This window comes from Hylobates moloch, unplaced genomic scaffold, assembly GCF_009828535.3.
Source record: "Hylobates moloch isolate HMO894 unplaced genomic scaffold, HMol_V3 SCAFFOLD_4, whole genome shotgun sequence".
Classification (NCBI taxonomy): Eukaryota; Metazoa; Chordata; class Mammalia; order Primates; family Hylobatidae; genus Hylobates; species Hylobates moloch.
Window position 1 is genome coordinate 9,606,021 of NW_026652279.1, and position 72,089 is coordinate 9,678,109.

Here is a 72,089-nt window from a genome sequence, read left to right on the forward strand (position 1 = left end):
TAATGGCATGAACCCCAATATAGCTATCACTCAAATTCAACAATGGATTTTGTTGGGTTCTCAGATCAAGTCATGTCCAATCTTGTTTCAATTTTATCCCATCCATTTCCTTTCATCCTCCCAGATTATTTTGAAGCAAATCCCAGGTATCATATCTTGTCTATATGTATCTCAGCAGTCATCTTAGAAAGATAATAACTTTTTTAAAAAACAGAGATTTCCAGTTGCTTATCTGGCAGGTAAGAAACATAGAAGTTGCCACTGTGTCCTAACAAGTACAAATAAATGAGGTCATCAGACCCATCAAAGAAATGAGGTCACAGGGAAGACTACTGTACCAAAAATTGGAGAGATTGGGAACTACAATCCAAGATGAGATTTGAGTGGGGATACAACCAAACCATGTCACCATGCTAACATCAGTCAGAAGAAGTGGATGCAGCTATACTTATTTCAGACACAGCAGACCTCAGAGCCAGGAAAATTATCAGAAATAAAGAGGGGGTGTTACATAATGATAAAAGTGTCAATGCTCCAAGAAGACATAACAGTCTTTAAGATGTGTATTCCTAATGACAGTGTCAAAATACTTGAAACAGAAACTGATAGAATTGCAAGGAGAAGCAGGAGAATTCACCCTTATAGTTGGAGACTCCAACACTCCTCTATTAGAAGAGGACAGATCCTAAAGGTGGGGGACATGGTTGAACTCAAGAGCACTGTCAGTCAACTCGTATTGCACATATTAGAAAAGAAAAATCTCAAATCCATAATTTAAGCCCTCACCTTAGGAAGCTAGAAAAAGAAGAGCAAATTAAATCCAAAGGAAGCAGAAGAAAAGAAATAATAAAAGCTAGAATGCACATCAATACAATTGAAATACACAAAGTCAATAAAGAAAATAAATGAAATGAAAAACTGGTTCTTTGAAAAGATCAGTAAAACCTCTAGCTGGGCTAAGAAAGACAGATGACATAAATTACTAGTATCATACATTAAAGAGGGGACATTACTACAGAACCCACTGATGTTAAAATGATAATAAAAGGTTACTATGAACAGTTCTATGCTTGCTCACAACTTGATAATCTAGATGAAATCGACCCAATTTCTTGAGGAATACAACTTGTCAAACCTTACACAAGAAGAACTAGGCAATCATAAGCCAATATCTATTAAAGACATTGAATCAATAACTAATAACCTTTAAAAATAAAAAGCACCAGACCCAGAGGGGTTCACTGCTAAATTATACCAAACATTTAAGGAAAAAAAATCATACCAATTCTCTAAAATCTCTTCCAGAAGATTAAAATAGTGGGAATAGTTTCTAACTCAGTCTAAGAGGCCAACACTGCTTCAGCACAAAAATTAGACAAAGATATTACGTGGAAAAACCATAAAGAGTAATACCTCACACATACATAGGTACAAAAATCCTTAACACAATATTAGTAAATTCAATCCAACAATGTATAAAAATAATTATGCACCATGATCAGGCGTGGCTATCAACAAACTGATTTTAAAGTTTCTGTGGAGAGGCAAAATACCCAGAATAGCCAACACAATATCAAAAGAGAAGAACAAAACTGGAGGCAGTAAAATGTGTTGTGGCTGACAGGGCTTAGATGAGAGGGACAGATGAATAGACAGAGAGCATAGAGGATGTTTAGGGCAGTTAAATTATTCTGCATGATACTTTAATGTGAATACATGTCACTATACATTTGTCCAAACCCACAGAATGTCCAACACTAAGTGATCCCTAATGTAAACTATGGACTTTGGGTGAAAATGATGTGTCAGTGTAGGTTTATTGGTTGCATTAAATCTACACTCTAATGTGTGATGTAGACAGTAGGGTATGTTGTGTGTGTGGGGTGGACAGGAAGCATGAGGTAGATAGGAACTCACTGCACTTTCTGCTCAATTTTGCTGTGAACCTAAAACTGCTCAAAAAATAAAATGTATTAACAATAAAAAAGCCAAAGTAGCAGCAGTTACAACATCAAATATATGAGTAGTTCCCAAATGCCATAAATATTCACTCAATGTTCAAATTTCCCTGAGTGCCTCATGAATTATTTTAGATTTTTACAGTTTGCTTGTATTAAGTTCCAAAAAAGGTCCATACTTTGCTATTAGTTGATTTGTATTGAGTTGTATTCTACCAATGTGTCCTTGGTGCTTATTTTTATTTTCTATTTTAGTGAAGATAAAATGCAATTTTTAATCTATCAGAACCATTTACATTGCAACCTACATTTCTTAATTTGTTAAGCATCAAGCACTCGAATGTCCTCAAGATTCTGCCAGGTAACATACAGACTGGAAAAGTGGGCTAGATGAAGACTGTGACCAACAGGAGGGCTCAGGTTCTTTCTGTAGGTGGCAGCGCTTTCTCAGCTCTGGCCACTACTACCCTGTAGATATTTGTGTAGTAGGGGAGGGAGTATGACTAGATTTTTGAGAGAAGCTGGCAATCTCAATTTTCATATCATGTCTCCTGACTTTTAAAGGTTGTCAAATAATGCAAAATTTTGAAATACCAATATGCAGGTCAAACAAAACACATCTGCAAATGTATCCAGCTTATGACCTACTAGCACATTATTTTTGCTACAGATAATTAAATGGACTGCTGTCATTTCTACTGCCTTCTATGTTTTCATTCTGGAAGTTGAGGGGGAACATACTCTCCTCCTTATGCCCTTGTCTCCCTTTCAATTCCAGACTGTGACTCATATTTTAGTAAGAGCTGATCTGGCCCAAATGCTTCACTTTACTGATGGGTTACTGGGGCTCAGAGAAGACAAGTATGTTAAAAAAAATCAACTGGCTTTGTGGATTATCTAAATTTTTAATCTAGTTCTGATACCAGTTCAGGGTACTGTGCACCATAGCCGCTTATTAGTAAAGCAATAGTGTGGTGCCATCATGCCACTAAACACGTTTCTGTTCTAGGAGCATAAACTTTACCAGGCCTTGGCATCCCATGGCTTGTTCGGTTACTTGGAAGCGGAGAAGGAAGAAGGGAGCTAACATTGACCAAGAAACTGGAAAGCTCTGGACCCTGTCCTAGATGCATTTTGTGATCTTAATAATTAACCATCACACAAAATCACCAAGATGTGGATACTGTTATCTTTTTGAATACATGAAAAAAAGTGAGGCTCAAAGATTTAAGTCACTTTTTCTAGGCCACACAGATATTAAGTAACAGACCCTGGTTTGTGTGACTCTCAATCCTGGGTTCTTTCCATAACTCCATTAACTTCATACTGCCTGTCATTTCCAAGCTCCCAATGACACCCAATGTCATTTTCTTAATTTCTGCAACACTGTAACCTAAGACAGATGGCTTAGGGAGTAGTGCTGCTTTCCTAGAGGACAGCCAAGGACCATAGCAGCATGTTGTCTTGGAAGTTTCTCTCCCATCATCGCTACTATTCTCTTTCCTCCACTTCCAGTCACCTTTCTGGAACTCATTTACCAATCAGGACCAATTCACTTGGTAGGTTAGTGTCCCAGCAGGAAACAGATAAAATATTCAAATGAGATAATTGAGTTAAGTTTAATGAAGGGGACATTACATAGGTATGGGCAGTGTTAAGAGAAACTCACAAACAGTGGTGTAGGACTCCATGGCTAGTGACAGCAGGGAACATTTCCTGCCACCAAACAGCAGCTGTGGTCTTGGAAAAAGGCAGCCACTGCAGCCTGACAGCCTGGCCGGGAAGTAGCTAGGGATTAAAACTGTGATGTCCCTCCCATATATGAAAGGAAGAAAGAAGGATAGAAAGAAGGAAGGACAGACAGACATGGAGGGAGGGAGGGAGGGAAGGAGGGAGGGAAGAAGGAAGGAAGGATGGAAGGAAGGAAGGAAGAAAGGAAGGAAGGAAGGAAGGAAGGAAGGAAGGAAGAGACAAAGTAGAAAATGGAAATGGAGGTACAAACAAAGAATACTCTGATTATTTCCTTCACTTTTCTGGAAGCTGCTGCCACCTAAGCAGACATGAGCCTTGTTCTGAAGGGCACCTCTGTTAGAAAAGATGAGATACTTCCCTATCATTCTGAGCTTCACTGCTGTGTCCCTGGCTGGAATCCCAGCCAGCTTGCATCCAGACACACCTTTGGCTCTGCACTTGCATACGTGAGACTCTCTACCATCTGGGTCAGGCAACCAACATTTTTCAAGCTCATGCTATAGGATCCTGAGTGGAAAAGCCCCCTTCTTTCCCAGGCACATCTGGACGGTTAACATCTGCACATTTCTGCTCTTTCTGGAGACTTGACCTGTGTTATTACTTCACTTTCTTGCTTTCTCTGGCCTTGATCTTTTACTTGAATTCCTAACAATATTTTGCTCCCCCTCTACCCCTCTGCCTCCAAGACCAGAGTGCCAGCAAATCAAGTTATTTTCATTTTATGAATATGCATATGCAAAACACAAGATATTTTCTGAGAGAAACTTCAAATTTGATCTGCAGGAAATATGCTGTTATTTCTGCCAATGAATAGAAGTATTGCTGAATTAAACCAAAAGCCAGCCGGTTCTGTGCTCTTGGAAAGCGTTTTGCCATTTTTCAGGGAAGAACTTTTTCAGTGTGCTGTTGTTGCTTGGACAAACTATTTTTTATTTTATCAAACATACAGGGAAAGTTGGTGTTTTGCCCTCCTTCAAAATTCTTAGAGAAGACAATGCACAATCGATTTCACATGATGTAAACCTTAAGTCCCTTGCTTCAGAAATCTGTTTCCTTCCCAACTACATCAGAATCAGCACTTTCCTTCCCATGTTATGTCCTCTTTGTGCAATCAGCAAAAATGTAACAATTTAATTTTTTTTTAGCTCCTCATAGCACTTTTCCCAATTATACTTGCTTGACACTTTACAACAGCACAACAAAGAGTTGGTTTCCCCCTATCTGTAACACAAAACATGGTAGAGACATGAGTGATTAAAAAAGACAGAGCAAGAGCAAAGGGCTCATATCTTAGCAATGGTGTCATTACAGAATTTTAATGCTTATGCCAGTTGAACTTTCTGGCAAGTTAGACTAATGTTAGAGTAACATTAAGTTAGTCATTAAATACTGTGCATGCTACTTACAAATGTTGATTGGATCCTATTGGTTGATGATGTTGAGTTATTCTTTACACTTGCTAATTTTTTGTCTAATCGTTCTATCAGTTGTTGAGAGGGATGTTGAGATTGCCAACTATAGCTGTATATACTTCTGTTTTTCTTTTCAACTATCTTGTATTTGGTGGGTTTGTTGTTTGATGCATACACATTTAGGATTGCTATATCTTCTTGTTTGATTGACCTTTTAATCATTATATATTGATTTTTTAATCATATATATTTATCATTATATACTAGATATAACTTTTTATCAGTAAATATATATATCATTATCATTGCATATTATATATCATTATTTGTCATCGTGTATTATTATTATATATTTTATCACTGTCTTTCTATGTTTCTGGTAATTTTCTCTGCAGTCTACTCTGTTATTAAGATAGCCACTTTAACTTTGATTTTGTTAATGTTTTGAGGATATATCTTTTTATACTGTGTCATCATTTTATCAGTTGAAATGATGTATAAAAGCCCAGGATCCTTTTATACCCCTTTAAACTCTTACATTTATAATATATAGTCATGAGCCATATGACAATGTTTTGATCAATGATAAACCTCATATATGATGGTCCCATAAGATTATAATGGAGCTTAAAATTTTCTATCACCTAGTGAGTTTGTAACTGTCATAATGTTGTAGTGCAACGCATTTGTTACTCGTGTGTTTGTCGTGATGCTGGTATAAACAAACCTATTGTGTTGCCAGTCATATAAAGGTATAGCACATAAAATTATGTAGCGCATAATAATGATAGTGGTAATAAATGTGTACAGTGTTTTTTAAGGTCTACAGTAGCATACAGTAATGTCCTAGGACTTCACATTCACTCACAACTCACTCATTAACTCATCCAGAGCAACCTCCACTCCTTCAAGCTGCGTTCATGGTAAATGCCCTATCCAGTGTACCGTTTTTTATCCTTCACACCATATTTTTACTATATCTTTTCTATGTTTAGATTTTTTTTTTTTTTTTTTGAGACAGAGCTTTTCTCGTTGCCCAGGCTGGAGTGCAAAATGGCAGAGTGTTGGCTCACTACAGCCTTGCCTCCCTAGTTCAAGTGATTCTCCTGCCTTAGCCTCTCCGGTAGCTGGGATTACATGCATGCGCCACCATGTCTAGCTAATTTTGTATTTTTAGTAGAGGTGGGGTTTCACCATGTTGGTCACAAATACTTCCCATAGTGTTACAATTGTCTAAAGTATTCAGTCAAGTAACATACTCTGTAGGTTTGTAGCCAAGGAGCAATAGGCTATATGCTATATAGCCTACATGTGGAAGAGGCTATACCATTTAGGTTTATGTAAGTACACTCTCATGTTTGTGCAATAATGAAATTGCCTAATGATGTATTTTTAAGAATGCATCCATGTCAAGTGACACATGACCATAATTTTCTAAAGTTTTCCTCTGTATACTTTAGAACTGTATCAGAAAGTATTATACTGTTTGCTTCAATCATCAAACATAATTTAGAAAACACAACAGGAGATGAAAAGCCTATTGTAGTTACCCATATTTTTGCTTGCCATGTTCATTCTTCCTTCTTGATATTCCAAGTTTCCGTCATTTGTTGTTTTCTTTTGGTTTAGAGCTTATTTTAGCCTTTCTTTTAGAGTAGGTCTGCTGTTTCCAAATAATCTTAGTTTTCCTTCATCTGAGAATGTCTTGATTTTTCCTGCATTCCTAAGAGTTTCACTATATATTTTTCTTTCAGCACTTGCAAGTGTTGCGCCAATTCATCCTGACTTCCTGTTCTGATGAGAACTCTGTCATTCTAACAGTTTTCTTTTGTAGATAATGTATCATTTTTCTCAAATTGCTTCCAAGATTTATTATTTAAAAAAAAAATTTTAAGATGATTGATTATAATGTGTTCTGGCATAGATTTTAAAATTTATTTTTAGTTTATCCTGCTTAGGGTTTGCTCAGTTTCTTGAGTCTTTGGAGCTTTGTCTCTTGCTAACTTTGGCAAGTTTTCAGCTGTTATTTCTCTGAGTGCTTATTTATTCTTGCTCTTTCTTCACCTCTCCTTCCAATGAAATCAACATCAGATTTTTTGTGATAGTCCCAGAAGGCCCTGAGAATTTGTTCATTTTGGGTTTAGTCCTTTTTCACTGTTTTGTTCAGATTGGATAATTTTTGTTGTTTTATCTTTACTGATTTTTCTTCTGTGCCTTCAATTCTGATGTTGAGCCCATTCATTGAGCTTTTTATTTTCTGTATTGTATTTTGGAGCTCTAAAATTTGCTTTTAGTTTTAAAATATCTTTGATTTGATTTTTTGTTTATTGCCTAAGAGCTCTATATGTTTTCATTTTTGTCAAGCATATTTGTAATTGTTTGATGAAGCATTTTTATGATGGGCTGTCTTAAAAATCTTTGTTAGGTAATTGTAATATCTTTGTCATCTTGGTGTTGACATCTATGGATTTTCTTTTTCTTAATTCAGTTTAAGCCCTCCTTGGGTTTTGGATGGTGAGTCAATAAATTTTTGAAATTCTGGGCAGTTTTCTTTATTTTATGAGACTGTGAATCTTGTTTAAACCTTCTATTTTAGCTTGCTTTATCTGAAACTACTCTGACAGGGGAAAGAGAAGGCATAGCCTTGCTACTTCCAGGTGGAGATAGGCATCAAGATTCCACAGTCAGTCTCTGTTGATACCTGTGGTAGAGACTTCTCACTGTTGGTGAGTGGGAGTGTAAGTCTGGCTCCCACATGGTGTCCACTGACATTGCAGTGGGGAATGGCCTCATTACTGCTAAGCAATAATGAACATCTTGACTCTTCCTGAGGCCTCCTCTGACACCACCCCAGTGGGGAGGTGGAAAGACACCTCATTATTGCTGGGTGGAGATGAATGTCCAGGCCCTCCACTTGGCATTATATGATACCACCCTGCCAGAGATGTTGGAGTACCTCCTTATAGTCTTGGAAGAGTAAAAGTTTAAGCTCTGTATTTGACCTTTGATAGTATGGGTGCAGTTGGAGCCACATTTTGTTTTTTTTCTGTGGTATTTGGCTATGGGGTGAAGATGGTGTTTAAAATTTTCTGGTTTGTTAGGCTGTGCTTTTCCTGGTCCTTTGGCTAGAGAGAGCACAGTTTTAGAGGGCTTAATTGTTGAGTTCTTCACCACCAAGTCTGGTACATACAAAGCAAAAAGAACAGCCAAGGAACTTACTACTGTCTTATTTTTCAGGTCTCTAGGTTCCAAACAGTCAGTTTGTCTTCATGGAGTAAGTGTTGGTTGGGTAAGGTTCTTTGGCTTTGATTCTGGATGGGCACAGTAGTGTAGTCTTCATATGATGTCTTTGGCTGTAATCAATGTCAGTGGTGTCTGTGAATTCCTTATTGGCTTATGCTGCAGTTGTTTGTGGAGGCTGTGACACAACTATGATGGATATAGGGACTTTCATGGGTCAGTCCTCAGGCCTCAAGTGGAGGGAGAGTATGCAAACACTCATGGTGGCAGTGGTAGACCTCAGACAGCCCTATGAAAAATCTCTTGATAGATATGTACAAGAATTCTTCTATATCTGTTCTGTCCAGTGCAGTAACCACTAGCACATGGGAATGTTAAGATTAAAATCAAAGTGAATTAAAATAAAGTGTGTCCTTTTTCACAGTAGCCACATTTCAAGTGTTCAGTAGCCACACATAGCAAATGGTTACCACATTAGAAAATGAGGTTATAAAATTCTTTCTTCATCATCAAATGTCTATTGGGTAGCCCTGGCTTAGAGTACATATTTAGGAGCAGAGTTACTGGTTTGAAGAATATGAGCTTCATTACCTTTATTAGAAAATGATAAGATGTTTTCCAAAGTAGTTGTATTGATTTATACTTCCATTAGCAGTTGATAAGAATTCTTATTGTTTCACATTTGTGTTAAGAAATTTTGTCATATTGATGGGTAGGAAAACGAAAAGGTACCATTTTCTCATTAACTAAAGAAAGTGGATATCTTTTTATGTGTTTATTGACCATTATAAAAGAGGCTGGTTAAATCTTTCACCCATTTTTCCATTGAGATGTTTATTCTTTTCTTATTAATTCATAGGGGTTTTAAAAGTATATTATACGCTAATCTTTTGTCTCTTAAATGTACTAGAAATGCCTTCTTCACTTTGTAGCTGTCATTTTTCTATAGTGTTTCTTAGTCGGAATAGAACAGACTAAACTGGGATAACAAATGAGTCTCAATTCTTAGTGAAATAATGAAGTCTGATGTTAGTAGCTGTGCCTTATCAAACACATGGCCTTCACAGTTGCTCCGGCAAGGGAAGGAGACCTAGAGAATTGCATAGGTTATTTTTAAGTGCTATGTTTGGAAGTGGCTTATGTCACTACTGTCCAAATCACATCTAGCCCCAATCTAATGCAAAGGAGGTTGGAAAGTGTAGGGAAGTACATGAGTATTTCGGAGGATTCACAGTATCTGCCACATGGTGCCATTTAAGGAATGGACACTCTAATTTTAATGTAATTGAACTTAATTCTCTTTCATTATTTTTTTCTTCTATCTTTTTAAAAAAGTCCTTCCCTACTTCTAAGTCAATTTCAGAATAAAATGGAGGATTCCTTGAATGGAATTGTGAAACTATTTTTCCTACATTGCCTCTAAACCTGCTACCCTTTTGCTGTTCAAACTTAGGTCTTTAATTCATATGAAATTGTCTTGTTTTAGTTAGGGGTTCAATTGTATTGTTTTAGCACCATTTATAGAAAAACTCATGTTTCCCACTAATCTGTGAATCAAACATCCATACATTTCTAAATATGTTTCTGGATTCCAGATACTGTTCCACCACTCTATTCATCTATTCCTGGGCTCATACCACCATATCTTAAATATTAAATTTTTATGAAAACTCTTGATGTCTGGTAAGGCAAGTATCTTACCATGTACTTCCTATTATGAGCTGTCTTGGCTATTATTAGTCTTTGCCCTGCTATTTGAATCACATAATCTTTTTGTCAAACTTCAAAGTAAAGCCAATTGGTATTGAATATATAGATCAGTTTGGGAAGAATTGTTATCTTTACAATATTGAGTCTTCCTATCAATGAACGAAGATAAATCTGTATATTTATTTAGCACTTATTTAATATATTTTAATAAAGTTTCAAAGGTTTGTGTTGTTAAAGTCTTGTGTATCTTTTTTTTATTATTATTATACTTTTGGTTTTAGGGTACATGTGCACAATGTGCAGGTTTGTTACATATGTATCCATGTGCCATGTTGATTTCCTGCACCCATTAACTCGTCTTTAGTTAAATTGATTTGTTGGTACTATTTAAAATGTTATTTTAAAAAACTTACATATTTATACTGCTTATCATATGGAAATTCAGTTGGTTTTTCAGTATATTGTATGGTCTTTTCTTTATAATTTTTAGATTTTTTTTCCTGACTTCCACTCAATAACAAGGTATAGACACCTAATTTTATGTTTTACTCCTAGTAGGTGCAGTTTTATTTCTAGTTTGTCTGCTGAGGGTGTAAATTTTTTAGCCCCAGGTGTATGTGTAGAATCTCCTGTTAGGTTTACTACCCTGAAATATTTTTGTCTTTTCTTCGTTCCTCATGAGGCCATGAAAAATGAAGCCCAAACTCATTTGGGCTCAAAAGATGCCCTCAGGGTAAAAGTGAGCTTTGATCCTTGTTTACCATGTTGGGCTCTTGTTCTTCCTTAATTCCTCTGGACAATCCTTGTCTTCTTGCCAGTTTATCAGTGCATTAAAATAGATGTTTATTTTTATTTGTATTTGGTTTTAGTATATATATACACACACATATGTACATATATATACACACACACAGATACAATTTCAGCTTCTGGCAGCATAGTAGGTTATATAAACTAATTGACTGATATACATATATATGTTTGTGTGTATAGGTATGTGTGTATATATATGTGTGTGTACATATATATGCACACACATATATACACATATATGCATATACACACATACATACATACATATATATACACACACACAGTTTTAAACCTCTTCAAAACCCAATATTCCTAATAATTCCAAAAAATATCTCTATAATTATTTTTAAAGGCTGAATTTAAATGACCTGTTTCCATTAAATTACAAATCTCAGCAGCGATATTATTGTAATTCAACCTTCCTTACTGATTAATTTTTTTCCAGCTCCATGTTTCTTTCTTATTTGGCTATTAAGTCAATAAAGTACTTTAAGACTTACCGTCAACAAAGTTGGCTTATCCTTCTTGTTAGACGGATTGACATTTTAAAACAATCTACCCAGTCTCCTAACACTGTGGCCTTTATATTGCACATTCTGTGACAGTGAGAGTTAATGCTAACCTTGCTAGATCTTGCAAAATCAAGTTGTCTCTGATAAAAACTTTCCTCCCATTTCTGCCAATTAATCAACAAGTGGCTTTTGCGTTTCTACCAAAAATCTGTTACTGTGATAATGGCAAACTTGTTCTGCTAGCCAAGGCGTGTTAAGCCAGATTTTCCCAACGGTAAGAATCTGACTAAACTGATTTTGTATGATTACCCTAATCCTGCCCTTTCTTTCACAGATTCCCTATAGGAATTTCTCAGGGAGACCAAAAGGTATAGTTAATTGCTTTTGGAATCTTTTCTTCTGTGGATGGTAAAGCAACACACAGAACATTGAGATAAAAATTTAAGCCCATAAGCAAGTTGTGACAATTGAGTTCAGGAAAATTCAAAATTAGCAGTTCACTTGGTGTTTTATCATTATAATAAATATGAAAATACTTAAAGCAATGTACCAATTTATAAACTCCTTCTATATTGATACAAAGAACATTGGCCCACAAAATATCATCTGTGCTATATAATTTCACCATTAAAGAGCTGTCCTAAATATTTTTCTATAATTACAAAAAATACCACAAATATCTTTCATAAAATTAATATTTACCCAAATTGCTACAACACTTCTCTTTTGAGTGGTTGATAAAGTTAATTGATATGTTTTTCTCTCATCACTGAAAAATATTTATGTTTCTACACAATCCTTGTTTGCTGTTGAAAAAAATTGAAATAGAGATGAGGAGATAGAAAAAACTCATTTAAATACTCAGAAATAATTACTGAACACTTTCAAAAATATTTTATTATAAAATAATTTCATAGTTATAGGAAGGCTAGAAGAATAATACAGAGAACTCCCATATTCCCCTCAGTGATTCCATATGTGTATATTCAATATTCTACCTGTATATCTATTTATTATTTTTACTTATGTATGTCATCATTTTTATGTATTTATTTTATTATTTTATATATATACGTACATACATGTATACATACATATCATATATATTTATGTACACATAAATGATTCAGAAAAATACTTGTAAACATACACACACACACATACATATTTTTTTCTAAATCATTTGAGTGACAGTTGCATCTATCATAATCCTTCACTCTGAAGTGCTTCAGGGTGTATCTCCTAACAACAAAGTCATTCCATTACATAACCACAATCCAATTATCAAATTTGAGAAATTAAGCATTGATATAATACTCTCATTTAAAATACAGCCGATATTGAAATTTTATCAATTGTTTCAATAATGTTCTTTATAATAATTTTCCATGATCCTGAGTTCAATCACCAATCATGTATAAAAGGTAGCCATCATGTCTTGTAGGGTTTTTTTAATCCTCAGCCTTTCTTTATCTTTCATGACATTGACATTTTTGTGGAGAACAGACCAGTTGATTTCTAGAAAGCCTTTCAATTGGTTTGATATTTCTTAATTTTAAAAAGGCTTTAAAAAGGTTATATGAACTCACTTTCAGCCCTGCCTTCCTATTCTCTTGAGATCCTAATTTATTCTGACTTTTGGTCAATATCATTCTTCCAGGATTGCTCTTATTTAGGTCACTAGTGACCTTCATGTTACAAAGTTCAGTGGTCAATTCTCAGTCTTTCATTCAACCACTTAGCAGAATTTGATAGAGTTTATCTCTTCTGCTTACTCGAGAGTACCATACTGTATATGCATTCCTCGTTCTACCACACCAATTAGTTACAAAATCATGGAGATTCTATCTACTGTGAACCTCTATCCATTCTCTCTCATCTGTTGCTACTATTACTTCCTGATATGGTTTGTGTGTGTCCCCACCCAAATCTCATCTTGAATTGTAACTCCTACAATTCCCACCAGTGGGAGGTATTTGGCTGGCTCCTCTAGTGACAGGTGATTGAATTATGGGGGCAGGTCTTTCCTGAGCTGTTTTCATGACAGTGAATGGACCTCACAAGGACTGATGGTTTTAGAAACGGGAATTTCCCTACACAAGCTCTCTTTTGCCTGCTGCCATCCATGTGAGATGTGACTTGCTCCTCCTTACCTTGCACCATGATTGTGAGGCCTCCCCAGCCATGTGGAACTGTAAGTCCGTTAAACTTCTTTCTTTTGTAAATTGCCCAGTCTTGGGTATGTCTTTATCAGCAGTGTAAACAATGGACTAATACAGTAAATTGGTATGAGTAGAGTGAGGCATTGCTGAAAAGATGCCCGAAAATGTAAAAGTGACTTTGGAACTTCATAACAGGAAGAGGTTGGAACAGTTTGGAGGGCTCAGAAGAAGACAAGAAAATGTGGGAAAGTTCGGAACTTCCTAGAGACTTGTTGAATGGGTTTGATAAAAATGCTGATAGTAATATGAACAATAAGGTCCAGGCTAAGGTGTTCTCAGATGGACATGAGAAATTTGTTGGGAACTGGAGCAAAGGTGACTCTTGCTATGTTTTAGCAAAGGAACTGGTGGCATTTTGCCCCTGCCCTAGAGATTTGTGGAAATTGAAACTTGAGAGAGATGATTTAGGGTATCTGGCAGAAGAAATTTCTAAGCAGCATAGCATTCAAAATGTGACTTGGGTGCTGTTAAAGGCATTCAGTTTTATAAGGGAAGCAGAGCATAGGAGTTTGGAAAATTTGCAGCCTGACAATGTGATAGAAAAGAAAATCCCATTTTCTGAGGAGAAATTCAAGGGCTGCAGAAATGTGCATGAGTAACAAGGAGCTAAATGCTAATCCCCAAGACAATGGGGAAAATGGCTCCAGGGCACATCACAGGTCTTCCTGGCAGCCCCTCCCATCACAGGCCCAGAAGCCTAAGAAAAGGACATGGTTTTGTGGGCCAGGCCCAGGGCTCCTCTGTTCTGTGCAGTCTAGAGACTTGGTGTCCTGTGTCCCAGCAACTTCAGCCATGGCTGAAAGGGGACAAGGTACAGTTTGATCTGTGGCTTCAGAAGGTGCAAGCCCAAAGCCTTGGCATCTTCCAAGTGATGTTGAGCCTACAGGTACACAGAAGTCAAGAATCAAGGTTTGGGAGCGTCTGCCTAGATTTCAGAGGATGTATGGAAATGCCTGGGTGCCCAGGCAGAAGTTTGCTGCAGGGGTGAAGCTGTCATGGAGAACCTCTGTGGAAGGGAAATGTGGGGTTGGAGACCCCACACAGAGTCCATACTGGGGCACCGTGTAGTGGAACTGTGAGAAGAGGGCAGTGTCCTCCAGAACCCAGAATGTTAGATCCACCGACAGCTTGCTCCATGTGTCTGAAAAATCCACAGGCACTCAACACCAGCCTGTGAAAGCAGCCAGGAGGGAAGCTGTACCCTGCAAAGCCACAGAGGCAGAGCTGACCAAGACCATGGGAACCCACCTCTTACATCAGTGTGACCCAGATGCAAGACATGGATTCAAAGGAGATCATTTTGGAGCTTTAAGGTTTGACTACCCTGCTGGATTTCGGACTTGCATGAGTCCCATAGCCCCTTAATTTTGGCCAATTTTTCCTGTTTGGAACAGCTGTATTTGCCCAATGCCTGTACCCCCGTTGTATCTAGGATGTAACTCACTTGCTTTTGATTTTACAGGCTCATAGGCAAAAGGGACTTGCCTTGTCTCAGATGAGATGTTGGACTGTGGATTTTTGAGTTAATGCTGAAATGAGTCAAGACTTTGGGGGACTGTTGGGAAAACATGATTGGTTTTGAAATGTGAAGACATGAGATTTCAGAGGGGTCAGGAGACAAATGATGTGGTTTAGCTTTGTCCTCACCCATATCTCATCTTGAATTGTAACTCCCACAATTCCCACATGTCTTGGGAGGAACCCAGTGGGAGGTGATTTAATTATGGGGGTGGGTCTTTCCTTAGCTGTTCCTGTGATAGTGAGTCTCACAAAATCTGTTGGTTTTAAAAACTGGAGTTTCCCTGCACAAACTCTCTCTTTGCCTGCTGCCACCCATTTGAGACGTGACTTGCTCCTCCTTGCCTTCTGCCATGATTGTGAGACCTCCCCAGCCATGTGGAACTGTAAGTCCATTAAACCTTTCTTTTGTAAATTGCCCAGTCTCAGGTATGTCTTTATTAGCAGCCTGAAAATGGACTAATACACCTCCCTAGTTTTAGATGTCAGTGAATCCCTTTTATATTTTTACTGTCTAGCCTTCATGTCTCTAGGAGTCAGTTTTTCCTTTGTAATTCAGCTTACCGTCCTCTGTTGAAGTTACCTTTCTGAAACTTGATTGCAAGCAATATAATGAAGTTGTTAGGAGAGTGGGTTCTGGCATAGAAAGACTTGAGTTGGAATCTTGGCTCTCTAGACCAAAAGACCCTGAGTGGGAATGATGATCTACATCTAGGGTTGGCAAATCTGGCTTGGTGCCTGTTTGTGTAATAAACGCTGTTAGAATGTAACCACACCCATTTATTTGCGTCTTATACATGACTGCTTCCTCCTACAACTGCAGAATTAAGTACTGTCGTCTATCACTTAATGGGGAATACCTTCCAAGAAATGCATTGTTAGGCAATTTCATTATTGTTTGAACATCATAGAGTGTACTTATATAAACTTAGATGGGATAGCCTACTACACACCTAGGCTGGTTGGTATCACTTATTGCTCCTAGGCTACAAACCTGTACAACATGTTACTATCCTGAATACTTTAGGCAATTGTAACACAATGGGAAGTATTTGTGTATCTCAACATAGGAAAGGTACAGTAGAATTATGGTATAAAGATAACAAATGGTATATTTATATAGAGCACTTACCATGAATGGAGCTTGCAGGACTGGAAGTTGTCACTAAGGAATAGAAATTTTCCAGGTGATAAGAATTTTTCAGCTCCATTATAATATCTGAGACCACCATTGTGGTCTGTCATTGACCTAAATGTCATTATGTGGTGCATGGCTATAGTTGTAACAGGGATGATAGGACCCACAAAGCCTAAAGTATTTGCTATCTGGTTCTTACAAAAGAAGTTTGCAAATCCCTGACCTTTATCACAGAAGTGCCAGAAGGATTAAATATAATAATACATGAAAAGAAAATACCAATGTACCTGACATTGTAAATGCTTAGTAATTGTGAGTGATTATCATTATCATTATGATTTTAGACTCTCGACTCACTGACCTCTGTGTTGTCAATTCACCCAATTAATCAGTGCTCTTCATTCCTGTTATTCATCATAAAGACTCATGCTCATGGCGTAGTGCAAATATGGAGTTAGCATTTCATTTTTACCTATTTTGTCTTCTACCGTAACCCCACTTGTCTTCTAGATAGTTCTTCCTTAATGTCCGTTCCTCAAATATCATAGGCCCTGTGATGGTTAATACTGAGTGTCAACTCGATTGGATTGAAGGATACAAAATATTAATCCTGGGTGTGTCTGTGTGGGTGTCACCAAAAGAGATTAACATTTGAGTCAGTGGGCTGGGGAAGGCAGATCCACCTTTAATCTGGTGGGCACAATTTAATCAGCTTCCAGTGAATTTAAAGCAGGCAGAAAAACATGAAGATGAGAGACTGGCCTAGCCTCCCAGTCTATATCTTTCTCCCATGCTGGATGCTTCCTGCCCTAAACATCAGACTCCAAGTTCTACAGTTTTGGAACTCAGACTGGCCCTCCTTGCTCCTCAGCTTGCAGACAGCCTGTTGTGGGACCTTGTGATTGTGTAAGTTAATACTTAATAAACTCCCCTTTTTATATATATCTATATATAGATATACATATATCTATATATAGATCGTAGTTCTGTCCCTCTAGAGAACCCTAACACAGGCCCCAAATTCTTTTTTAAAAACTTTTTCAGTCTTGTATTTGATATATAATAGATGTGCATTCTTTTATCTTCTCTGTCAAATGTGCTTTTCCTCCTCAATTCAAGTTTCTATGAAATGCAGTACTATTGATGCAGTCTTGAAATGAAGCTTAAAGATGTAGAGAACATTGTAACTCACAAAACATTAGAAGTGTGGGCTTTTTAAGCCAAAAGAGAATCATAAAGTTCAGTTGTCTTGTTTCTTATAAGTCAGGAAATTTCTTTCCTTCATTCAGTGCATCAGTTTTTAGTGAAATTGTATTTATTATTCTTTTTGTTTATTTATTCTTCTTTTTAAGTGTTTATTTCTCACATCCATTTATTCCCATTTCTACTGAACATTTTCATGCAAACATTCATTCCTTTATCCACTGATTCCATCATTCATTCATTCCACTGATATTTATCAAGCATCATTAAATGGTATGTATTGAGCAAGACACTGAGGATATGGCAGTAAATAAGATCCAGCACCTGCCCTGCAAAGTTATGATAAATATTTATGGAAATCTATGTTCATTAGTAATAATGAAAACTAAATTCTGACCTCAGTAGTCAGGCTTATTGCTTATTCACTTTTTCTCCTCTCTGGCTCTAGAATTAAGCTTTTTGGGGTTGCAAATGCTTTGTGTTAGGATATATTCATTTGTCTCTATTTATATGTGTGTATGGGGAAACATCTCTTCTACTTGTATCATGATCTTCTCATAGTTCATTTCAAAAATTGGCACTGGTGGTTTGGTTTTAATCTGGTGATTTTCAAAAAGCACCTTGCAAATTTCCCGGCATTCTATACAGTTTCTTTGACTAACACTTCAGGATAGAAAAGGAATGGGAGCAAGAAGGTGGGCTCCTTCCTTCAACTAGAACAATGTCATATTTATCATGATACATTAATCACAGGACCTTCAAGGACAGGGTTCTGAGGTTTTGAAAAAAGTTTAAAAAAATTAATATCCTATTTATAATAAAAATTCACATTTAATTTTGAATTTCTTCAGGTAATTATAGTTCAATATGAAAAATAATAAAGATCTTTTATGAATATTTACCATGTGATTTTTAATTCTCCCAACAACAAGAGGTACCATAATTTTGCCTGCCTATTCAGGTGAATAAGTTTGGGGTCAGAGGGGTTTGAAGTGACTTTTCCTGTATCCCCTAGCTTGTAGGGCAGAGCCAAGAATCAAAGTCTGACGTATTTGACTCAATGATTTGCCTTTAACCACTCTACTCTTCTGCTTTATGTAATTTGTAAACTGCTCTCTTCCTTTCACCACCCTGCATTATTTCACTCTTTCTTTTGATTTGTTTCCAAGTCACATGTGTAATAGTCCCTTGCTTTTTGTTTACCTTTTTTTGTCGGTTTGGTTTCTGTTTTCTTAACAAAACACATTTGCATGCCTCTGATTCCTTCTCCCACCAATGTGTCCCCCACACTTATCAAATTAATCTACCCCAATACCATTCTCTTCATTTCTTTGTCTTATTTAAAATCTTCTAATTATCCCTATTTCCTACAGTGATATTTCCCAAAACATGTTCTCCAAGATGTTAATATTCTATTTAAATGAAAGCAAAAGGAAGAAAGAAAAAGGAAGAAAAGAAGAAGGAAGAAAAAGAAGGGAGGGAGAAAAAAGGAAAGAAAAAGAAAAGACAAACTCGTAAGTTTGGAAAGTACTTTCATTACAGAAAGATTTATCTGACTACTATGTTAATATCCATATGACACTAATAAAGAAATCATCTATTGGAGATAAATATAGAATAGTTTCAAAACTTGCTTTCTCTAAATCAGAGTTTCTGGGTTTAAGTGATCTTTCCCAATGTTCTTTGTTCTTTTTCAAATGACTTCGTCTCTGATTTTAGTTCCCTGATCTGCAAAACAAGATAATGATTATGACCTCTGAAATGGCCTGCAACTATCCTCTCATACTGTGTTCACACACTTGGTAGTCTCTTCCCCTATGAGACAGGACTGACTTGTGTAGCCCATAGGATGTTGCAGAGTTGTATTCAAAGCTGAGTCATGAAAGACACTGTATCTCCTCCTTGCTCTCTCCTGGATAACTTGTTCTGGAGGAAGCCTACTGCCATGTCATGAGGATCCTCAAAGAGCCCATTAGAATGCCTATGTAGAGAAAAAGCCTTCAACCAATAACCAGCACCAACATGGCAGCCATGTGAGCAAGCCAACTGGGAAGTGCACCCTGAGGACATAATCAAGCTCTCAGAGGACTTCAGCTAAGGCTGATGACTTGACTGCAACTAACTGAGAGACGTTGAGCCTGAACTCCCAGTCAAGATGCTACCAAACTCTTGGCCCATAGAAAAGGTGAGAGAATAAATGTTCATAGTTGTTTTAAGCTGGTTTTTAGGGTAATTTGTTACACAACAATAAATAACAAATACAATGATAATGATGTTGGTGATGAGAGTATCTACCTACCAAAAACAACAAGTGATAACGCAAGTAATAAACTTAGCCATGGTTTAGAGCAAGAATAAGCATTAAACCAAAGTTCAACATTAATAATAGAGGTAAAAGTCATATGAAGCATATCTTAAATACATGATTTCCTCTTTTTATGGAGCAGTAAGGAAATTGTGCTTTCTGAAATACACTTTGAAGAAAACGTCTCTAGAGTCTAAATATTCTAGGTGTTTATATGAGGCATCCCTATCTGGGTCTCACCCATTTCCCCAAATTGCTCTCTAACTCTGCAAAAATAGACCTTGCATTTTGCACATTCTACCTCTAAACTTATTACCCCATTCAGCATCATAAGTCTTCCTCTTCATGTTCCCTTGCTTCCTATAACACGTGTTTTAAATCCCACCCTCGTGAAATTCCACATATAGATGATTTCTGTAGGGCCAAGATGATGTGTGAGGTTCTCAAAGGTGGAATCAAGCATTAATTATTCAAATCACCTTGGTTTGAATAATCAGACGGTATTACACAATGGTCAAGAAGTAGAGAAGTGCAGGAATATACCTCATATAGCCAGCCAACAACAACAACAAACTTTTAAACTAAAAACAGTGCAAAACCAGCCACCACAAACCTTAGATAGTAAATACTGCAAATAATGAAAAATTGGCAGTGTAAATAAGTCATATGTATATACGAAGAGGGAGTTAAATAAATACAATAAAAGAAAAAAATATGGACTGTTTGGTAGTCGGAAAAAAAATCCAAGACACCAAGTGTTAAGCCTCCTGCCAGTTTCTTCTTTTTCGTGATCTGAAATCTACTTGGTATTTTAGTTTCCTTTCCTCAGAAAAGAAACAAAAAAGAGAAGAACTTGAATATTAAACACCATTAAATTCCATTAAGAAATTATTTTGAGAAAATACTTTTTGGAAAAAAGAAGTTTTTTATTTTTTATTTTTTTTCTGAATCAACCAGATATCTTTTCTCTTATGGCTGAAGTTTTGTGAAAAACACATCCAGAATCAATTAACTAAAGAGTTGTTAAATTTGTTATTTTGCATACTTGAGTAATGAAAAAGCCTAAAATGTTACATAGTTGGAGGTAGATAACAATATTTATTTCCAGTGTAATAATTTGGTATCAAAGAGATAGCCGACTCTTTCATGTTTATCCACATTAAAGTTGTAGCCAGTCTGTAGTGTAAGAAAAAGGTAAGAGAGAAAGTCCTGGAAAGAGTGAGCTGACTGTTGAAAATGGTTTTCTCATAAGGGCAATAATGGTAACCATGAAAAAACTTTCTTTCTTTTTTTTTTTCTGAGATAGAGTCTCACTGTGTCACCCAGGCTGGAGTGCAGTGGCAAAGTCTCGGCTCATTGCAATCTCCGCCTCCTGGGTTCACGCCATTCTCCTGCCTCAGCTTCCCAAGTAGCTGGGACTATAGGTGCCTGCCACCATGCCCGGCTAATTTTCTGTATTTTTAGTAGAGACAGGGTTTCACCGTGTTAGCCAGGATGGTCTCGATCTCCTGACCTCGTGACCCATCCGCCTCAGCCTCCAAAAGTGCTGGGATTACAGGCGTGAGCCACCGTGCCCGGCAAAACTTTCAAATGGTATTAATTTGGGACTATTTGTTGAAAATGGTGGAGCCATAATTTGGAAAGGCCAGAACTCACCTCCCACACAAACTCCTTATACTGGAGTGAGTGAGCAAATAATCACTGAGATTTTAAGGTTGCTCCTTATAGCAGCTAACATTTCTTACCCTGACAGAAACTGAGGCCCAGAAAGGTAACTGCATGCCAATGGATCTTTAGTGAAGAAAAGGATCTGGAGACTTCACCATTTTCTTCCCCTTATTTTTGGAAACCAATTTGTAAAAGGTCTCTGTTTGCAAGTCATCACTTGTTCCTTCTCATAGCTTACCTCAGATGAATGTAAAAACTTCATTAAATGACCATGACATGAAACCAAGTCAGTATATCATAAAATTACAGTGGCAACTATTCAAAAACATTTAGAGCAGCTTCATAATATAGCACATCTATTTACCTAAATGAAATCACATTGCTTTAACTTTCTACTTTTACCAAGTAATAGGTGAGGTCAACCTGACATGATACAAAGGGTTTCACAGTCTCACCAGTAAGAATTCATGTACTTCAGACAATCTCGTCTCTCCTCCCCCACACAATTTGTTCTGCTTGAAATTTAATTTTATGGGAATTTCTTACTTTAACAATCTTACAGTGTAGGGCATAGTGTCTTTAAACACAGTCCTAAATAGAAACCTTAATAAATCACCGTGTTTTGGACAAGAGCCATGTCTACAGTATAAATTGGAATGGAAGATAAATGATTCTGCAGAGAGACATTCACCTAAATAGGTTTATCCTCAGTAAAAATGACAATTCCCTACCTGGTTTATAGGAATATAATGGAATCTCCAGGGAAGTTGGAAAGTCGAGATGTCAGTAAAGTGAAATCAAGTACTTTCTATGCAATAGCCATGCCTGGGCTAATTCTCACCAAGCGTCAAGGATACCAATAGCAAAAGACTAAGCAATGGAGACGTTTATAGCCACGTTTTCTTCAGGTGAGGCTGAGATGAGGATAGAAACAGAAATTTGTATCTGGGGAGGGAAAAGTCAAGAGCAAAAGACAAACAAAAGACTAGAGCAAGGCCATGCTGTCCCATTTAGAGGGCAAGGGGAGGTGCAGACTCAGCCCAAAAGGGTAACCATGTCAGAGGAGAGAAGAGGTGTCTAGGAGAACAGAGGAAGGAGAACATGGGATGTAAAAGTTTTTAAACCTGGACTTAAAGTGCACTCTTGGGAAGTCACCTTTTCTCTCTAAGCCTATGTCTTTATTTGTATTGTGGTAATACAGAATTACATCTGATGGGAGTTTATCTTAGGCAAATTCAAATATAAGCACTCTGTTAGAGGAAAAGAAGTAATTTAATTAGTGCAAGAGTTCTGCTAGCCATAAATGGCAATAGCATGTGTGCCAAAGGTCTGGACTATTATTCCTGCATCACATGTGCTTCTCACAGTGTGTGCTAGACTGTAAGCCTGCTGAGGCCAAGAATATAGTCTCTCTGTTTCACGAGTGTATATACAACACCAATGATAATGCCTGATATTAAAGAGAGGTCATAAATATTTATGAAAAGAGGTAAGAAAGAGGAACGGGAGGGGAAAAAATGAAGAAATAGCATGCATCTTGCTATACTGAACATGTCTCTATTTTCTTGAACAGCATGAGCCCCAGGAGAAGCCATCCACTTTACCAGGCATGAGTGGAAGAAACAGCAACGAATCCTAATACTTGCAGGAAAACTGAGTGTGTTGGAGTTTTTGAGAGGAAAAATTCTCACGGGTAATTTTGACTATATACAACTTTCTCTTTATGTACTTTAGAACCCCACTGCCAAGTAAGATGCAATTCTACTGTAATAATAATTGTAACAATATCTGCATAACCTAACTCACTAGGCTCATATAAGAACCCACTAAGATTAAAAATCTAGAATGGCACTCTGCATAATAGTGTTGTAACATGCAAATGTCAGGTGTAAATGATTTGTATAATTATCTGAACCCACCTACTAGCATACTCTCTTCTACTGAATTTTGTTAAAAAACACAATGACTGTATAGTTTCTTCAGTTACCTGACAAAAGGAATGTCTGTGGTTGAACTACTGGAGATGCTGATACCCGAAGGTTAGGAAAACTAGCAAAGGGAGGAAATATCTGCTACTCATTCCATCAACTAGATAGCCTTATAGCACTATTGACATCCTCATCTGGGCTCTGTGGGTTTTATCACAGAGATGTTCACCAACAAAAGCTATTGCTACCATCGTTAAGCTTGTAAGCATCCATTCATTACTACTGTACTTTCTTCATTAAGTTCCTTTAACTCACCTCTCTCCTTTTTCCTCCTTTCTCAGACTCCTCCGTGTAAGTAATGTTTTTTCAGCTTCTTTAATCTTCCAGACCCCTAAATGATGGAATGCCATGAAGCTCAGTCCTCAAACCTGTGAACAAAAAACTATCTGAGACAGGTCTCAATCAATTTTGAAAGTTTACTTTGCCAAGGTTAAGGACACGCTGCTCATGACAGAGCCTCATGAGGTCCTGATGACATGTGCTCAAGGTAGTCGGGGTGCAACTTTGATTTTACACATTTTAGGAAGACACGAGACATCAATTAATACATGTAAGACGTACACTGGTTTGGTCCAGAGAGGTGGGACAACTCGAAGTGGGGACTTCTGGATCATAGGTAGATTTAAAGATTTTCTGATTGGTAATTGGTTGAAAGAGTTATTATCCAAAGAAAGGAATGTCTGGGTTATGATAAGGAGTTGTGGAGGCCAAGATTTAATTATGCAGATGAAGCCTCCAGATAGCAGGCTTTAGAGAGAACAGATTGTAAATGTTTCTTATCAGACTTAAAGAGTCTATTCTATCAGTCTTAAGGTTTGTGTTGATGTTAATGGTAATGAAGCATATCTGACCACCTTCTCCTCCACCACTTCCCATTATGGCCTGAAGTATTTTTTCAGGTTAGCTTTGAAATGCCCTTGGCTGAGAGGAGGGGTCCATTCAGATAGTTGGGAGGTCTTAGAATTTTATTTTTTGTTTACAGACCCCTTTGCTTTCTGCGTTTATTTTCAAAGTAGTCTTGCCAACCTAGAAAATGGATTTAAATACCATTGTATATGTTATCCCAAATCTGTAATACAGCTTACACATGCCTTCTGAATGGTAAAGTATCAAACTATCTACCTCCCATTTGGAGGTCTAATAGATCCCTTGAACTTACCAAGTCCATTACCAAACTCTTTATTATTCTTCTAATGCCTGCCCAGCCTCTCTCTCAACTCAGAATAAGACTCAAAGTCCCCTATAGGGCAGTACATAATGCAATGTCACACTAATTTTCTGATCTCATCTCATATTGCATTTCCTTTACTTGGTGTCTCTCATCACAGCCAGTACAATTATACCTCAGGACTTCTCCACGTGGAATTCTCTCTGCCTGGAATCCTCTTCCTCCAGATAACAATGTGGCTTATTCTCTCACTTCATTCAGGTTTGTGGAAAAATAATCCCTAACTGAAGAATTGTTTTATGACCACTTTATTTAATATACAAATGTTCTCCACATTAGTTTTGTCACTCTTTATCCAATTTTTCTGCTTTATTTTTCTTTGTTGCACTCATCATTGTCTTACATATAATTTTTCTTCACCTCCCATACTGGACTGTTAACTCCATGTTCATAGAGAATTTTGCTTATTTAAAATCCTATATGTGCAGCTCTTAGCATAATTTCTGACTCATAGTAGGAATTCAGGAAACATCTGTGAGGTGAACGAATAAACATATTTTTAGATTTTCTTTATACATAAAAGTGTCTATTCAAAATTTTTTTTCAGATAATGCTGTCTTTGTGGTTCTGGAAATTGCTTTCTTACTTAGGAATATACCCTGAGCATCTTTCTATAATACATCATGAAATATAGATCTAAATCATTTTTACTAGTCTCAGAGTATTTCATTGTATGGAGGTGCTGAAATTGATTTATTCAAACTCAACTGGCGGACAGTTGGACTGTTTTCCTTTTTTTTGTTGTTTTGCTATTTCAAACAATGCTTTAATAAATAAGCTTATATTGAAATCTTTTGTAATGCAATTCATCAAGCAATTATTGAGTATCTGCTATACACAATTCACTGGCCTGGACAATGGGATGGTAAAGTAGAGACAAATGTGACGTGGTTCCTGCATTCAGGGAGCTCATGACCTACTCAAGGAGACAGATGACGAAAAATAAGAATGACATATTTTAGAGAATTATAGAGTATAGAATTCTAGAGTACTGCAAGGGCAGTAGAGAATAGGGGATTCAGGGATGGAAACTATCAGGAGATGCAAGATTCAGAAAAGCTTTTTTGAAGGTCTGTAAGTTTGGCCTGGGCTTTGGCAAAGGTTTCAACCAGCAGAGGGTCTGAGGTGAAGAGAGAGTGCTACACATTTAAAGGACTGCCAGAACTATTCTTGGATACTTAATTCTCTAGTTTGACTGGAACAGAAGGTGGATGAGCAACAAGGTCAAAAATGTAGGCTGGGGCAAGAGCACCTACCAGGTCCCAATCATTGTCGAGCCAAAAGATCAGGGATAAAGAATAATGTGGGAATAGATCCACGTGACTTACCCATCAGACTTTTTCCTTTTTCAGAAGAAAGTTTGTCTGGGCTCTCCTGGTCTGTGGGTAAACAGACTCATTATTTCCAAATATTCTGGTATTTGAAGAAAAGCTAGAAATCTGTATTTTTTATTTTTATTTTTTATTTTTGAGACACAGTCTCACTCTGTTGCCCAGGCTGGAGTGCAGGGGCATACTCTTGTCTCACTGCAACCTCTGCCTCACAGGTTCAAGCAATTCTCCTGTCTCAGCCTCCCGAGTACCTGGGGCTACAGGCGCCTGCCACCACACCCAGCTAATTTTTGTATTTTTAGTGGAGATGGGGGTTTCACCTTGTTGGTCAGGCTGGTCTCGAACTCCAGACCTCAGGTGATCCACCCGCCTCGGCCTCCCAGAGTGCTAGAATTACAGGCACGAGCCATCATGCCCAGCCAAAATCTATGCTTTTAAAATATGAAACCTCCTGGCTTTTAACTGCTGACCATTCAGTCTTATTTTTTCAAAACCTCATTTTGTGAACCATAAAACAACAACAATAAAATTCCCAATCGACCCACTGCTAATGGGCTATAGGTATCCTGTGAACCACCATTTTGTAAATTCTGCCCTAAGGGAACTGAGGAGACTCTGTCCCCTAATAATGGTGAATTTCATTCTTTTTGGACCTTGAATACGACAGCAAAATTCCATTTTACGTCATAATCTAAGTTGCACATACGGAAGCATATATAAATGAAACAAAACTTTTAGAAAACAGTACTTAATCCTAACAATTTACTTAACAAAAAGAAAAGCGCTATGATTTAGACTAGTTCAGTTTATTCTCTTCTGTTTTTCCAAAAAGAAATCTTTCTTTTAACCTACACAGCGAAGTTCAGGACTGCCCATGATTGCAAAATTCATTGAAAAGATTGCCCTGACTATAATGCTTCTTTTGCCATCTAAACCTATGTTATTTTGTGATACCTCTTAGGGGTTTCCTTCTCAGGTGTTTAGGAACTGAGGATCCGACTAGAACATAAACAGCTTTCAGGCAGGATTTTCTCCTTTCTCTTAGACCCACAATCACAGCAAATGTAGCAATTATTCAACAACTGGGTGTTGGAATTTGGGCCTCTGAGATTCTCCCCATGTCAGATTTTATAGTCTGAGTTTCAAAGGCCTTGGGTTTGTAAACCGATTCCTTGACCTAGCTTGAGGAGATGGTCATTGAGTTTTACTTAGAAAACCATTTGTCACTAGTTCATCCAGCTTCCCTCCAAAAATGTGTCTCTGAACCTCAGCCTGAAATTGAAATCCTCTTGATCTTGAGGCCAAATTGGCTCCACTCCTATAGCTCCTATCTCAATCCCAGGCCACATCCTGGTTGTTGGATTGATTGTGAAAGACAAATCGTAAGTTCTTCCTATTCTATGCTTTATATAATCTGAACCGTTTCTGGTTACTAAGAAATACAAATGATTTTAGTTTTCATGGGATTAAATATAGCCTAGAACATTCAATATTTGTCAGATCATGTTGCAAATGAGCTACTGTATTCATAATGGATGTGTCACCATCATAAATATGACAAAAGGACATTTTCAAAGGATGATTATCCACACTGATGGGAGAGAAATACTAGCTCAAGAAATTAACATTCTCCTCACTGCCTTGTTCCCCTGCTTTGCATTATTTAAGGATCTCTGGTGACTTGACTGAAGTCCTCCTTGTCCCCTATAGCGCCCAGTGTGCCAAGCTTTTGGAATATAGCCCACCTTGATATCAAAAGAAAGACCCCTGTTGGAGAAGTTGACATTTCCCCCTCTCATCTCTAGGTTAATGGGGAGACCTGTATTCAAAGGCACCTTCGTCTCAGTGGGAGAACCTTAAGACATCTTCGGTTTTGATTTATATTGCTTTCAGGTACACGTTGGATAAAAGCTGATGGGAGTGGGAGAAAGAAGCCAGATGCGGAGTAGATCCAAGGGAAGAACTGAAATGCAGAACATTTTATTTCTTTGTTTAGCTACGCTGTGTATTAACTAGCCAACACTGTATGGAATACTTGCCATGCACAAGACTAGTTTTGTCCTCCACTCTCTTGATCACTCAAATCTCCTGGGGAGCTTTCTAAAACTACCAGTATACTGGACTCACCCATAAAGACTCTGAGTCAATTGGTTGTGTGTGGGGACCCAGCAATATGGAAGTTTTAAACAGTTCTCCAAGAGGTTTGAATGTGCAGCCATGGTTGAGAACCACTGCATTAGATGCTATTCATAAACTTTAAATTATTAGCTTGTTCAATCCACAGGTCTATAAGGTTGCTATTATCATTATCCTCAGTTTTCAGGATTTTTACCTTTATTTAGTAAAATAAAGGTAAAGAGAAGTTAGGTACTATGCCCATGTCATACAGGCTGGTAAGGGGTGGAATCCAAATGTGAATCTAGGTAGTTGGATTTCAGAGTGCAAAGTAAGTCTAATGTAAAGATCAAAGGAAGGAGGAACACTTACAGTCAGGCATTTGGGACAAAAGTAGCAAAAGGCTGACCAAATAGGTGGATAAGTTATAGTAACGGAGTCTCCATTGAATATACCTCCACCCTAAAGGAATATGGGAAGGAGGGTGCTTAAAGTATCAGCAGGACTGGCTTTAGAGTGTACAACCTGTGCATGAGCTCAAAAGGGTCTCATACCTTCTTTAATGCTCTGTTGTTCCTGTCTTGAAATTCTTTTATTTTATTTTTTTATTATTATTATTATTATACTTTAAGTTTTAGGGTACATGTGCACAATGTGCAGGTTTGTTACATATGTATCCATGTGCCATGTTGGTGTGCTGCACCCATGAACTCATCATTTAGCATTAGGTATATCTCCTAATGCTGTCCCTCCCCTCTCCCCCCACCCCACAACAGTCCCTGGAGTGTGATGTTCCCCTTCCTGGGTCCATGTGTTCTCATTGTTCAATTCCCACCTATGAGTGAGAACATGCGGTATTTGGTTTTTTGTCCTTGTGATAGTTTACTGAGAATGATGGTTTCCAGTTTCATCCATGTCCCTACAAAGGACATGAACTCCTCATTTTTTGTGGCTGCATAGTATTCCATGGTGTATATGTGCCACATTTTCTTAATCTAGTCTAATGTTGTTGGACATTTGGGTTGGTTCCAAGTCTTTGCTATTGTGAATAGTGCTGCAGTAAACATACGTGTGCATGTGTCTTTATAGCAGCATGATTTATAGTCCTTTGGGTATATACCCAGTAATGGGATGGCTGGGTCAAATGGTATTTCTAGTTCTAGATCCTTGAGGAATCGCCACACTGACTTCCACAATGGTTGAACTAGTTTACAGTCCCACCAACAGTGTAAAAGTGTTCCTATTTCTCCACATCCTCTCCAGCACCTGTTGTTTCCTTTTTAATGGTCGCCATTCTAACTGGTGTGAGATGGTATCTCATTGTGGTTTTGATTTGCATTTCTCTGATGGCCAGTGATGATGAGCATTTTTTCATGTGTTTTTTGGCTGCATAAATGTCTTCTTTTGAGAAGTGTCTGTTCATATCCTTTGCCCACTTTTTGATGGGTTTGTTTGTTTTTTTCTTGTAAATTTGTTGGAGTTCATTGTAGATTCTGGATATTAGCCCTTTGTCAGATGAGTAGGTTGCAAAAATTTTCTCCCATTTTGTAGGTTGCCTTTTCACTCTGATGGTAGTTTCTTTTGCTGTGCAGAAGCTCTTTAGTTTAATTAGATCCCATTTGTCAATTGTGGCTTTTGTTGCCATTGCTTTTGATGTTTTAGAAATGAAGTCCTTACCCATGCCTATGTCCTGAATGGTATTGCCTAGGTTTTCTTCTAGGGTTTTTATGGTTTTAGGTCTAACATGTAAGTCTTTAATCCATCTTCAATTAAGTTTTGTACAAGGTGTAAGGAAGGGATCCAATTTCAGCTTTCTACATATGGCTAGCCAGTTTTCCCAGCACCATTTATTAAATAGGGAATCCTTTCCCCATTGCTTGTTTTTGTCAGGTTTGTCAAAGGTCAGATAGTTGTAGCTATGTGGCATTATTTCTGAGGGCTCTGTTCTGTTCCATTGATCTATGTCTCTGTTGTGGTACCAGTACCATGCTGTTTTGGTTACTGTAGCCTTGTAGTATAGTTTGAAGTCAGGTAGCGTGATGCCTCCAGCTTTGTTCTTTTGGCTTAGGATTGACTTGGCGATGCAGGCTCTTTTTTGGTTCCATATGAACTTTAAAGTAGCTTTTTCCAATTCTATGAAGAAAGTCATTGGTAGCTTGATGGGGATGGAATTGAATCTATAAATTACCTTGGGCAGTATGGCCATTTTCATGATATTGATTCTTCCAACCCATGAGCATGGAATGTTCTTCCATTTGTTTGTATCCTCTTTGATTTCATTGAGCAGTGGTTTGTAGTTCTCCTTGAAGAGGTCCTTCACATCCCTTGTAAGTTGGATTCCTAGGTATTTTGTTCTCTTTGAAGAAATTGTGAATGGGAGTTCACTCATGATTTGGCTCTCTGTTTGTCTGTGATTGGTGTACAAGAATGCTTGTGATTTTTGTACATTGATTTTGTATCCTGAGACTTTGCTGAAGTTGCTTATCAGCTTGAGGAGATTTTGGGCTGACACAATGGGGTTTTCTAGATATACAATCATGTCATCTGCAAACAGGGACAAATTGACTTCTTCTTTTCCTAATTAACTACCCTTTATTTCTTTCTCCTGCCTGATTGCCCTGGCCAGAACTTCCAGCACTATGTAGAATGGGAGTGGTGAGAGAGGGCATCCCTGTCTTGTGCCAGTTTTCAAAGGGAATGCTTCCAGTTTTTGCCCATTCAGTATGATATTGGCTGTGGGTTTGTCACAGATAGCTCTTATTATTTTGAGATATGTCCCATCAATACCTAATTTATTGAGAGTTTTTAGCATGAAGCATTGTTGAATTTTGTCAAAGGCCTTTTCTGCATCTATTCAGATAATCATGTGGTTTTTGTCTTTGGTTCGGTTTATACGCTGGATTACATTTATTGATTTTCGTATGTTGAACCAGCCTTGCATCCCAGGGATGAAGCCCACTTGATCATGGTGGATAAGCTTTTTGATGTGCTGCTGGATTCGGTTTGCCAGTATTTTATTGAGGATTTTTGCATCAATGTTCATCAAGGATATTGGTCTGAAATTCTCTTTTTTGGTTGTGTCTCTGCTGGCTTTGGTATCAGGATGATGCTGGCCTCATAAAATGTGTTAGGGAGGATTCCCTCTTTCTCTGTCAATTGGAATAGTTTCAGAAGGAATGGTACAAGTTCCTCCTTGTACCTCTGGTAGAATCTGGCTGTGAATCCATCTGGTCCTGGACTCTTTTTGTTTGGTAAGCTATTGATTATTGCCACAATTTCAGAACCTGTTATTGGTCTATTCAGAGATTCAACTTCTTCCTGGTTTAGTCTTGGGAGGGTGTATCTGTCGAGGAATTTATCAATTTCTTCTAGATTTTCTAGTTTATTTGCGTTGAGATCTTTGTAGTATTCTCTGATGGTAGATTGTATTTCTGTGGCATCAGTGGTGATATCCCCTTTATCATTTTTTATTGCGTCTATTTGATTCTTCTCTCTTTTCTTCTTTATTAGTCTTGCTAGCGGTCTATCAATTTTGTTGATCTTTTCAAAAAACCAGCTCCTGGATTCATTATTTTTTTGAAGGGTTTTTTGTGTCTCTATTTCCTTCAGTTCTGCTCTGATTTTAGTTATTTCTTGCCTTTTGCTAGCTTTTGAATGTGTTTGCTCTTGCTTTTCTAGTTCTTTCAATTGAGATGTTAGGGTGTCAACTTTGGATCTTTCCTGCTTTCTCTTGTGGGCATTTAGTGCTATAAATTTCCCTCTACATACTGCTTTGGATGTGTCCCAGAGATTCTGGTATGTTGTGTCTTTGTTCTCGTTGGTTTCAAAGAACATCTTTATTTCTGCCTTCATTTCATTAAGTACCCAGTAGTCATTCAGGAGCAGGTTGTTCAGTTTCCATGTAGTTGAGTGGTTTTGAGTGAGTCTCTTAATCCTGAGTTCTAGTTTGATTGCACTGTGGCCTGAGAGACAGTTTGTTATAATTTCTGTTCTTTTACATTTGCTAAGGAGAGCTTTACTTCCAACTATGTGGTCAATTTTGGAATAGGTGTGGTGTGGTGCTGAAAAAAATGTATATTCTGTTGATTTGGGGTGGAGAGTTCTGTAGATGTCTATTAGGTCCACTTGGTGCAGAGCTGAATTCAATTCCTAGGTATCCTTGTTAACTTTCTGTCTTGTTGATCTGTCTAATGTAGACAGTGGGGTGTTAAAGTCTCCCATTATTATTGTGTGGGAGTGTAAGTCTCTTTGTAGGTCACTCAGGACTTGCTTTATGAATCTGGGTGCTCCTGTATTGGGTGCATATATATTTAGGATAGTTGGCTCTTGTTGAATTGATCCCTTTACCATCATGTAATGGCCTTCTTTGTCTCTTTTGATCTTTGTTGGTTTAAAGTCTATTTTATCAGAGACTAGGATTGCAACCTCTGCCTTTTTTTGTTTTCCATTTGCTTGGTAGATCTTCCTCCATCCCTTTATTTTGAGTCTATGTGGGTCTCTGCACATGAGATGGGTTTCCTGAATACAGCACACTGATGGGTCTTGACTCCTTAACCAATTTGCCAGTCTGTGTCTTTTAATTGGAGAATTTAGTCCATTTACATTTAAGGTTAATATTATTATGTGTGTATTTGATCCCATCAGTATGATGTTAGCTGGTTATTTTGCTTGTTAGTTGATGCAGTTTCTTCCTAGCCTCGATGGTCTTTACAATTTGGCATGTTTTTGCAGTGGCTGGTACTGGTTGTTCTTTTCCATGTTTAGTGCTTCTTTCAGGAGCTCTTTTAGGGCAGGCCTGGTGATGACAAAATCACTCAGCATTTGTTTGTCTGTAAAGTATTTTATTTCTCCTTCACTTATGAAGCTTAGTTTGGCTGGATATGAGATTCTGGGTGGAAAATTCTTTTCTTTAAGAATGTTGAATATTGGCCCCCACTCTCTTCTGGCTTGTAGAGTTTCTGCTGAGAGATCAGCTGTTAGTCTGATGGGCTTCCCTTTGTGGGTAACCCGACCTTTCTCTCTGGCTGCCCTTAACATTTTTTCCTTCATTTCAACTTTGGTGAATCTGACAATTATGTGTGTTGGAGTTGCTCTTCTCGAGGAGTATCTTTGTGGCATTCTCTGTATTTCCTGAATCTGAATGTTGGCCTGCCTTGCTAGATTGGGGAAGTTCTCCTGGATAATATCTTGCAGAGTGTTTTCCAACTTGGTTCCATTCTCCCCATCACTTTCAGGTACACCAATCAGACTTGGGTTTGGTCTTTTCACATAGTCCCATATTTCTTGGAGGCTTTGTTCATTTCTTCGTTCTTTTTTCTCTAAACTTCACTTCTTGCTTCATTTCATTCACTTCATCTTCCATCACTGATACCCCTTCTTCCAGTTGATCGCATTGGCTACTGAGGCCTCTGCATTCTTCAGGTGGTTCTCGAAACTTGGCTTTCAGCTCCATCAGCTCCTTTAAGCACTTCTCTGCATTGGTTATTTTAGTTAAACATTTGTCTCATTTTATTCATAGTTTTTAACTTCTTTGCCATTGGTTTGAATTTCCTCCTGTAGCTCGGAGTATTTTGATCGTCTGAAGCCTTCTTCTCTCAACTCGTCAACGTCATTCTCCGTCCAGGTTTGTTCCACTGCTGGTGAGGAACTGCGTTCTTTGGAGGAGGAGAGGCGCTCTGGTTTTTAGAGTTTCCAGTTTTTCTGCTCTGTTTTCTCCCCATCTTTGTAGTTTTTTTTCTACTTTTGGTCTTTGATGATGGTGATGTACAGATGGGTTTTTGGAGTGGGTGTCCTTTCTGTTTGTTAGTTTTCCTTCTAACAGACAGGACCCTCAGCTGCAGTTCTGTTGGAGTTTGCCAGAGGTCCACTCCAGACCCTGTTTGGCTGGGTGTCAGCAGTGGTGGCTGCAGAACAGTGGATTTTCGTGAATCGCAAATTCAGCTGTCTGATCATTCCTCTGGAAGTTTTGTCTCAGAGGAGTACCCGGCTGAGTGAGGTGTCAGTCTGTCCCTTCTGGGCGGTGCCTCCCAGTTAGGCTGCTCAGGGGTCAGGGTCCCACTTTAGGAGGCAGCCTGCCCATTGTCAGATCTCTATCTGCATGCTGGGAGAACCACTACTCTCTTCAAAGCTGTCAGACCGGGACATTTAAGTCTGCAGAGGTTACTGCTGACTTTTTGTTTGTCTATGCCCTGCCCCCAAAGGTGGAGCCTACAGAGGCAAGCAGGCCTCCTTGAGCTGTGGTGGGCTGCACCCAGTTCGAGCTTCCTGGCTGCTTTGTTTACCTAAGCAAGCCTGGGCCATGGCGGGCACCCCTCCCCCAGCTTTGCTGCCGCCTTGCAGTTTGATCTCAGACTGCTGTGCTAGCAATCGGAGAAACTCCGTGGGCGTAGGACCCTCCGAGCCAGGTGCGGGACACAATCTCCTGGTGTGCAGTTTTCCAAGCCCGCTGGAAACGCGCAGTATTAGGGTGGGAGTGACCCGATTTTCCATGTGCCATCTGTCACCCCTTTCTTTGACTAGGAAAGGGAACTCCCCGACCCCTTGCACTTCCTGAGTGAGGCAATGCCTCACCCTGCTTTGGCCTGCACATGGTGCGCTGCACCGACTGTCCTGCACCCACTGTTTGGCACTCCCTAGTGAGATGAACCTGGTACCTCAGATGGAAATGCAGAAATCACACATCTTCTGTGTCGCTCATGCTGGGAGCGGTAGACCGGAGCTGTTCCTATTCGGCCATCTTGGCTCCACTGAAATTCTCAATAGGTTTGAAATAAGAAGCCCCACATTTTCATTTTGCACTGGAACCTACAAATTATTAATATGTGGTTGTTGATACTCAGGCCAGTCCCAAGCATCAGACTCATGGAAATTAAATTGCAGCCATTTTCTCTAGTTTGAATACTGTGTGTGATGAGGGAGGTGATTGCCTCTCTGCAGGGGTTTCAGTGGAACAGCAATCCCTGCCACCATTCTTTGTGGATGCACAGCTCCTGGAGCTAGAAAAGCAAACATCGAAGTCTCTGACAAAGGGAGAAGAGAGCCGTGAATTGCATAGATTCAAACATAGAGTGGAGAGAACCCAAAGAAAAACCAGCAGTGTCCTAAAAGGTCCTCTATGCACTGCTGCACTGAATCTTTACAACTCTAGGAGATGAGAATGAGTACTTTATGCCCTTTTATAGATGAGGGAAATGAGATACAGAGAAGGTAAGTAATTTGTCCAAGGTCACAGAGCTGTGGAGGAAAAACTGAGGCTTTCACCCTACCTACGTGCTTTCCCACACACTGTGCTGACTCTGAGAACATAATTGATTTGTTTCTTACGGGTGCACCTCAGCTTCAGGATATTACATTCCCCAGAAATGCTTTTTACCAAACTTCTCTCTCTTAATTCCTTTACAAGGAGGGAGTTGAGTATCCTAGGAAACACCAAAAAGAGATCAGGAATTAGAATACCTGTGTTCTTTTCTAGTTTCATCCCTGCTGTTTACTAGTCAAACACTAAAAGGAAGTCATTTTATTAGCTATTTTATTTTATTTATTTATTTTGAGGCAGAGTCTCACTCTGTTGCCCAGGCTGGAGTGCAGTGGCACGATCTCGGCTCACTTCAAGCTCCGCCTCTCGGGTTCACGCCATTCTTCTGCCTCAGCCTCCCGAGTAGCTGGGACTACAGGTGCCCACCACCACACCCAGCTAATTTTTTTGTATTTTTAGTAGAGACGGGGTTTCACCATGTTAGCCAGGATGGTCTGGATTTCCTGACCTCGTGATCTGCCCGCCTCGGCCTTCCAAAGTGCTGGGATTACAGGCATGAGCCACCGCGCCCAGCCAACTATTTGATTTTTATTCCATCATCACCCTTTCAACAGTTACTTATGGGGAAACTTCAATACCTTAGGTACTGTTCTTCTTTCTTGAATTTAAAAGGGGTGAGGATTCAGTGAGATGGTATTGTATAAACATGACCTGTTATTACCTGGAGTCTTCTCCTGCACCAGTTTGGCTGTTCACTGAGTTCCCAAGTGTGACTTGTGATTATGTGGTCAACTATCTCCTACTTTTTTTTTTTTAACCTTTCAGCTTCGTACACTTTTTTTAAAACTGAGATTGAGTTTATAAACCTGACAGATTATGAAGATGGTGATTCTAAGGGTAGCTAATATTTTTGGAGTATGTAATATGTGCCAGATTCAGCGACAACAATTATTTGCATCAGCTCATTTAATTTAACCCTTACAATAATCCAATGGGATAGGTACAGAAGAGTAAAGCTAGGGATGGATTAACAAGTTTCTCAATATCACTCAGATGCCAATGCTAGGGCAAGAATTCAAACCATATGTTGCATGGCATTAATGACCAGGCTCTTAAACCCTGTAGTGCTGAAACACTTATTCAATATTTCTATTATTATATAAATAGATTATATATACATATTTATATTACATGTAAATATTAGTATTTCACTTATTATTGAGTATTGATTCCTTGAGTGTTGTTATTGTACACTGATATGGTATATATGTGTTAGCTACCTTGTGTCTAGAAGAAGCTATATTTTTACACTTAATGTCTCATGTAGCATTTGTAATTGTGTCTTTCATGGTGCAGATATTAAAACATATTGATTGACTAAAATTCTACTGGAAAATATATAATACCTAATCATTGGTCAAGTAAAAAATCTATAAAATAGTTTATGTAAGATCATAATTTTTTTTTGCTTAGACACCAATTTTTCTTTGCCTGAATTTCTAGAATTTTATTTAGAAAAATAGATTAGTTACTAATTTTAACATTCCAAAAAGAGCAGTTAATATTATTTAAGCATTTTTCCATATCACAGTTATTATCCAAGTGCTCTACCTATCTTAAGCCATTTAATCTCCACTAAAGTGGTGGATGTAGTTTGTAATTCACTCCTTCCTTCCTGACTTACTCTGGGTATTTAGATTTCCCCCTTGTGGCAACTGTATTAGCCTGTTTTCCCGCTGCTGATGAAGACATACCCGAGACGGGATAATTTATAAAGAAAGAGGTTTAATGAACTCACAGTTCCACGTGGCCAGGGAGCCCTCACAATCATGGTGAGGTGAAAGGCAGGCAAGAGAGAATGAGAACGAAGTGAAAGTGGTTTCCCCTTAGAAAACCATCAGATCTCATGAGACTTATTCACCACTACAAGAACAGTGGGGGAAACAGCTCCCATGATTCATTGATCTCTCATTGGGTCCCTCCCACAACACGTGGGAATTATGGGAGCTACAATTCAAGGTGAGATTTGAGTGGGGACACAGCCAAACCATATCAGCAACAAATTCTTCAGGGGAGGGGGGCCTGTCCCCAGCTTCAGGATGGGTCTGATTTGTTTCCTATCTTCTTGAGAGTAACTGGTGTAGGAATCCAGGACCACCAACTGGAAGAATTGCTGCACAGAATAATTGGCTCAGGAAAGAGTGTGCATCTCAGTCTAGGAGAAGGAGACAAGACACAATGTTTACAGGGAGCATTTGGAAAAGTGAAAACCACTGGAAAAGATGGCTTCTCTCCACCAAGGACATCACCATGGTAGAACTAAGGCAGCTTTCTCACTACCAGCTCAAGAATGAAGCTAAGTGAGAAGAGAGACAGCCAAGAGAATCACAAAGAAACTGAATTCAGGCCTTAACTAGTCTTCCCTATCTCTAGAATTTTCACATATGTTAGAAAGTAAATTTCCTTATTATTTAAGATGGTTTGAGACGGGTTTTCTGTTCCTTGCCTCCAAAGCCATCAAACTCTTACATGGATATCGAATACTATGTTATATGTTAGAATTAGATATAAGAAGATACACCAGCAATTGAAATATGACAATTACAGAAATTCTAACATATGACATTTGCATAGTGCTGTACAAGGGTTGCCAAAGCATTATGTGTAACCAGCTTCTGATACCTCGGTTGTAAGCTATGGCTATTGAAAAAGAGAAAATATTGCCGGCCAACATGGACAAGCTCTGCCTTTGCCAATAAAAAGCTGCTTCTCCCCAAACATGAAAAACATACATGGGATATGACCGTGAGTGCAAATCTCCTGAACAAATTCCCTGTCCTGCAAGAGTCTCAACGTTGTGTCAAGTACGTGGCCATCTTCCCTACTTGACCTGGTCCTGACCTTGTGCTTACTTGTACATACTTGGATAACTGCTAGACACACTTCCCTAGAGGAGCTCCCTGTAAATCTATAATAAAGCGTGTCACTCACAGGAGCACTCTTGTAGCTACAGATTGCTCACAGGGCCAAAAGCAACTTTTTCACGTTTTCAGATTAGTGCTATGCTTTTGCTGGCCATGTCGCCCTAGTCTGAGAGATGGCATTGAATCTGTAAACAGCTAAATGCCCAATCTTTACCTGATTCCCTCATTGGAAATGAATCCTTCCTTTCCCCAATATCCTGTCTTTTGTACTTCCATTGCAGCATTAGCCAGAGTTCATCTTAAATCAGAATTATTTATGCAAATGATTGTCTTCTTAACTTGACTGTGGGCAAGTTAAGAGCTAAAGACAGTGTCTCAATTTCCCTTCTAGTCTTCGGATTATCAAAGAGTGAACCTGCTGGTTGAATGTAACATAAGATCAAAAAGCCCCAGAAGTCTCATGGGGAGCTCAGGGACTATGAGGGCTCATAAACAGATGTTGAGAACCACGCAGTAGAGACAAAGGTGATGTTTGGGTTTTTACAACATATTTACACACCAGAGAAATACAAAGCTAGATGTGCTTCCTTCTCTTGATGAAAGAAATATTGAGTAGCAGATATTTATAATTTTTTATTGTATGTATCTAAAATATTTTGATATTTGAAGAATATAGAAAATAAAGACAATACAGAGACAGAGCTTATATAATTAATGTCACTATAGAAACTGAAAATGCCAGGCACTCACTTATCCTGGCAAGGGCTGTTGTACAGTCAGGGCAAGGGCTAATGATAGGCTTGGCAATCAGGCACATCCATCCCAGACTTTGGTGACTTGGTTAGGATCTCCCACTAGCAGACCTTGAAACAAGGTCTTTGGCTCATATGTTTGCTTTGGAAGTCAACCAGGAAGCTCAAGTGAAGGAATGGGGAAGGTGAAGGAGGGGAGAGAGAGAAGCCTGTTAAAAGGAATGTTAATGAGTGGGTTACTGCTGTGCACAAGTGGGTCTCAATCTTCCCGAGAATCATGAAAAATCTTTTAGAAAGAATAGTAGAAGTGCTGCAGTGAGAAGCGGGGCTATTTATTCACCAACTTCCACTCATCATTGGTTGAGATTTTTCCCAGCACACAGGCTAGTGGAACTCTTGGGTACATAAAGAAAGACTTCAGGTGGCAAAGTAGAAAGACAGAGAGGGAAGATGATGGCATGATGATGGTGGTGACGGCAGGTCAGCTCAGAGCTGTGCTGCGGAGATATGAGGTGGGCAGGGTGTTGACAGCAGCTGCTTCATTCTGGGAGCCAGAAGCAAGAAGAATAAAACTGGGGGAATCTCCTGTGGTAGTGCAACCCTGGTTGAAGCACTCAGGGTCTTGAATCAGCACTGGCTCCCAGGATAGAGTGCTAAAGTAGTGGTGATGCATTCCAAGGTTATATCATGTAACCTTCACAACTTGCCATATTGGGTGAGGAAAAAAGAGAGCCTTAGGGATGAAAAATTAACTTGTGTAAGGTCATACAACTACTACTGCAGTAAAGATAATCTTTCAAGGAGTGCAAAACAGATAACCAACAATGATAATGATTCTTAATATTTAGAGGTAATTAAGACTATAATAATAATAATAATATATCATTATGATAGTTCTTTGCCTTTGTAGAGTTCATATCAATGTGCTTTTCCAAACATTTCATTTATTTTGCTTCATTCATGGGGAGGCATTTCTGTTGTCTTGTGTAGATGGTAATACTGAGCTTCCAACATGCAATAACTTGCCAGGAAGCCATGGAATTAACTGCAGTCTAAGCAGAATTCTCTTCCCAGAGTGCTTACCTTCCTTCCTCCCTGTAGGCAGCAGAAGACAAATGTACTATGCAAATAGTACAATTCATTTCTTTTGTAGGTGTATGTCTCTCTGTATTCAATTCTCATGAAAGCTTTCATGAGGTTAAAGTACCTGTTTGCAGAAGTTTTGGAAAGCCCCACAGTCTCAAAAGTAAACACACAACCTTCATACATATTCCAGTCTTCTTAGCATAGCAAACCATTGATGTAACCACCTGCTATTCTCTGGGGGAAAAGAAAGATTTAGAGGGAATGTGAAATCTGGAGAAATTGTTCCATTGAGAATTAACCCTCTTTTAAGAGAAGTCTCAGGCTGTTACAACTGGATATGTATGAGTTTTTATTCAGGGCTTAAAATAGAACAAAATTAGATCTTACGAAAGATATATGAAGCAGCAATTTGCTTATCTATGCATTTGGATTTTGTGTGTATTCTCTCATTTTGGAAAGTGCAGTGGTAAAAGTGAATGGCAATGACCAAACTTAGATATTTTGACTGTGCACAGTGGTCCCCATCACCTATAGAAATGTGTGGTTCTGCCAAGGCAGGTGATGTAAGGCTGGAGGATGGAAAGTGTCGCTGTGCAGTCAATGTCTTTTTATCATCAGCCCCCAAATGCACTGGGGTGCATGTAGTTTTAAATACACATGAAACCGTCGGGTCAACTAAGTCATCAACTTTGTACTTTTGACCAGTTGGCTTTTTTTTCTGATGTTTTTGTGATAAAAATGAACATGAGAAGTAATGAAATGTTAGGTCTAGATCATCATACTGTCACAGTCAAGATCAAGAAAGAGAATTTCCCTTGGCCTTCTTCCTTGATATAAAAATCAAAAAGTTGTGAACAGAACCGTAAAAAAAAGTTGTTATTAGTAACTGGTATCAAATAACATATGCATAATTGTTTATTTGGAATCAATATGTTTTACAAAGCACCAATAAATCACTGTGGGCTGGTTAGGGCTGTATGAAGATGAAATTTATGCAGAGTGCCTATAAAAACAGCACCGGGCTATTCTTTAAGTTAGCTATACTGCTTATCTGTTGCTGCTTCACGAAGCCACAGTAGACTAGGTGGCTTAAGACAATAACCATTTTATTTATTTAGTCCCAAACTACATTAGATGGGGCAGCTTGTTGAAGGCTGGAGGATCTGCTTCCAAGATAGCCTCAGCCACATGGCAGGGAAATCAGAGCTGCCTGTTGGCTGGGGTATTGACTGGAGCTCCTGATCTGGGACTCAGTTCACATGATTAGGTTGGACTTAGCACAGCCTGGCAATTTTAGCATATTCACATCTTACATGGTAGCTGGCCTTCCCGAGAGTGCAAAAGCAGAGGACGCTATACATTCTTAAGACAGGCACAGAACAGGCACACCATCATTTCTGTTGCATTCTGTTGGTGATTTGATTTAAATACGGAGAATAAATCCTCTATTTCTCTGGAAGATTTCTTAAAACTTGGGTAAAATTTTTAACATACTATTATCATTCAGCACGTACACAGAATCCTTTCTTCTGAGCGGGGAACAAATGCAAACTAGAAATGGAGGAAAATCTCTTTCATTAGAATTCAGACTAAGTATTTCTGAATACACCTCCATCAAACATAGTTATCCTCACCAGCATCATTAAAATTTGATAATTTGTTACAGTACTTAACTCTCTGGAAATATATCAAAGTTCGTATCCCTACCCTTGCTAATAGGACTTTTAAAGGAAACCTTGTGAGTTCATGCCCTAAAATAATATTCCCTGTTGATCAAAGTATCAGGCCTTGCAAATTTCATGATCATTCCCATAATTAAGATTTCTGCCTGATGTTAATTTCCCTAGGGACTGCCCAACTTCTTGGGAGGGATATTTCCTAATTTATGATACCTTGTTAGTGAGGGCTTCTGTAGCATCAGGGAAGGTTTCTAAGCCTATAGCCTGAGTCATGACAAAATAGGAGGGTAGCTAACAATTATTGAACACTTTCTATCTGCTGCATACTGTGTAAAATTATCATAAGCCTGATTTTTTTTCAAAAGAAATCAATTGTAATACAAAATAGCGAGTCATATGAATTATCAGTGGTCATTTAGCTAGGAAGTGGCAGAGCAGGATTCAAACCTGGGCAGCTTTCACTGCAGAGTCTGTGTGCTGACCTCCGGCAGGGCCATCTGCAATGGTGAGTCCCTGTAGTTGGGTGGTTCTCAAAGCATATTCATGGACCAGCAGCAGCAGCATGGCCTGGGGACTTGTGAGAAATGCAGACTCTTAGCCACTGCTCAGAGAGAGTGAATCAGAAACTTTGGGGACGGGCTTTAGCAATGTGTTTTTTCTCCATCCTGGTGATTCTGATACATTCTCAAATTTGAGACTCATGTTTTAAAAATCGTCACTTCAAGAAAATGCTACGTTAATCATAGGGCTGACTGATTAAAGCTATCATGCCATGGGCTTCTCAAGGCACCTCGACAAAGACCAACATGCTTCACAGAAATGATCCACATTCAACAAACATTCTAGCTGTAGCTTGACTTAATGATCATGTCTTTCGCATTTGGCTTGGAATACAAATTCGCTCTATTTCTCAACTCTCCAGTTGGGTCTATGCTTCAGTTTCCTTATATTAAAATATAGATAATGATGCTTGTTCTCTTATCTCACAGAAATAGTCTAGGAATTAATGAGCTATATTAAACTCTTTCAGTTCCTGGAAGAAAGGCAATATATAAACACTATATTAATATTTTAAGCAGGTTAACTTTTTCTATGTGAATAAAAGCCTTTTTTCTTTTGGTCATTAAACATGTTGCTTTTTCTCAAAAGAATTTTTTGATTTTTTAGAAGTTTTCTTTTTTAAATATACCAACCAGATTTCTTTCCAAGTACCAAAGAGAAGAGTATCAGGATGAGAAAACATTTTTATGAGAAGAGCTGAAGTTTTAAAATTCCTGGTTTTATTAGTGATAAGAGGCAGTGTGGTGTTGTAGCAAGAACACTGAGTTAGGAATCCAATAATGCCAAGTTTAAGTTCTCCATGCTACTTTTGAGGTGTGCAAACTAGGGTAGCCTCTTCCACTTTTTAGGCCTCAGTTTACTGAACTATAAAAAGTGGCGATATACCAAAGAATTGGAGTCTAGGCACTGGCCTCAAAAACCTTGGTGTGAATCCTGGCTTGGCCATTCACTAGCTGTGTGACCTAAGATTAGTTACTTACTTTCCATGATCGCCTGTCTCCTTATATGAATAAGAAGGAGAGCAACACAATTCAATAAGGAAATGAAACTAAAGAGCTCAGCTCAGTGCCTGGCACTCAATAATAAGCACTGGCTGTTATTAACATTAATAAAAATTCAGATGTAGACTAGATCATCCCCAGAAGGCCTGGCTGCTTTGGAATTTTATGATCCTCTCTGAAGTTTCTCCCAGAATCTCCAGTTGCTTTCTTCCCTAAGGATTCAACAGTCTTCATTCAACGTTCTTCCTGTGTTTAATGAGCACCGACTATGCACCAGGACGATTAGAAGCAATATATTTAGTGAACATAGAGAAAAATCCCTGCCCTCAAGGAACTTACATGCTAGGGGAGCAGGGCTTTCATAAACATACTATTCTAGGTACATAAATACTCAATACATCTTGGGCCAATTGCATGGAATTTCTTTTTGTGTTGAAAAATCTTCAATCTAGATAGAAAATTATTTTTCTTAGCCTTCATCTACTCATAGATAAAAGCCTCCCTTTCACGAGTGCTTAAGAGCTCTGCTCTTATATTTTTTTAATTCTATTTTTAAAGTGCAGGCTTCCCTCTTAGTGAATGAGTAAAGGAAGGAGGTAGGTGGAGGAGGTGGGAAGGAAGTGGGTGTCCCTTGCTTCGTCTTGCCTGAATTGAGGGAAGACTTGACAAATTAGGGTAGGTTGGGAGCATGACAACTTGGTTAACAGGAAGCAGAAGATATTTTGAAATCTATCAGTTTAGTTGCCAATCCCCGTTGCAGGTTAAGAAGAAAGAGGTTTTGACATTTGGGTACCAGTTTGTGCAAGGGAGTCCTCATCTATCCAGAAGTTTTGGGAAATCTGAAATGATGTTGTCCCAATCTGTTTGGAGGAGGATGTTGCTAAACCTTTCTGGATTTAGAGAGAAAGTCTTCCTCCTAATGCTCTTTCTTCATGATACGGGAAAAACAGTGCCAGATCTCGGCTGACGTAAACATTTTAAGCAGGAAGGAGTGCACTTCTTTTATTTCTTAACAACATAAATTAAACATCACAGTAGACATCAGGCTGGAAAAAGTTACAGGAACCCAAGGTTCTTTCAGCAGTTTATTAATGCAGTCTGGCCAGAAGTTTCAGAGGGGCAGTGAGATCACCAGCTGGTATGGAGCCCTGGGTGATCCACAGACAGTTGTCTGGGACTCAAAAGACCAATTGTTCTGGTTCTGAATGCCGTATTTTGTGCAGCCCACTTAGGTCTAGAGATGTTAATTGGAAATACAGGCACAGAGGCAGGACCAAGGAAACTTATCAGCCACTTGCAGCAGCAGTAAGCCATGGTCAGGACAAGTTGGGAAGCATCAAGATCAGAGGTCAGACTAGGCTGGTGAGAGAAGTGGCTAACGTGGTACCCAGACTAGAGTAGAGGCTGTGCCAAGGTGCTTCTCCACATAGAAAAATGACATACAGTTTACAGTGAGGCCTGATGGCAGAATAAGCTCAAGTCCAGATTGCCACGCTGAGTTGGAGACCAATTTGGTGTCCAAGGAGACATCAGGATGTAGCAGATGTATTAGTTTCTGAGAGCTGCTGTAACAAAACTAGGCTTATAACAGAAATGTAATCTCTCATAATTCTAGAGGCTAGAAGTCCAAAATGAAGGTGCTGGCAGGATTGGTTCCTTCTGGAGGCTCTGAGAAGGTATCAGTTCATGTCTCTCTCCTAGGTTTTGGTGGCTGCATGGCAGTCCTTCATGTTTCTTGACTTGCAGATGCATTACTCCAATCTCTGCCTCCCTCTTTACATGGTCATCTCCTCTTAAATCTCTATGCCTTTTTTCTTCTTATAAAGAAATCTGTCATTGGATTTAGGGATCATTCTAAATTCAGGATGATTTCATCTTAAAATCGTTAATTACATCTGCAAAGACCCTTTTACCAAATAAGGCTACTTTCACAGGTTATGAGGTTTAGGAGTTGACATACCTTTTGAGGATGCCAATTATTCAACCTACTAAGTAGATATAAAGGTAGAAGTCAGAAAACTTGGATTTTAATTCTAATAATATGACAATTGCTATCCTTTAAGAAAATTTTAAATCAGTTGTCAAGCACTCACTTATGATAAACAAATATTTATTGAATATCTTCTACATACCAGGCACTATTCTAGGTTCTCAGACTTAAGAAACAAACAAAACTGGCAGAAATTTTTGCCCTTATAAAGGCCACTCTCTATTGGGTATAGGTGGAGACAGACAAATAAGTTGAAGCATATGGAATGTCTGATGATGATGAGCACTAGAGTGAAAGTAAATTAGGGAGGAGGATGGGAGTGCTGGGGTACTGGGAGGTGGCAATTTTAAATAAGATGGTCTTTGAAAGCCTTAGTAAAAGCTACCATTTGAGCAAAGTCTCCAAAGAAGGGATGGATGAGCCCGGTAGATGCCTGGAGAAAAAGTCTCTCAGGTACAGGGAAGAGCAACTGCAAAGGACCTGAGGCTGGAACAGGCCTTTTGAGAAGTAAAGAGGCCAGCAAGGCAGACGGGGGGCGAGCAAGGGGAAAAAGTGGAAGAAAATGGGGTGGAAGAGATAACAGGGAGCAGATTATGCACACAGGCCTGGCTGTTTCCTGTTGGGAGTTTTTGCTCTGAGTGGAATGAGGAGGCATGTGGTTCTTCATGTATTCTGCAGCTGGAGCAGCTAGAATATGCTGAATGGGAAGCCATAGGCATGACACAACCTGATTCCATGATTGCCGGGTCACTTCTGCAGCTGTATGGAAAACAGACTCATGTGGAGGCAAGGGTAGAGCAGGAAGACCATAGGGACAATTGCCCTAGTGAAGTGGAGGGATGATAGGGGCTTGGACCAGTGGAGACTTGGAGAAGTCATGGGGTTCTTCATGTATTCTGAAGCTGCAGCTGCTAGAATATGCTGAGGGTTTAATGTGAGGGCCCCCAAACCAGAAACACTTATTGAGATGAGGTGGTGCTAATGACTTCACATGCATTAGACAACCCATTGCTCAGCCCTGTAAGGTTGGTAATATTATTATACCCATTTTACAGAAAAACAGTCTTTCAAAATCTAAGTAAACTGTCTAAGAGCATGTAGCTATTAATAGTAAGTACCTGAAATAGGATATAGGCCAGTTCTGTCATATTTATAATCCCAGATTCCTAACTCTCAGATCTCTAGCTTTTTCCTCTGCATAAAGAATCTTCTTATCTACATTCACAAGATTGTAAGAGTTATGACAATGAAAGTAAAAGTGCTTTATAAATTACAGTGTACTATCCAACTATTTATCAGTTATCTGTTTCAGTGTAACAAAACACTCTAACTTAGTGATGTAAAATAACAATATATTATTATCTGTTAAGGTTCTGGAGGTGGACTGGGCTCAACTTGGTGCTTCTTGATCAAATCTCTCTAGTAGTTTCAGTCTGACCCTGCTTAGGCTAGAGTCATCTCAAGGTCTCCCTCATGTATCTGGTGGTTGAAGATGGCTTTTGGTTAGGACCTCAGCTGGGATTCTTGGCTCTAACATCTATACATGGCTTCTCCATGTGGCCTGGACTTCCTTACAGCATGGTGGCCAAGTTCCAAGAGCAAGCATCCCTGAAAGGAAATAATTAGGTAGAAGCTGTGTTATCTTTTATGATCTAGCCTTGGAAGTCATATAGGATCACTTCTGCCATGCATACTACTGATAGAGGCAGTCACAAATTTCCACTGGGTTCAAGAGGAAGGAATATAGACAACCTATCTTTATACAAGAGTGGCAAAGTCATATATTCACAGCATGTGGGATGGGAGATACTGTTATCACCATCTTTGGAAAATACAATCTACAACAAAGTAGAAGATATTATTACAACGGAAGTTTATCAAGGCAAGAAGCCTCGACAAAATGAGACAGATTGCGCTCTCAGTGTAAGCCAGGCACAAGCAAACGCAGAGAGAAATTTAGAGAAGGTAAATAGAAACAGCCTCCCAGGGTAGTAGCAGAGTAAGCAGACAGCATTACACAGCCAGATGATGATGGATATCTGGGCCCAGATCCAGAAAATTCTGCTCATTGTTGCATTTTTTTTCCCATCTTTTTTTATGATTTGTTCCTGAACTTATGAAAAGAGCTCCAGGTAATACATCTTATAGAAAAAAGGAAAAGCTACAGGGAAGCATAACAAAAAACAATTCCCCATCATTCCACCACACAATGAGAATCCATATTAATGTGCTGGGGTTGGGTATGTTGTCTTCCCGGGTGGAGAGCAGTGCAGTGAGTAAGGGCTTTGGGCTTGAAAATCCCACAAACCTGGTTGAAATCCCAGTTCTGTCTCTTTTAGCTGTATGATCTCTTGGGCAAATTACGTAACCATCCTGTGCCTCAACTTCCTAGTCTGGAAAATTGTGATGATATTAAAATAATCCTATAATGTGGCACAGGGGCTGGAAAATAGTAAGTTCTCAATGCACATTAGCTTGTCAAATCACTATTAAATAAATATATGATTCTTTTCACAAAAAGGTATCATTTGCAAAACAGCATGCATGCTGGTATGTACCTGCTTTTTTCAGATAATAAATTTATCTTGAATACCTTCCTATATGACTCCGGAAGGAGACACTTGTATCATTGTGTTTATGAGATGCACAGCCTTTCATTGTGAACATGAATTACAAATTTGCCTATTTGTTTAACAGCTTCTAATTGTTGGATATTTAGCTTTTTTTTTTTTTTTAAAGTTTTACCTATTATGTATAGCCCTGCAATAGTCAACTTAAATACTTGCCTAAATATTTTCTTATTGCTTGGAATATTTTTTCAATAAACAAATGAATATTGACAAGTTTCTAGAAGTGGATTTACTGGCCCCAAATGTCCCATTCAGTTATTTTAAATTTACTTTTTATTATGAAAATTTCAAACCCACAGCAAATTAGAAAGGATAGTACAATGAACACAAACATACAGCTAGCAAGTATATTCAGCCTGATTACATTCTGCCATACTTGCTTGGTGTATGTTTTTCTTAAGTATTTTAAAATAAAACATATGCATCATAACAATTCACCCTACTACTATAAATATGTGTCTCATAAAAATGAGAACTTCTCCTGTATAATTATTGTACCTAACAAAATTAAGCACAATTCCCTAATATCTAATATATGGTCCATTTAAAAAATTCCCAATTGTCCAAAATGCCACTTTCAGCTTTTTTTTTTAAACATTGAACACCAACTTTTAATTTTTACTTTTTTTTAGATTTTTATTATTATTATACTTTAAGTTCTGGGATACACGTGCAGAACGTACAGGTTTGTTACATAGGTATACAAGTGCCATGGTGGTTTGCTGCACCCATCAATCCATCATCTACATTAGGTATTTCTCCTAATGCTATCCTTCCCCTAGCCCCCACCCCCTGACAGGCCCCAGTGTGTGATGTTCCCTTCCCTGTGCCCATGTGTTCTGATTGTTCTACTCCCACTTATGAGTGAGAACGTTTTTCAAATTAGGATCCAACCGAGGACTAGTTATTACGTTTGATTGTTGCATCTCTTAAGTGTCTTTCCATCAAGAGCAATCCCCTCCACCTTTGTTCTCCTCTTTAACACTGACTTGCTGAAGAGACTGAGCTGTTGATCTTCTCCTCTTCTAAACATTAAAAACTCCTGTTTCTCAAAGAAAATTCTCGGATGTGAAATCATTGGATTAAAAGGCCCATCCTGGTTGCAGGCTGCTTCTGGGATGTGTGAGCCCTTCGCTTGCAGGTTGTGGGCTGCTCCAAAGTGAGGCTCTCCTCAGCAGATAGATGCCCTTCATTGTCAAGGCTGGCTCTAGCAGGGCACTTGGGAGGCCCCACACTTTCCACAGGGATGTTGGGGTCCACTGTTCAGTACAAAGTCTCTTCAGAGAAGAGGCAATTTTGGAAGACTTCATTCTCCTCTATCGTCAGATGCAGGTAAGCCTCTCCTGGGTAGATTTGTGTTCCTGCTGATGGGGTGGGTGAGAGCAGACCTTTACAGTTAGAGATATGCATTGAAATCCTGGTTCTGCCTGTTACTAGGGTAACTTGTTACCTTGGAAAAACCACTTAAACTTCCGTTGTATTTCGCCCTCTAGTGGAATGTGCTGAGTCCTTTGTCACGCACCTATTTCATACACTACTTGGTAGGAAAGATACTGCCACTGAGAAGTGGACAGGTCTCCTAACCTCCACGACAAGCCTCTCAAACTTTCGTGTACTTAAGGAACACTTTTGGGGTGAGGGATACTTGTAATAACCAGAGATCTATGAGATTCTGATTCAGTAGATGAGACCCAGGAATCTATTTTTTAAATTTGTTTTTAAAAATTTGTATAAATTTAGGGGGTCCAAGTGTCTTTTTGTTACCTGGATATATTGCATAGTGGTGATGTCTGTGCTCATTAATGAATTTCTCATCTCTCACCCTCCCCAACCTTCGGAGTCTCCAATGTCTGTCATTCCACACTCTATGTCCACGTGTATACATTATTTAGCTCCTACTTATGTATAAGAACATGCAGCGTTTGACTTTCTTTTTCTGATGGTCTCCAGTTCCATTCATGTTGCTGCAAAGGAAAACATGATTTCATTCATTTTTATGGCCCAGTAGTATTCCATTGTATATATTTCTTAACAGGCACCCTAAGGGATTCTGACTTAGGGACCCTAAGGGATTCAGGGACTATGCTTGAAAAAAGTCTTATCTGCGAACTTCCACTTCCTTGTTAGTAATAGGTAACACTTCATAGCAATTACAGTTGTACCAAGCACTCTTCACACCACACACATTAACTCACTCAACCCTCACAACTACTCTGTGTACCAGATACCCATATTTTATACATGAGGAAATCAAGGCTCAGAGAGTTTAAGTAACTTGCCAAGGTTGACACTGATAGTAGGTAGCTGAGCCAAGTGCTAGCATTCTGTGGTATTTTTTAAGAAGTAACAAAATAAATGACCTGGTATTTTAACTTTGAGAGATATGGCACTATCACAAAAAATAACCAGGTGATATTTGTGAGAATGTTTGGGTGATAAGGAGCTTTGAATTCAGGGCTGCCTTCCAGAAAACAAGCTGTCAGCTTTAAGGATGAGAATTGATATAGATGTTTCCAGTGAGAAACTTCAGTACCTGAAGATTAGACAATATCATCAGGTTTTGCTGTTTTTTTAACTAATGGAAATGTCGTTTCCAGTGTTGTTACATTATTCAATTTGGGAATAAGAAACACACGACACTGAAGGATGCTTTTAGAAACCAAAGTTGAGTCTTTGGCCGTCTTGTTCTGACATCATGCTGGTGAACCAATCCAGTTTCCTTCTGCACTCTGAGAGAGGATGTTGTGGTAGGGTTGCCTGTTAAAATACAGGACGCCCAGATAAATTTGAATTTCAGATAAATGATGAATATTTTAGTATAAATATGTATACTTATAGATGTATGTATGTACGTATGAATATGTCTCAAATATTGCAAATATTTGTTTGCTAAATATGACAACCATAGATTGTGGTGCACGGCAATGCTTCTCAAACTTTACTCTGCATATAAGTCAGCTGGGAATTTTGTTAGAATGCAGACTCTGAGTCAGTCGTTGTTACGTTAAAGCTGCTGTTTTAAAGACCACATCTGAAAGGAAAGCGTAAGCAGGAATATTTCTTGAGCTTGGCTGGAATAGAAGAACCACCAGTGGCGCCTATTGAAAGTATGGATACTTTGCCATAACAAAGTACTGTAGTTCAATGGCTTAAATAATGGGAATGTATACATTCACAGTTCTAGAGGCTGGAAGCCCAAGATCAAGGTATCAGCAGGTTGGTTTTCTTCTCAGATTTTCCTCTCTTACTAGCAGACAGCTGCCCTCTCACTGCCTCTTTGCATGGTTGTGTCTCTGTGTCTGTGTGCCCATGGTGTGTCTATGTGTCCTAATCACCTCTTTTGGTAAGAATATCAGTTGTATTGAATTAAAGTATACTCTAATGGTCCCATTTTAACTTAATTACCTCTTTAAAGTTCCTGTCTCCAAATGCAGTCATTGGGTTAGGATTACAACATAGGAAGTTTGGGGACACACAATTCAATCTGTAACACCATCCGAGAATCACTGAGACCAGAATTTCTGTGGGAGGGACTTTCAGAGGCTACCAATTTGACCAGCTAGAAGTGCCGGTTGAAGAAGAACATCCCAGGTGAGTTTTATCAGGTGAATTTAAGAAATCTGGTGTAGAATAGTAATTCTTCAACTTGAGCATCAATTGGAATCACCTGAAGAACTTGTTCAGCGCCCCAAGATTCTGACTGAAGAGGTTAAGGTGGTGCTCAGATTCAGCTTCTTAACAAGAAGACACGCTTAAGGACACCACCTTAGACAAATCCCTCAACCTCTCTCACGAGCGGGGGCAGGAGGAAGATACTCATCACGTGGCTGTGGTGTGGATTGCCTGAGATTAGGAGGCAAAAGCTCTTGGGAACTTCAGGGCCCTATATTAGAAGAAGGTGAGTCATGGTGATGAATTTTCCACCAGTTATAAGGCATGGGAACCAAAGTCAACGTATTTTCATGAACAGCAAAACCGTGTTTACTTTTCTTTTAAATCTTTAACTTTTATTTTAATTTCTGGGGAACGTGTGCAGGATGTGCAGGTTTGTTACATAGGCACACGTGTGCCATGGTGGTTTGCTGCACAGATCATCCCGTTACCTGGGTATTAAGCCCAGCATCCACTAGCTTGTCTTCTTCATCCTCTGCCTCCTCCCACCATCCCCTGACAGGCCTTAGTGTGTGTTGCTCCACAACCTGCCTCCACCACCACATGTTCCCGTTGTTCAGCTCCAACTTATAAGTGAGAACACGTAGTGTTTGTTTTTTTGTTCCTGTGTTAGTTTGCTGAGGATAACGCTCCATCCACGTTCCTGCAGAGTACATGCTCTCTTTCCTTTTTTTTTTTTTTAATTATTATTATTATTATACTTTAGGTTTTAGGGTACATGTGCACAATGTGCAGGTTTGTTACATATGTATCCATGTGCCATGTTGGTGTGCTGCACCCGTTAACTCGTCATTTAGCATTAGGTATATCTCCTGATGCTGTCCCTCCCCCCTCCCCCCACCCCACAACAGTCCCCTGAGTGTGATGTTCCCCTTCCTGTGTCCATGTGTTCTCATTGTTCAATTCCCATCTATGAGTGAGAACAGGCGGTGTTTGGTTTTTTGTCCTTGCGATAGTTTACTGAGAATGATGGTTTCCAGTTTCATCCATGTCCCTACAAAGGACATGAACTCATCATTTTTTATGGCTGCATAGTATTCCATGGTGTATATGTGCCACATTTTCTTTTTCTTTTTTTGATTTTTTTTATTATTATACTTTAGGTTTTACGGTACATGTGGACAATGTGCAGGTTTGTCACATATGTATCCATGTGCCATGTTGCTTTGCTGCACCCATTAACTTGTCATTTAGCATTAGGTATATCTCCTAATGCTGTCCCTCCACCCCCCAACCCCACAACAGTCCCTGGAGTGTGATGTTCCCCTTCCTGTGTCCATTAGTTCTCATTGTTCAATTCCCACCTGTGAGTGAGAACATGCGGTGTTTCGTTTTTTGTCTTTGCGATAGTTTACTGAGAATGATGTTTTCCAGTTTCATCCATGTCCCTACAAAGGACATGAACTCATCATTTTTTATGGCTGCATAGTATTCCATGGTGTATACGTGCCACATTTTCTTAATCCAGTCTATCATTGATGGACATTTGAGTTGGTTCCAAGTCTTTGCTATTGTGAATAGTGCTGCAATAAACATACGTGTGCATGTGTCTTTATAGCAGCATGATTTATAGTCCTTTGGGTATATACCCAGTAATGGGATGGCTGGGTCAAATGGTATTTCTAGTTCTAGATCCCTGAGGAATCGCCACACTGACTTCCACAATGGTTGAACTAGTTTGCAGTCCCACCAACAGTGTACAAGTGTTCCTATTTCTCCACATCCTCTCCAGCACCTGTTGTTTCCTGACTTTTGAATGATGGCCATTCTAACTGGTGTGAGATGGTATCTCATTGTGGTTTTGATTTGCATTTCTCTGATGGCCAGTGATGATGAGCATTTTTTCATGTGTTTTTTGGCTGCATAAATGTCTTCTTTTGAGAAGTGTCTGTTCATGTCCTTTGCCCACTTTTTGATGAGGTTGTTTGTTTTTTTCTTGTAAATTTGTTTGAATTCATTGTAGATTCTGGATATTAGCCCTTTGTCAGATGAGTAGGTTGCAAAAATTTTCTCCCATTTTGTAGGTTGCCTGTTCACTCTGATGGTAGTTTCTTTTGCTGTGCAGAAGCTCTTTAGTTTAATTAGATCCCATTTATCAATTTTGGCTTTTGTTGCCATTGCTTTTGATGTTTTAGAAATGAAGTCCTTACCCATGCCTATGTCCTGAATGGTATTGCCTAGGTTTTCTTGTAGGATTTTAATGGTTTTAGGTCTAACATGTAAGTCTTTAATCCATCTTGAATTAATTTTTGTATAAGGTGTAAGGAAGGGATCCAGTTTCAGCTTTCTACATATGGCTAGCCAGTTTTCCCAGCACTGCTTATTAAATAGGGAATCCTTTTCCCATTGCTTATTTTGTTAGATTTGTCAAAGATCAGATAGTTGTAGATATGCGGCATTATTTCTGAGGGCTCTGTTCTGTTCCATTGATCTATATCTCTGTTTTAGTACCAGTACCATGCTGTTTTGGTTACTGTAGCCTTGTAGTATAGTTTGAAGTCAGGTAGCATGATGCCTCCAGCTTTGTTCTTTTGGCTTAGGATTGACTTGGCGATGAGGGCTCTTTTTTGGTTCCATACGAACTTTAAAGTAGCTTTTTCCAATTCTGTGAAGAAAGTCATTCATAGCTTGATGGGGATGGCATTGAATCTATAAATTACCTTGGGCAGTATGGCCATTTTCACGACATTGATTCTTCCAACCCATGAGCACGGAATGTTCTTCCATTTGTTTGTATCCTCATTTCACTGAGCAGTGGTTTGTAGTTCTCCTTGAAGAGGTTCTTCACATCCCTTGTAAGTTGGATTCCTAGGTATTTTATTCTCTTTGAAGCAATTGTGAATGGGAGTTCACTCATGATTTGGCTCTCTGTCTGTGATTGGTGTACAAGAATGCTTGTGATTTTTGTACATTGATTTTGTATCCTGAGACTTTGCTGAAGTTGCTTATCACCTTAAGGAGATTTTGGGCTGAGACAATGGGGTTTTCTAGATATACAATCATGTCATCTGCAAATGGGGACAATTTGACTTCCTCTTTTCCTAATTGAATACCCTTTATTTCATTCTCCTGCCTGATTGCTCTGGCCAGAACTTCCAACACTATGTTGAATACGAGTGGTGAGAGAGGGCATCCCTGTCTTGTGCCAGTTTTCAAAGGGAATGCTTCCAGTTTTTGCCCATTCAGTATGATATTGGCTGTGGGTTTGTCATAGATAGCTCTTATTATTTTGAGATACGTCCCATCAATACCTAATTTATTGAGAGTTTTTAGCATGAAGTGTTGTTGAATTTTGTCAAAGGCCTTTTCTGCGTCTATTGAGATAATCGTATGGTTTTTGTCTTTGGTTCTGTTTATATGCTGGATTACATTTATTGATTTGCGTATGTTGAACCGGCCTTGCATCCCAGGGATGAAGCCCACTTGATCATGGTGGATAAGCTTTTTGATGTGCTGCTGGATTTGGTTTGCCAGTATTTTATTGAGGATTTTGCATCAGTGTTCATCAAGGATATTGGTCTGAAATTCTCTTTTTTGGTTGTGTCTCTGCTGGGCTTTGGGATCAGGATGATGCTGGCCTCATAAAATTGTGTTAGGGAGGATTCCCTCTTTTTCTATCGATTGGAATAGTTTCAGAAGGAATGGTACCAGTTCCTCCTTGTACCTCTGGTAGAATTCGGCTGTGAGTCCATCTGGTCCTGGACTCTTTTTGGTTGGTAAGCTATTGATTATTGCCACAATTTCAGAGCCTGTTATTGATCTATTTAGAGATTCACCTTCTTCCTGGTTTAGTCTTGGGAGAGTGTATTTGTCGAGGAGTTTATCCATTTCTTCTAGATTTTCTAGTTTATTTGCCTAGAGGTGTTTGTAGTATTCTCTGATGGTAGTTTGTATTTCTGTGGGATCGGTGGTGATATCCCCTTTTTCATTTTTTGTTGCATTTATTTGATTCTTCTCTCTTTTCTTCTTTATTAGTCTTGCTAGCGGTCTATCAATTTTTTTTATCTTTTCAGAAAACCAGCTCCTGGATTCATTAATTTTTTGAAGGCTTTTTTATGTCTCTACTTCCTTCAGTTCTGCTCTGATTTTAGTTATTTCTTGCCTTCTGCTAGCTTTTGAATGTGTTTGCTCTTGCTTTTCTAGTTCTTTTAATTGTGATGTTAGGGTTTCAATTTTGGATCTTTCCTGCTTTCTGTTGTGGGCATTTAGTGCTATAAATTTCCCTCTATACACTGCTTTGAATGTGTCCCAGAGATTCTGGTATGTTGTGTCTTTGTTCTCGTTGGTTTCAAAGAACATCTTTATTTCTGCCTTCATTTTGTTAAGTACCCAGTAGTCATTCAGGAGCAGGTTGTTCAGTTTCCATGTAGTTGAGTGGTTTTGAGTGAGTTTCTTGATCCTGAGTTCTAGTTTGATTGCACTGTGGCCTGAGAGACAGTTTGTTATAATTTCTGTTCTTTTACATTTGCTGAGGAGAGCTTTACTTCCAACTATGTGGTCAATTTTGGAATAGGTGTGGTGTGGTGCTGAAAAAAATGTATATTCTGTTGATTTGGGGTGGAGAGTTCTGTAGATGTCTATTAGGTCTGCTTGGTGCAGAGCTGAGTTCAATTCCTGGGTATCCTTGTTAACTTTCTGTCTCGTTGATCTGTCTAATGTTAACAGTGGGGTGTTAAAGTCTCCCATTATTATTGTGTGGGAGTGTATGTCTCTTTGTAGGTCTCTCAGGACTTGCTTTGTGAATCTGGGTGCTCCTGTATTGGGTACATATATAATTAGGATAGTTAGCTCTTCTTGTTGAATTGATCCCTTTACCATTATATAATGGCCTTCTTTGTCTCTTTTGATCTTTGTTGGTTTAAAGTCTATTTTATCAGAGACTAGGATTGCAACCCCTGCCTTTTTTTGTTTTCCGTTTGCTTGGTAGATCTTCCTCCATCCCTTTATTTTGAGTCTATGTGTGTCTCTGCACGTGAGATGGGTTTCCTGAATACAGCACACTGATGGGTCTTGACTCCTTATCCAGTTTGCCAGTCTGTGTCTTTTAATTGGAGCATTTAGCCCATTTGCTTTTAAAGTTAATATTGTTATGTGTGAATTTGATCCTGTCAGTATGATGTTAGCTGGTTATTTTGCTCATTAGTTGATGCAATTTCTTCCTAGCCTTCATGGTCTTTACTATTTGGCATGTTTTTGCAGTGGCTGGTACCGGTTGTTCCTTTCCATGTTTAGTGCTTCCTTCAGGAGCTCTTTTAGGGCAGGCCTGGTGGTGACAACATCTCTCAGCATTTGCTTGTCTGTAAAGGATTTTATTTCTCCTTCACTTATGAAGCTTAGTTTGGCTGGATATGAAATTCTGGGTTGAAAATTCTTTTCTTTAAGAATGTTGAATATTGGCCCCCACTCTCTTCTGGCTTGTAGAGTTTCTGCTGAGAGATCAGCTGTTAGTCTGATGGGCTTCCCTTTGTGGGTAACCCGACCTTTCTCTCTGGCTGCCCTTAACATTTTTTCTTACATTTCAACTCTGGTGAATCTGACAATTATGTGTCTCGGAGTTGCTGTTCTCGAGGAGTATCTTTGTGGCATTCTCTGTATTTCCTGAATCTGAATGTTGGCCTGCCTTGCTAGATTGGGGAAGTTCTCCTGGATAATATCTTGCAGAGTGTTTTCCAACTTGGTTCCATTCTCCTCGTCACTTTCAGGTACACCAATCAGACATAGGTTTGGTCTTTTCACATAGTCCCATATTTCTTGGAGGCTTTGTTTGTTTCTTTTTATTCTTTTTTCTCTAAACTTCCCTTCTCACTTCATTTTATTCATTTCATCTTCCATCACTGATACCCTTTCTTCCAGTTGATCGCATCAGCTCCTGAGGCTTCTGCATTCTTCAGGTAGTTCTCAAAACTTGGCTTTTATCTCCATCAGCTCCTTTAAGCCCTTCTCTGCATTGGTTATTTCAGTTTTACATTCATCTAATTTTTTTTCAAAGTTTTTAACTTCTTTGCCATTGGTTTGAATTTCCTCCTGTAGCTCGGAGTGATTTGATCATCTGAAGCCTTCTTCTCTCAACTCGTCAAAGTCATTCTCCGTCCAGCTTTGTTCCGTTGCTGGTGAGGAACTGCATTCCTTTGGAGGAGGAGAGGCGCTCTGCTTTTTGGATTCTCCAGTTTTTCTGCTCTGCTTTCTCCCCATCTTTGTAGTTTTTTCTACTTTTGGTCTTTGATGATAGTGATGTACAGATGGGTTTTTGGTGTGGGTGTCCTTTCTGTTTGTTAGTTTTCCTTCTACCAGACAGGACCCTCAGCTGCAGGTCTGTTGGAGTTTGCTAGAGGTCCACTCGAGACTCTGTTTGGCTGGGTGTCAGCAGCGGTGGCTGCAGAACAGCAGATTTTTGTGAACCGCAAATTAAGCTGTCTGATCGTTCCCCTGGAAGTTTTGTCTCAGGAGTACCCGGCCAAGTGAGGTGTCAGTTTGTCCCTACTGGGGGATGCCTCCCAGTTAGGCTGCTCAGGGGTCAGGGACCCAGTTTAGGAGGCAGTTTGCCCATTCTCAGATCTCCACCTGCATGCTGGGAGAACCACTATTCTCTTCAAAGCTGTCAGACAGGGACATTTAAGTCTGCAGAGGTTACTGCTGACTTTTTATTTGTCTGTGCCCTGCCCCCAGAGGTGGAGCCTACAGAGGCACACAGGCCTCCTTGAGCTGTGGTGGGCTCCACCCAGTTCCAGCTTCCTGGCTGCTTTGTTTACCTAAGCAAGCCTGGGCAATGGCGGGCGCCCCTCCCCCAGCCTCGCTGTTGCCTTGCAGTTTGATCTTAGACTGCTGTGCTAGCAATCAGAGAGACTCCGTGGGCATGGGTGTAGGACCCTCCGAGCCAGGTGCGGGACACACTCTCCTGGTGTGCCATTCTCCAAGCCCATCAGAACAGCGCAGTATTAGGGTGGGAGTGACCCAGTTTTCCATGTGCCATCTGTCACCCCTGTCTTTGACTAGGAAAGGGAACTCCCCGACCCCTTGCACTTCCCGATTGAGGCAATGCCTCGCCCTGCTTTGGCTCGCACATGGTGTGCTGCACCGACTGTCCTGCACCCACTGTCTGGCACTCCCTAGCGAGATGAACCTGGTACCACAGATGGAAATGCAGAAATCACCCATCTTCTGCATCACTCACGCTGGGAGCTGTAGACTGGAGCTTTTCCTGTTCGGCCATCTTGGCTCCACTCCCAGTCTATTTCCTTTTTGTGGCTGCATAGTATTTCATGGTGTGTATGTACCAGATTTTCTTTATCTAATCTATCACTGATGGGCATTTGGATTGATTCCGTGTCTTTGCTGTTGTGAATAGTGCTGCAATGAACATATGTATGCATGCATCTTTATAATAGAATGATTTGTATTCCTTGGGGTATATACCTAGTAATGGGATTGCTGGGTTAGATGGTATTTCTGCCTCTAGGTCTTTGAGGAATCGCCACGCTGTCTTCCACAATGGTTGACCTAATTTATACTCCCACCAAGAGTGTAAAAGTGTTACTTTTTCTCCATAACCTCACCAGCATCTATTGTTTCTTGACTTTTTAATAATTGTCATTCTGACAGCATGAGATGGTATCTCATTGTGGTTTTGGTTTTTAGAACTTTCTTATTATTCTATTCATGGATGAGTCAGCAAGGTGTCCTTCATTCTTGCCATCATAGTGGTCTTTATTAAAGAGCACATTGCTAGATCCCATGAGGCCAGTTTTCCAAATGCGACGCGAGTTGAAGATAAAATCCACCTAGTTTGGGAATGGAAAAGAGTTGAAAGGCCTCCAAATCATGTGATTAAACTTGCAATCTCCTGAGAAACTGCTTTCTTGTTACAACTGTGGTTCCTGAGACACAAGTTACTTTGATGTTGATATGTGAATAAACTTGTAAATAAAGTCTTGCAGAAGAAGAAATCAATAGCTTTGCTTACAGGCCTCTAAAGCACTTATGAGAGTGACCCTCTCTGGTGAATTAGCATTCTAGAACTTCACCAATCCTGGTAAATACAGAGGTCTTAAGAAAATGTACCTTTCTCTGTACCATAGTTTTATGAGTTTCTTACTAAAAACCAGTACTCTGCCATTTTCTTTCTTTTCTAAAATTGGATGTTAATGGCTAGCTGGTAAGCATTTTTAAAGGTCATATTTATAATAACAGGGCTATAAGTTTAGCTTAGTCTTCAGTACAGTGGGTTTAAGATTACCACCTATTAATTCAGTTGAGAGTTAAATGTGTGCAAAGCTGCTACTGTATACTTCGTGAAGTATAATAGCTCCATAAATGACATTTTATTCGTATGGTTATATACATCTAAATATGTTGTCTTTTTCTGCTCATTTAAACTTCAATGCTTTCTTCTTTTTTCTTTTCTTTTTCTTCCTTTCTTTGCTCTTCCTAGCCAATTAATCAAATCATGATGTTTATCTTAAAATAGTGTATTTTGACCAGAAACATTGTGAGGAGGGCTTTTTTTGTTGTTGTTCAATCTCTGAGTGATAAGGAAACAGAGGCCCAGAGATTAAATAGCTTGATCAAGGTTAATCAACTTGTTAAGACAGAGCTGACTTTGAACACAGGATTCTGATCCCAGCAGAATTGGAGGCCTTCTGTTTTCTCCTCCACATGTACACTCAGCTTTTATTTTTTCCACCACACTCTATTCTTAGAAGACTGAGCACTTGGGATACCTTGGAGAACTCCCTTGATTTCTGGCTTCCTGTTAGGATCAGCCAATGGGGAGCACTGGCAGGACTTGGGGCAGGGGTTGGGGGTAGGAAAGGGAGACTGGGGTATTTTATTCCATTGGGTTCCTTCTCAAAGGGATCACTTTGGACTGGCTGTCACCTTAAACAAAAACCACATCTCCTAAGAAGGTGGCCCTCTCTGTAAGTCTTTCTTTCCAGGTTCTGATAACAGTTCCCTCCCATTGTCCCCTTCCAGCTAAGAAGTGGGAACAGCTCTGCTGGCACTAACATCACAGTACTGTTACTGCTTTTATAGTTTTCTTGCACCCTCTGTCAACGATTCCCTCATCAAAACTCTCTTCATTATTCTATTTGACTGTGCCATTTGTTTCCCACTGGGGCCCTACCTCATAGACTCTGCCTTATTCACTTCCTTAACACTTCACTGGACTTAGAGGATATTTAAGGGACTGCCTATGACCAAAATTTTGATTCTATCCATAGCTCAGATAAGCGTAGGCTTCCTTTGTTCGCAGAGGGAATTCTGCCATGGTTGCTCTCTCCAAGGCACAAAAGAAAAGATGGAAAACCAGCTGGAGTTCTAACATTTACCTCCTAACAGCTGCCTTCTTCATGTGAAATCTTTGAAGAAAGGCTGGCCCAACCCAGATAGCAAAGAGCAGATAAATTGAGGATGATCCTAGGGACTAAAAACTTAAGTGAACTTTGTAATTTTTATCTGAACGATACAATATGATTAAAATATAAAGGAGTTTGCTCCCAAGGAGAAATAAAGAGGCCTTAACCAGGTCCCTGCTTGGCAGCAGAATTTTATGCCTCTTAATATTTGCATGGTCAATTAATCCCTTAAAGTGATGACTAGTAGGCAATTTATTTGGATGGTACAAGGGGCTAATTGGTAATATTGTTACACAAAATCTTGTGGGCGAAAATTATGCCTGTCTTTAAAAAAATATGCCTTTGGTATTTGAAGGCAGAGCTCTAGTGCCTTGGGCCTCAGAGGAATTCAGACTGCTGATGTCAGAATTAATGAAGAATATGGAAACTTAAGTGTAGGATGGATAGAGTGAAAAATGCATTAAAGATTAATGACATTAGACTAGTGGGAGAGCCACATTTTCTGGTGATCAAAGACTCTGAGACTTTCATCTGCAAGTGCCTGGGGGAATGTTGAACATCTTGGAATTTGTCATATCGCCTTTGGTTAAATCCAGCCTGCTATTCAGCAAAGTGCTCCAAGAAAAATCCCCCACCCTTCAGGGTCTGATCTGTTCATTCATTCAAGAAATATTTTTTGGGTGCCTGCTCTGTGGCAGACATTGATTAAGAAAAAAACTCTGAGGTCAGTAATGAACCAAAACACATACATTCCCTTTTCTCATGGAGATTCCAATGTCGTGAAATAAACAAGTTTTCTTAAATAATATAATATGCATTTGCATTCTTAGGTAATTATATTTTTTGGTAACATTATGTACTAGCATAACAAGAAGTCCTCTTGTTTCAAAATATGTCAAACATTGGATAAAATATAATAAGAAACATTTTATAGCCAGGCATAATGGTGGGTGCCTGTAGTCTCAGTTCCTTGAGAGGCTGAGGTGGGAGGATTGATGGAGCCCAAAAGCTCCAGGCTGCAGTGAACTGTTATCATACCACTGCACTCCAGCCAGGGTGACAGAGCGAGACCCTGTCTCAAAACAAACAAACAAACAAAAAAACACGAAACATTTCAAAAGTAGAACTAAATGCCTCAAAGTCAGAGAAGTCCTCAGTGACCAGAAAAAAAAAAAAAAAAGGAAAAACAAAAAAACCCCTGAAAACCAGAGAGAGGAATGTGGGCTAAAGTTCAGGTTGCCTTGTCTGTGGAGCGAGAGAGAAAAATCCTCACAGGTTATACATAACAGGGAACAGGTCACTGTGAGTGAGAGTCAGCCAACACAGTGGACAATGTATTTAAGCCTTCAAACTAAGGTAATGTTCCAAAGGAAAACAAAATTGTGTTCTGAGTCATCAAGCCAGATAATGTGGCCTAAGGTGGGCCATGCCTGTGCTATGGAAGCTTCCCAGAAGACACTATACCTGGAGTAACTGTGAAGAATAGGCCTGGTGCAGTGGCTCATGCCTGTAATCCCAACACTTTGGGAGGCCAAGGTGGGCAGATCACTTGAGATCAGGAGTTTGAGACCAGCCTGACCAACATGGTGAAACCCTGTCTCTACTAAAAAAATACAAAAATTAGCCTGGTGTGGTGGTGCTTGCCTGAAATCCCAGCTACGTGGGAGGCGGAGGCAGGAGAATCGCTTGAACCCAGGAAGCAGAGGTTGCAGTGAGCTGAGATCGCATTACTGCACTCCAGCCTGAGTGAAAGAGTGAGACTCTGTCTCAAAAAAAATAAAAATAAAAATAAAAAAATAAATTGAATGAGTATAGTGGCAACCAGGGGTGGGCAGTCCTATTGGAAGTTGGTTGTGTGAGTCAGATCTGGGTTGGAGGGGCCAGGGAGTGTTGGAAGGACTCAAAGCATGCTATGGCTGGAAAGAGAGAGAGAGAGAAAGGAAAGTGTGCATTATGAGACTAGAAAGCTAAGCTAATAAAGACTCACTCTTAATGCGGGCAGGAGTTTGACCTGTATCTGAAAAGCAATGGGAAACTATTATTAAGGGTTGTAAGCAGTGTGGCAACATCAGAATTACTATTTTAAAGTCATTTGCTTGCACTTTTTATAGTAGGGACTACAGCAGGGCTTGAGTAGAAGATGATCCAGGAGAGAGAATGCCATGAATAGGTCATCATGGAAGGCAGTGGGGGAGATAGCTCCTACAGAAGGATGCAGGACTTTGCTCAGTGCTTCAGCTATATTTCTGGTGCTGAAGAGGAGTAGATAGAATACCTCAACATGGGCAAAAGATCTGCACTGTGTATGTGGTTCCTAATTGAAGTATTGAAAAATACAAGATCCTGCAGGAGCTGGATTTAAAAAATAATAATAAGATATGAAATCCAGAATACCTAAACAAACCACCATCACCACTACCAAAGATTTGTTTCTAAGAAATGAAGAAGAAAAAGCCAATTGTATTAGATTCTAGAGGAGAAGTGGGTATAGAATATAGCTGGAAATCTACTTCAGGGTTAACATATAGCAAACTTTTTTTCCAGTTCCTCTATCCTGTCCTATTCTCTCACCATTGTACCTCCATGAGCCATTTTTCCTCTGGTTCAATTTCTTCCCCTAATGCAGGTTCTTCTCCCTCTTTCTTCCATGTCTTCATTTGCCTATTTTGATTTCTTCCAAATGTTTACATTAATAACAAAAACTGACATCACTTACTAACAAAACTAACGTAAAAGTACAACTTCATGGCTGTGCTAAATACCTCCAGTGAGACAATTTTTTAGTTCTTACAACAACTCTGTGAGGTAGGTACTTAATATTCCCATTTGCACATAGGAGGAGTGAGTTTCAGGTAAGAGAGATGACTTGCTCAAAGGTCACACAGTTAGTAATGGCAGAGCCAGGATTTAAAGCCAGGTAACCCATTAAAAAAGTCAGAATTAGCTCTTGATATGAGCACCCTTAGACCTACATACTTGTGCTTAGACTTTACATTGAATATATATCACCTACAGAGCTTGTTAAAATGCAGATTTTGATTTTGTGGCCCTGGAATGGGGCCCAAGTTTTGCATTTTCTACACGCTCTCATGTTGAAATTGCTGGTTCATGGATCCCACTCTGAGTAGCATTCGTGTATGACAGGCATTCAGTGAATATTTATTGAATGAAGTAATTCAAATAAAGAAATGCTAAGATGTATATGTCAGTGATTTCTTTCTTTGGATATCTTGTCGTTGCCTTGAACTTATGGCTGTCTGAATAGTAATTATTCAGTTGAATATTGAATGATCACCTACCATGGATAGGGAAGACCCACTGTGAAAGATGCAGAGATGAATGGATTTGACCTCTCTTCTGGGCTGGAAGCCTGACGTGCCATTTTCAGGTGTGCAAGGATTCTGGCTCAGCACAGGCTCGAGGACAAGTTGCCACTCAGCCTGCTTTCCCTACCACTAGTCTTCATGACATGATCTACCAGGGCCAGTCTCTGTGCTAAGTGTTTTATTAATACATGTATCATTTCATTAGTTCCATTCAACATCTCTGCAATGTAGATACTACTGTTTTTCCTCACTTACATATGAGGAAACTGTGGCAGAGAGCAGTTAACTAGCTTGCCCAGATACACAAGGTTGACATTTGAATCAAAGTGTTTTTCATTATAGAGCCCCATTTCTTATTTATTTACATACTTGTTTGTTAGTTTATTTAAAAATATTTTAATTTTTACAGATTCAGAGTGTACTTGTGCAGGTTATTTTTTTTTTTACATGGATATGTTGTATAATGGTGAGGTTTGGGCTTCTAGTATGCCCATCAACTGAATAGTGAACATTGCACCCAATAGGTCGTTTTTAAGCTGATACTCCCCCACATGCTCCCACCATTTGAAGTCTCCATTGTCTATTATTTCCATCTGTATGTCTATGTGTACTTACTGTGAAGCTCCCACTTATAAGTGAGAACACCCAGTATTTGATTTTCTAAATTATTCCACTTAGAAATAACTTAGTTATTTCATTTGAAGGATAATGGCCTTCAGCTTCATCCATGTTGCCGAAAAAGACATGATTTTATTCTTTGATTTGTGGAGTACCATTTCTTAACCATAATTCTCTTCTGCCAATCTGGAATGATGAGATGGAGAATGATGCAAAGGTAGAAATAGGAAGTAGCAAGCATACAAATAGTTGTCTTGTTTGGTCTTTTAAATCTTGAGAAATACAGAAAATGGAAAATATAGAAAAGTATATAACAAATTGGTGGGATATTCACATCGATAAAGGCTTCTTGTCAGTCTTGTTTTATATTTTTTTAATGTAAAAGAGACAAAACTTAAGAGGTAATGTTCACAATCCTTTTATTTCTCCCAGTTTACATTTTCTCTCCCACCCTTTCCAGAGCTGTGCTTGTTTACTTCCAGGTCATGTTTTTCTATTTCTAGAAAATATTTTTCTGTATTCTTGAAAGTGTTTTTCTATAATATTTTATATATATGCAACACAACATATATATTGTATCGTTTGAGTGTTAAATATATCCAGAAGTTATAATATGCTATATGTAACAATCTACAACATACAGTTTTCACTTGGCATTATGTTTTCGATGTCTGTCTGTGTTGAATCATATAGGAATAGCTTTTCAATTTTAAATTCTACTGCATTCCATCTTATCTGTTCTACTGTCAATGGATATTTAGCTTGATTATAATACAATTTCATGAATGCTGATGTAAACATTCTTGAGCAGTCTTCTGAGACATAAGTGCAAGAGTTTCTATAGAATCTATAGGTAGAAATGGAATTGTTGAATTTTATGTTCTTTTAAAAATTATTGATATATTGACAACTATTTTCAGAAGTGATTGCAGCAACTTAATTCCTTCCAGAAATGTATACTGTTATCAACACTTTGTGAAGTCTGATATTTTTCTCCCTATTTGAAGAGTACAAATTGGTATCCAAATGTTAATTTAACTTGCAGTACTTTGGTTGCCGATTCAAGTTATGTTTGTTTTTGTTTGTTAGTTTGTTTGTTGGTTGTTGGGTTTCTATTTTGCCTCTTCACATCTTTGGCTCATTTTTTCCAACTAGTTTGTAACAGTCCTTATCTGTTCTTAATACTGTACTTAATACTTAATCCTATTTGCCGTTCATTACAATAGCTATTTGTATTCTCTTTGTTATTTGCTTTATACTATCCATAAGCCAACACTTAACATTTGGAAAAATTATATTTTTTCTTTTGTGAGATGTACTTTTCACTTATGAAGGGCTTTTTTTGGGGAGAGGAAGCATAAAAGAATGATTAGGAACTTTGTCTCTGCAGCTAGGCTGCCTGAGATGGAAGCTGAGCTGTCTCCTGTCCTGTCCTCATCATCTTATCACATTGCATTGATCTGAACTTCAGTACAATGTTGAACAGTAGAGGTGTTTGGAGGAGGTAGGGTTAGCAGAATTCCTTGTGAAGTAGCAGCATGGTCTTGACTGGGAATTACAGAATTTTTTTTCAGGCCTTCCCTGTGTAGCAGGCATGAAGATAAGAATAGCTTTTATTGCTGGTGCTTCATCCTTGCAGGGATTTTAGTCAAATTATCGTTTGGAGGGAGTAGTCATATTGTCTGTGAGGATAGCAGGCTTAGGTTAGAAATGCTGAAAACTATTTCGGGTCCGTCCACCACGAATTTTCTGTTTAACGTTATATTATATACATTTTAGTTGTCATTTTATTTATTGATATCCCCCACTAGACTCATGAGGATAATGTCCATGTCAATATTATTGACTGATATATTTCCAAAAGTCTAAAATAGTATCTGGCATATTTTAGGTAGATATTTATCAAATGATTGAATTAATGATCTCACTTTGCCTCTCTGTTCAATTGTATCTGTAAAATGAGGTCAGTGGAGTTTGCCCCGCTCCCCTGAAAGAGTTGACAAGGTTGAATCAGATAATGTGTTCTGAAAAAACACCCAATTTATGATGATCACAGGTCATGGTGGACAGCAGTAATCAAGGAAGCACAAGTAGGTGGCACATTTGTCTGTCTCCTCCACCCGAATGGGAATTCCATGAGAACACAGATTTTCTATGACTTATTTGTTCCTGTGACTCATGTGTCTGGAATAGTGCCTGGAATTTGGATACTTTCAGATAAATGGAATAATAGAGTGGAATTTAATCAATATCTTTATTTGACGCAGAAAAAATAAAGGACAAAGCGAAGTTGAATTAAAAAATCTGACGTGAAAGCATATATATGAGTGAGAGTGTATATGAGAAGAGTGGAAAAGAAGAAAGCAGAAGAAAAAAATGGATCGGAAAACCATAAGTGAGAATGAAGGAGACAATGTCTAGGATTTTTAAAAAACACTAGACCGAAAAGGTCAATTTGATGTTTGGGGTTGTCTTTATAACTGAATGGGATCGATCCAATGACCAACATGATTGCATAAAACTGGTCATTAAGATGGTAAGGGAACCACAATTTAACTGTAAATGCCTGATTTAGGATTTGTGAGTCAATGAAGAGAGATGAGAGACAAGAGTCTGCAGACCTCTGACCTTATGTATTCTGTGGAAGTGCTTTAAGACTTGGACAGTTGCCTGAGCTCTGAAAACAATAACAATGTATTCTGAAGAACTTTGAATTTATACTTGGGTTTTGTCCATCCTAACATTCTCTGTATTCTCATAAAAGTAGTTTCAGTAGGCATCTGTTGTTGTTTTCTTGTCCTGCATTTATTTTCTTTGTTTTTCTTCCCTTGCTAACAGCTTCCCAGTTTGTTTTGAGGAATAACTTCCCAGTTTCATTCCTTTGATTTGTGTGATGATTTACTGCTCTTCCATCTCTAGGAGTGGCCATGGGACCCAGGCCAGGGCAATGAACACAGACCATTTCTTGGCCACAGTGTTTTGCTCAATAATGTTCACAAAGCCCGATATAGGCAAATACATTCAATCTTTGGACTTCTGGTCTAACTGTTGTAAAAGAGAAGTCATCTTTCAACTAGGATTACTGCATTGACCATTAACCAAAGAAGAGAACATGCCCAAGAGAAACAAAACAAAACAAAACAAACAAAAAAGCTAATAGGGAGAAGCTAAGTTGTGAGGATAATGTTTAGGTATCTAAATCCGTTCTTGCCTAAAGTTCTTCTGCCCGAGCCACTTCAATTGTATCGGCCAGTAAATTCTCTAGTACATTTAATTTGAATGGAGATTCACTTGCAGTCAGAAAGTGTATTGATTACTACACTTTGATTTTTTAAAACTTTTCAATGAAATTGATTCTTGAGAGCAAAGCCCTTATGCCTAGGCTGAAGAAAGTCAGAAGTATATGTCATGCCTCAAGTAAAAAATTACTTCTAGATAATTTTTTATTGAGAACACACTTTTAGAACCTTCTACTCTTGTCAGTGTTTGCACATCTATAGCAAGGTATGGCTGAATTAGATTACGTCCAGGTCAAAAGTGTAAAATTTTAAGACAGCTTTGCTTGCAATGATCCCATGATATTGCCTGGTATTTTCTGGCAATTCCTGATGAGGAGGTTAACTCTTGCCAAGTTTGAGAGTACACCCTGCCATTTATCCCACTTTCTTATTTCTTTTCATGTTCATGTTTCTTAATGCCCCAATAACATTAAAAGGCACTGCAGCTGTGATAATGATGAAAATAGCTATTATTTTGAATTCTTACAATATTAAGTTCTTGACATAAGTCATTTCAATTAATCTTCCCAAGAACACAGTGAGGCAGGAATGAATACGCAATATATAATCATGGTTTCAGCGTGAGGGTCGTGGGATTATTTAGTTTAACCTCACCTCACCTACCCCTCAAGTATAGATAGGAAACTTCTGCACTCACCCTAATTAGTGTCCAGAGTCTCTTTATCATTTTAGGGGCCTGCAGGTTCTCTGAGAGGTGATGTATTAGTGAGGTGTCACTTGGGCCAATCAGGTGAAATCTACCAAGTTGTTTTCCTTAAATAGGCGTCACTCTTGCAGAGTGTTTGCAGGTGATATACTGCTCTTTTGGCTTCCAATGAAAATCACTTGGAAGGTTCTTCCTTTTGTGATGGCTAGGCAGGTAGTGATGAGAGTGATCATTTATCTCCCACATGACCCTTTAGTAGATGTGAACCGTGCCACTCCACATGATCCTTCCAAGGGTTTGCAAGCTGGCTCTTGTGGGGTAGGATAATCTTTTATCTTTCAAGGAAGTTCTCTCTAGGATCATATTCTAACATCTCAGAGCTTTTTTTCCTTTTTTTTTCCTTAAAGTAATTCTTCCACTTTACTTTGATCTCTATGCTGCCCCTCCCTCTCCTCTTTCTCTTTCTTTTTGCAATTATTTTTTCTCTTGTTCTTTCACAGTTGACAGGAAGGATTCATTAAACTCATAATTCAAATTATTAGCAACCAAAAATGGTTTAAAGTTGACTTTTTTAAAGTTTGACTTCAAAATCAAAAACCTAAACTTTAAATGATGCCAGGAAGTAAAGGGAAATTCTTAAAATGAATCTTCAGAATTCATAAAGAAAAAAGAAAAAGGAGTTAATTCTCCTTTTTAAAACATTTTGAATGTTCATATTCTAAAACCATTTCAATCCTCATTTTACAGATTAGGAAACCAAGGCTCAGAGAATGAGTAATTAGTAATTAGTAATGAGTCAATGGTCACAGAGTTAAGAAGCTGTATGTAGAGCTTGGAGTCAAGCCTAGATGCGACTGAATATACAACCTTGCTACTATCCATTTAGCACCAAGGATGTAGGCAAGATCTGGTCCACGATGCACTCTTAGGAAAATGATTTGAGAAAAATGTCATAAATAATGGCTTTTAGAAAAAAAAAGGATAAGCCACAAGATTTATCAGTTCTTTTCTACAGGTTGTTCTAGGAATGAGCCAACACACCATTTAGAAGTCCATGTGGATTTCTAAACATAACCTATAATAGTCCTTGACAATGAACATTCTTCTCTGAAATTCATAGTTTGTAGACAAACTTCTGGGCATTTGTTTTGCTCTGTGTTTAAAAATAACGTTGGTATGTTCTATATGTAATCTTACTGGTTAAATTTTTACAACTATATATATTTATAACCCATTCATAGCTTTATTTCTCAATATTTAGCGAGTTATGATACATACTTTAAAAAATGTTTAGCCTTATATAGTAGCTATGAACATAATACTTTTATTATTCTATACAAAATGGAAAGTATTCTTTCGGTGTAAACAGTTATTAGCTGTTTACATTTCACATGAACATTTTTGATGTATGAAAAGCATCTTTTCATTAGTCCTTGATAAACCCTCCTGCTTCATTTCTTGTGTCACAATACAGGAAACAAAGACGTATGTATTTAATATCATGAAAGGATCTGGTCACATCCAAAGTAGAACAGTTAATTCTACAAGTTTCAACATGCACAGGAATAACTTATAAACCTGATAATGAAATGCATTTTTCTCTGGCAATTTCCAGTTTCAGTAACTGAACATTGCTTTGCACAAAGTTAGACTCTCAAAATTCAGGGAATGCCTGAAGTCAACCTGTTGCTGTATAACTGCACATTTTTCTATCTGTAGTAAATTGTAACTTATAAGTTTCCAGTGTTTTCTGTGGAAAATTTTCTTTCATGGCTTGAGAATTGAAGTACTAGTGTATGGATGTACAAATGTTTCATACTGAAAGGTAACGTAGACAGCATGTCAGTTGCTGCACATTGGACAGAGTCAGATATGGTATGTCATTTGCTGGACTCTAGGTAATGTTGGAAATGCTTCTTCATGTTCTTTATAGTGACAGTGAAGATGTTTTGTTTGTTTGGCTTCAGTTTTCTTTTTTTTTTTTTGCCATTTTTTTTTTTGGCTTAAAGATCATCATGAAAGACTCCTTACAGTACAGTGGTGATATCAAAGTTGGAAGGGAAAGCTAATGTGAAAAATGCCAAAGTCCAAATAAAAATCCAACAGGATGAGCTCAAATGGGGGAGAGAATTCCATTACGTGTAGATGTGATAACAATAAAAGTTCAGAAGCACAAAATTTCCTAGAATATCAGGGTAATCTGGATTAAAATCTGCTCACAAAGGGGAAAATAGAGGTCCTAGAAGACAAGTGCTGCCTATAGAACATGGCTGCTTAAACAGATGATGTGACCACAGCTGCATGCCTTGAGTCACTACACACAATATTATCAGGTTATATCTAGAACATGGACTCCTTTCTTTAGGACATTGTTGACAGGTGAGAGAAGTCGAAAATTCTGGAATGGCTTTGTCTAAGGAGGATCTGGAGAGACTGTTCAGATGTGGAGATCATGTTTTCTCCTCCTGTGGCCTGCTGACACTTCCTCTTAAATAGAATAAAAGACATAAATGGAATCCAATGTAGTTCTCTCTCCTATTTGTTTTTCTTCATTATTCTCTATATTGGTAAAGAGAAGTACCACTGTTGGGATTAAAAGAGACAATGTGCCACTTAGCTATGAGTTTGGTCCATAGTAAGCTCTCAATACATGGCTTACAGTTATAATGATTACCATATATGTCTTCATTTAATTCTTCTAAGAACTTTACGAGGTAAGTACTACTCTTATCTGCATATTTAGATGAGAAAACTGAGGGTTGCAGGAGTTACATGGTTGAATCAGGGCAACCTTGTGTAGGCTTCAGAGTAGGAGGCAACCTGAGGTCTGTCTGACCTCATAGAAAACTTATGCTATTAATCAATAATCCCTACTGCCTCTCAAGACTATCCAATATGATTGGATAATGACAGTGAAGTGAGAAGGGGAGGTTGTAATTTCCACATCCCTTTTAATTTGTTCTGAAAGCCTTACTACTTTACTTTGGGTCTTTAAAGCTTCCAGTACCATGCCTTTGTACTTTGAATGTCTTCTCAACTGCAGACACACACACACACACATACACACACACACACACACACACACACACACACACACACAGAGAGAGAGAGAGAGAGATAGAGAGAGAGAGAACTACATTAGCTGTTAAATTGGATACATGGCCATGTACTATTTTCTAGCTGA

General features: G+C 38.8%; 1 long non-coding RNA gene across 1 annotated transcript; it reads left to right on the forward strand.

Moving 5' to 3' along the window:
• The first annotated feature begins 18,915 nt into the window (after positions 1-18,915).
• LOC116466642 (uncharacterized) lies at positions 18,916-23,345 on the forward strand. Its single transcript, XR_009213045.1, has 3 exons — positions 18,916-18,992; positions 19,198-19,663; positions 23,025-23,345. It is a non-coding gene; the product is annotated as an uncharacterized LOC116466642 (long non-coding RNA).
• Positions 23,346-72,089: the final 48,744 nt, after the last annotated feature.